Source organism: Pinus tabuliformis, chromosome 8 (assembly GCF_031772625.1).
Source record: "Pinus tabuliformis cultivar Carrire ecotype Pingquan chromosome 8, CPIR1, whole genome shotgun sequence".
NCBI lineage: Eukaryota > Viridiplantae > Streptophyta > Pinopsida > Pinales > Pinaceae > Pinus > Pinus tabuliformis.
Genome location: NC_142294.1, coordinates 1321545399 through 1321617487, shown reverse-complemented (window position 1 = coordinate 1321617487; position 72089 = coordinate 1321545399).

Below are 72089 nucleotides of genomic sequence, written 5' to 3'. Positions count from 1 at the left end.
GTCATGAAATCAATGCCCCATTTGGCGAATGGCCCAACAACAACTATTGGCTGTAGAGGTGCGGGTGGTCTTCTGGTTTTGCTATCGAAAATTTGACAGGCATGGCAACTTCTGACTGCAGTTATGCAATCTTTGAACATTGTTGGCCAGAAGTATCCTGCTCGTAAAAAAATTTGCGCTGTAGCATAACCGGATTGATGCCCCCCACATGCGCCTGAATGGCAATCATTCAGGACTTTTTTGGCCTCCTCATGGGTGAGGCACCTCCTTAGAACTGTATCGACACCACGACGGTAAAGTGTATCACCGACGATCATGTAGTCTTTTGACTGGTATCGAATACGTTTTTGTTCAGAGTGGGAGATATTAGGCCTATATTTTTGGGTTTGGAGATATTTGATTATATCTCCATACCATGGATTGCTTGAAGATATCAGAATCAAAGATTCATCCACAATAGTTTCTTCGGATGTTTCATCGTTGGATGACGATGGGAGATCACATAATAATTCTGCGAAAACAAGGGCTTTCTTTGACTTGGATTTTACAAATTCCAGGTCAAACTCTTGTAGAATTGCTATCCATTTTGAATATCTTCCCCCCAGCAACTGTCGCGACAATATATAAGTCATGGGGTTGCAATCTTACAGAGTGGTAGTTTTTCGAAAGAGGACATAGTGTCCAAATCTCTGTATCGCTTGAATAGCTGGCCAATTGACATGCAACGCACCCAGAACACTACTGTAGGTGCAATGAGTGCAAGGAAGGAAATTTATGCACAGTTTTTTGATGGAAATTTTGTCTATTTCTCACAAAATTAGGATCTAACTCTTCTCTTGTTCGTTTTTAGAGATTCATTGGAGCAAGATGACCATTACATGGCGAGAACGTGAGCATGAAGAAGATGACATGCTTGCTTTACATGATCCGGTTACAGTAAATGCACTGTGGAACTATGGCCTGTTGAAGTTTTTCCGCATCTCTAGCATGAGACAACAAATCAACTTGCTGCAGTATTTGCTCGATGCTTGGGATCCTACTAGCCAAGTGTTCCATATTAGGGGCAAATCCATCCCCTTGACTATAGTGGACATCTATTTTTTGACCGGCTTATCAAGGCGGGGTGCCCCTATCTCTTTATCAGGTTCGGCCCGTGGAGGTGAATCTGTGAGAGATTATGTTCGCAGGTATTACAGAGAGGGATCTCAGCCGAGTAAAGACGGCAAGATCATCATTCGAGATGTCATTGACAGGTCTTTGAGGACCATTCTGTTCACTTTTGGTAGGATGGCTGGTGGTGTGGCTCTTCATGTGGCCAACCGATCTTATATGCAGTACGCATTGGAATGTCTCGAACCGAAGGTGTTCAACTGGTGTGACGCAGTACTCCTTGTGATGAAAGAACAGTTGACCAAGCTGAAAAGTGGGAGGTTGAAGAACTTTGGATACAGTTCTATTTCGACTGCCTTCGCCTTGGAAAAGATACCACTGATGTAGCCGCAGTATATTGCACTCGGTTTACCTCCACCGACTGAACCACATATGCAGAGATGGGTCGACCATATGTCTAGGCATGCTGGTCAGTCTCAGATTTCCTTTCTTGAAACCTTCTTTGGGTGGTTTGATTGTCAGGAGATGGTTTATTCCGAGTATCCATATGCTGGTATGGACTTCCGGGGTGACCCAGATTTGGTACTGTCTGCTGGCGAACAGTGGGGTGCCATTGGTAAATTCTTGACCATATTTCTGTTTATTATTTTCCTTTTATAATGTCCTCATGCTTTACTCTATCAAGACTAATCAGAACTCATGTGCTCATGTAGATTTTGGTCATGTTCAGCCAGTAGAATGCCTGAGAGTGCCAGCTGCTGCCCCAGCAGGAGAGGCTGTTGGAAGGGCTATCCTTCACAACCTTGATGTGGCCGAGACTATTTCAGCATTACAGGATCAGGTCGAGGGCCTCACTCTAGGTATTCCAGATGTGAGGACTGACGAGCCTCCTTTGAGGTTGCAGCAACATACTAGTCGTGTGCCAAGATGATGGACTAGGCTTTTACGCATGATTTCACAGGCGATGACTTGTTATCACGAGCATCATTAGACTAGGGTGCCCCATAGCATTTTGAGTTTTGGGTCATTTTACCAATTTTGTCTTGGTTACAGAACATTATGTGTAAACCATAAACAATTATATATATATTTTTGATTTTCGGAGTTTTATTTTGGTTAAGTTGCATGATCCTGACGCAAATATTGATGAGGTGCTTCTTTTTATAAATGTTGCAAATGTCTATCTAACACATAATTTGCTAATGAGTCAGTTAATGTGTTTAAGCTTCTAGAAAGATGCTGATATTGAATAAAATCAAATTGCCTTTCCAAAATCTTGACCCTTAGGAACATGCGATAGATAGCTAGATTTCGGACGGAGTAGATACCCGTGAGTTGTAGTACTTCAGCCTTTAAAGCCTTGGTCGTGTCCTCATCATCACCTCCACTCTGTATTGGCCGATCATTCAACTCCATTTGATTGTTTACCCCTTTTGAGGAACAACTATGAAGAGTGATCCTATTAGCCATCCTTGTAACATTGCGGTGATTGGAAAATTCCAAACCTTACCTGGAATCAGTTGCTACCCAATTTTATCACTCGTTCCTCAAAAACAAGTCTCCTTTAAGCTCTTTCCAACTGACTCATAAAAATGAAATGATTGTCGAGCCATTGGCCTCTCCAGCTCGTTAAAGGGACCGGAAGTGCTATCCCTCCTTTAGATTTTAATCTTTTTGGACCTGAGGGATTATTACACAAAAAGATCGAGCACTTGTTTTATTCGGCTCGTTAAAAGTATCGAAAATTCATCCCTTCTATATTGTTTTATACTTTTTCGGACTTAAGGGATTAGATGACAAAAAAGGATTTTTAGAGTTTCCTTTACGTCCCTTTTCAGACTCTCTAAAATTGAAAAGGACGGAGTTATCTTTGTCATTAAACTTGTTAAAACCTAATAGCAACAAACTTGTCCATAGCAGACAAGAACAAGTTTCACTATCGCTAGGCTCGTTAAAACATAGCGATGGGTTTGCCCGAAGGGCAAATTATAGAACAAGAATATGTTATCCTCCTCAAGATTGACAAAAATAAATAGGTACTGGTCAACAATGACTGGGGAAAAATTGGGAAGAAAACTTGAAGAAACTTTGTTGGTAGCAAGTCGCTCTTGAACATGACACTTTCTCTCCGCATCCAAGTCAGGTTGGGTTGTTTCATTCACCGGTCACATCACCATGGTCACATCACACCATCCATATTTGGGGTTAATGCTACCAATCCATCATGTCAGTGTCGCGGGTATGTTCAAGAGAAGTCACTCAGAGAATTCACCTGTGTCTCACCTGCTGCAATACATTTAAGATCCATTCTTTCATGACCGCCACCCTGAACCTTATATCACCAGATCATTTTCACCTCCATTAAAATCATTTTCTCCATTCTGTGTCATTGATGTGGGATTCATTAAGGCCCTCCTATGATGGATCGCTTCTTGTCGACATCAGCTCATTATCCAAGAAATCGATCTAGGGACACCCCTTTCAGTGCTTTGAAGCTTGCATGCCACAATGGCAAGTTTCCCACTTCCAGCAACAGGTTTACATCAATGGCCTTCGACCGAAAGATTTTTTGTGGTGTTTGACGCCAAGTCCCTTATTCACACCACGTAAATTGTACTATAGTACCTTGAGGATCATTATCATTATCGGTGATTCCTCTCACGCCTGTTAACAGTTTACACCATTGGCTGGTAATTAGGCGATGTCTTTCCATGTTCGACTCCAGAACATCTCTCACATGGATCGACTTGTACTTTGAGTAAAGATCAAACAAGATTGAAGACCCCGAATCTAGTTTCATCCATCCGGGCTGCGATATATATTCAGGAAAATAAAGACATCAAATGTACATCATTGCTGCATAGATAATCATCCAATCTATGGGATGATGGCTCCTCTAGGATCATTAGTCTACACTCAGACAATTGTCTGTCCTATGTACATGAAAATGAATTTATAAAGCTGAGAATGGGAATGCCCGCCTCAGCTAGATCATGAAAATATTATGAAGATAATGTATTGTATTGTATCTTATTACAGGTCTCATCCCAGCTTGAAAGAACTTCGGATCCTCATGATAAAGAATTTCACCCGACATCAAAAAAGATTAACGACCTCACGCTTTAGGGGGCAACTATTATAAACATTTTTGGGCACTGCAACCCCAAGCATAAAATGTCCATAAACCAAGCGATTATAAGTCCCTAAAAGTGTTGTCCCAACCCCTAAAGGAACAAGGTCAACTGGTTACAGCTTCTCCCAGAAGTTCTCCATGAAAAACTACTCAGAACTGGTCAAAACAGGATCATTTCACCTGCTCCATAGGCAAAGTGTGTTGCATCTCACCTAAGTACACTCAGTGGGTGCGTTACATTTCAAAAGGCCCTTCTATGGGGTGCGATGGGCGAGAAGAGACAAATGGCAGTGTCAATCCGCGAGATGGAGAGGCATGGAATCTTCCAGAAACTTCTCCTGTGACACTTGCCTCTCTGAATTCAACCAAGGATGAGTAAGAGATCATCAATGTCCAAGTGGAAGCAAGAACTATCATAGGGAAGACACTAATCAAATCACAAGCTGACTCATCTCCCTTGCAGACATCTATATATGGATCCCTTATCCCAGAGATCCAGAGGCTGGAATTTTGCATCTTGTAAGGAATTGATGTTGGTTTCTTGAGGCAACATCATAGTGTTGGGTGATCTAAGCTTTGCATGAGGTGAAGAAGGGCTCACTTGCTGAGAGGATGATGCTGGGTCAGAACAACTGGTTGTAACTCTCTTGGCTCTTTCTTGCTTATCAATAAAGCTATTCAAGTTTTCCTCCATACTCTTGTGTCATTTATGTTTTATGCATTTGTATGGTCAATTTACATCTGATGCTAGATTGTTTATGATAGTATATCCATGTTCTTGTATAGTGTTATGCTGCTTTGATTCTACAGGTACTCTGTGAAGCTGGGTATACCAGAAAAAAAGTAGCAAAGGACTATCAGAAGAGAGAGGAATCGAGCAAGGAGCCAAGCACAAGACAGAGGTTGGTCTCCTTTATTCTTCTCTCATCTATCTTTCGTAAAGGAAAACGAAAGTAGTTTTACTTTGTTTGTTTCTAAGGTAGCTACCACGCCTTAGTGGGATTAGCAGTTCTGCATAGACACTTTTCCCTGTAACAAAAATTTGTTACAGGGAAAAGTGTCTATGTAGAACTGCTAATCCCACTAAGGCGTGGTAGCTACCTTAGAAACAAACAAAGTAAAACTACTTTCGTTTTCCTTTATGAAAGATAGATGAGAGAAGAATAAAGGAGACCAACCTCTGTCTTGCGCTTGGCTCCTTGCTCGATTCCTCTCTCTTCTGATAGTCCTTTTCTACTTCTTTTCTGGTATACCGAGCTTCAAAGAGTACCTTTAGAATCAAAGCAGCATAACACTATACAAGAACATGGATCTACTATCATAAACAATCTAGGATCAGATGTAAATTGACCATACAAATGCATAAAACATAAATGACACAAGAGTATGGAGGAAAACTTGAATAGCTTTATTGATAATCAAGAAAGAGCCAAGAGAGTTACAACCAGTTGTTCTGACCTAGCATCATCCTCTCAGCAAGTGAGCCCTTCTTCACCTCATGCAAATCTTAGATCACCCAACACTATGATGTTTCCTCAAGAAACCAACAGCAATTCCTTAAAAGATGCAAAATTCCAGCCTCTGGATCTCTGGGATGAGGGATCCATATATAGATATCTGTAAGGGAGATGAGTCAGCTTGTGATTTGAAGGGTGTCTTCTCTCTGATAGTTCTTGCTTCCACTTGGAGATTTATGATCTCTTACTCATCCTTGGTCGAATTCAGAGAGGCAAGTGTCACAGGAGAAGTTTTTGGAAGATTCCATGTTTCTCCACCTCGCGGATTGACACTGCCATTTGTCTCTTCTCGCCCATCACACCCCATAGAAGGGATTTTTAAAATGCAACGCACCCACTGAGTGTACTTAGGTGAGATGCAACGCACTTTGCCTATGGAGCAGGTGAAATGATCCTGTTTTGACCAATTCTGAGTAGTTTTTCATGGAGAACTTCTGGGAGAAGCTGTAATCAGTTGACCTTGTTCCTTTAGGGGTTGGAACAACATTTTTAGGGACTTAGGAGCCCTTGGTTATGGACATTTTATGCTTGGGGTTGCAGTGCCCAAAAATGTCTATAACAGTTGCCCCCTAAAGCATGAGGTCATTAATCCTTTTTTATGTCAAGTGAAATGCTTTATCATGAGGATCCGAAGTTCTTTCAAGCTGGGAGGAGACCTGTAATAAGATACAATACAATACATTATCTTCATAATATTTTCATGATCTAGCTAAGGCGGCCATTCCCATGCTCAGCTTTATAAATTCATTTTCATGTACATAGGATAGACAATCGTCCGAGTGTGGAATGATGATCCTGGAGGAGCCATCATCCCATAGATTGGATGATTATCTGTGTAGCAATGATGTATATTTGATGTCTTTATTTTCTTGAATATATATCGCAGCCCGGATGGATGAAACTAGATTCGGGGTCTTCAATCTCGTTCGATCTTTACTCAAATTACAAGTCGATCCATGTGAGAGATGTTTTGGAGTCGAACATGGAAAGACATCGCTTCGTTACCAGCCAATGATGTAAGCTGTTAACAGGTGTGAGAGGAATCACCGATAATGATAGTGATCCTCAAGGTACTACAATACAATTCACGTGGTGTGAATAAGGGACTTGGCGTCGAACACCACGCAAAATCTTTCGGTCGGAGGCCATTGATGTAAACCTATCGTTGGAAGTGAGAAACTTGCCATTGAGGCATGCAAGCTTCAAAGTACTGAAAGGGGTGTCCCTAGATCGACTTCTTGGATAACGAGCTGATGTCGACAAGAAGTGATCCGTCATAGGAGGGCCTTAATGAATTCCACATCAATGACACGGAATGGAGCAAATGATTTTAATGGAGGTGAAAATGATCTGGTGATATAAGGTTCAGGGTGGCGGTCATGAAAGAATGGAGCGTAAATGTATTGCAGTGGGTGAGACACAGGTGAATTCTCTGAGTGACTTCTCTTGAACATATCGGTGACACTGACATGATGGATTGGTAGCATTAACCCCAAATGTGGATGGTGTGATGTGACCATGGTGATGTGATCGGTGAATGAAACAACCCAACCCGACTTGGATGCGGAGTGAAAGTGTCATGCTCAAGAGCAACTTGCTACCAACAAAGTTTCTTCAAGTTTTCTTCCCAATTTTTCCCCAGTCATTGTTGACTAGTACCTCTTTATTTTTGTCAAGCTTGAGGAGGATAACATATGTTTGTTATATAATTTTCTCTTCGGGAAAACCCATGGCTATGTTTTAACGAGCCTAGCGATAGTGAAACTCGTTCTTGACTGCTATGGACAAGTTTTTCGCTATTAGGTTTTAACGAGTTTAACGAAAAAGATAACTCGGTCCTTTTAAATTTTAGAGAGTCTGAAAAAGGACGTAAAGGAAACTCCAAAAATCCTTTTTCATCCTCTAATCCCTTAAGTCTGAAAAAGTATAAAACAATACAGAAGGGATGAATTTTCGATACTTTTAACGAGCCGAATAAAACAAGCACTCGATCTTTTTGTGTAATAATCCCTCAGGTCCAAAAAGATTAAAATCTAGAGGGATAGCACTTTCGGTCCCTTTAACGATCTGGAGAGGCCAATGGCTCAACAATCTTTTCATATTTTACGAGTCAGTTGAAAAGAGCTTAAAGAAGACTTGTTTTTTAGGAACAAGTGATAAAATTGGGTAGCAGGTGATTCCAGGTAAGGTTTTGTGGACGATTTTCAGTGCCATCTAGACCAGGTAGGAGCTAAACCTGAGCTCTTTCATTTCATCCTTTCCATTTATCATTCTGAGCTTGATTTCTGGTTTTTCTGAGCCTCTGGGGTTTGAAAAACTCGCCCTGGCTCCATCGCATCCTTTATGCATCGAAAGGTGTGTTGGATGTTAGCCTGTCCCACTGGCCAATTGACATGCAATGCACCCAGAACACTACTGTAGGTGCGATGAGCGCAAGGAAGGAAATTTATGCACAGTTTTTTGATGGAAATTTTGTCTTTTTCTCACCAAATCAGGATCTAACTCTTCTCTTGTTTGTTTTCAGAGATTCCTTGGAGCAAGATGACCATTACATGGTGAGAACGTGAGCATGAAGAAGATGACATGCTTGCTTTACACGATCCGGTTACAATAAACGCACTGCAGAACTTTGGCCTGTTGAAGTTTTTCCGCATCTCTAGCATGAGACAACAAATCAACTTGCTGCAGTATTTGCTCGATGCTTGGGATCCTACGAGACAGGTGTTCTAGATTAGTGGAAAATCCATCCCCTTGACTATAGTGGACATCTATTTTTTGACCGGCTTATTGAGGCAGGGTGCCTCTATCTCTTTATCAGGTTCATCCCGTGGAGGTGAATCTGTGAGAGATTATGTTCCCAAGTATTGCAGAGAGGGATCTCAGCCGAGTAAAGACGGCAAGATCATCATCCGAGATGTCGCTGACAGGTCTTTGAGGACCATTTTGTTCACTTTTGGTAGGATGGCTGGTGGTGCGACTCTTCATGTGGCTAACCAATGTTATATGCAATACGCATTGGAGTGTCTCGAACGGAAGGTGTTCAACTGGTGTGATGCGGTACTCCTTGTGATGAAAGAACAGTTGACCAAGGTGAAAAGCGAGAGGTTGAAGAACTTTGGATACGGTTCTATTTTGACCGCCTTCGCCTTGGAAAAGATACCACTGATGCAGCCGCAGTATATTGCACTCAGTTTACCTCCACCGACTAAACCACGTATGCAGAGATGGGTCGACCATATGTCTAGGCATGCTAGTCAGTCTCAGATTTGCTTTTCTGATACTTTCTTCGGGTGGTTTGATCATCAGGAGATGGTTTATTCCGAGTATCCATATGCTGGTATGGACTTCTGGGGTGACCCAGATTTGGTACTGTCGGTTGGCGAACAGTGGGGTGCCATTAGTAAATTCTTGACCATATTTCTGCTCATCGTTTTCCTTTTATAATGTCCTCGTGCTTTACTCTGTCAAGACTAATCAAAATTCATGTGCTCATGCAGATGTTGGTCCTATTCGGCCAGTAGTATGCCTGGGAGTGCTAGCTGTCGCCCCATCAGGAGAGGCTATTGGAAGGGCTATCCTTCGCGACCTTGATGTGGCCGAGACTCTTTCAGCATTACAGGATCAGGTCGAGGGCCTTACTCTCGGTATTCCAGATGTGAGGACTGACAAGCTGCCTTTGAGGTTGCAGCGACATACTACTGGTGTGCCTAGGCGATGGACTAGGCTTTTATGCATGATTGCACAGGCAGTGACTTGTTATCACGAGCATCATTAGACTAGGTTGCCCCCTAGCGTTTTGAGTTTTGAGTCATTTGACCAATTTTTTCTTGGTTACAGAATATTATGTGTAAACCATAAATAGTTATATATATATTTTTGATTTTCGGAGTTTTATTTTGGTTAAGTTGCATGATCCTGACGCAAATATTGATGAGATGCTTCTTTTTATAAATGTTGCAAATGTTTATCTAACACATAATTTTCTAGTGAGTCAGTTAATGTGTTTAAGCTTATGGAAATATTTTGATATTGTATAAAATCAAATTTCCTTTCCAAAATCTTGACCCTAGGAACATGCGATAGATAGCTGGATTTCGGACAGAGTAGATACCCGTGAGCTGTAGTATGACAAGCTGTGAGTCTAGCCTGACGACCAGTCGGCATATGCCATGTGTGGTGGCATCAGAGAGAATTTCTATCAACGTGCTATATTCAGCGATGTTATTCGTTGATCGACCAATACATACCCCTCTGAAACTTACTAACTCGCCGCTTGGATCAAAAATGGCCCAGGCCGCAGAAGATAGGTTCCGCAAACTACGACTCGCTCTATCGACATATCCAACAAACGATTCCAATAGGTTTGACATCTAAGAAAAATGTAAAAAGCGGATTTACTTGACCAAAACAAATACTTTAGCGAAAACAAAAATGTAACAAAAGCATATATGTTACCATACTGAATCATGCATATTAATGCTTAAGGTACAACCCGTTACGAGGTTGTGCCAGTGGAATCCCGTCATAATCTATTAACTCATAGGCTCCTTTTGCTAACACTCACTTAACAATATAGGGGCCCATCCATAAAGACTTGAATTTACCTGCTCCCAATTTATCGGATTCTTGGTCATAAAGCAAGACCAAGTCACCTTCTGAGAAGACACGGGGTTTGACATTCTTGTCGAACTGCGCCTTGACTCGTTTCTTATGGGCTTCGTTAGCCAAATCGGCATCACGATGGGTTTCATCCAATTGCATTAGTTCCAAGAAACAAGCCTCCTCTTCTGAAGTTCCGGGGAGAAGGTCGATTGCGAGTTTGAGGGACGAGATTTCACACTGAACTGGTAAGATCGCTTCTAGGCCATACACCAGTTGGAAAGGTGTAAACTCGGTCGCATTCCTTACTGATGTTTGGTATGCCCACAAGGCTGAGTACAGGATCAGGTGCCAATTCCTTTTGTGAACTCCAATCATCCTTTGCAGCATGCGCTTCAGGACCTTGTTGTTTGCTTCAACTTGTCTGTTGGCTTGTGGGTAATATGGAGTAGAGTTGTCATGCGACAACCCTAATTTGGCAGCTAATTCGACCATCATGTTATTGCGAAAATGCGATCCATGATCTGTGACTATAGCCTGTGGAACGCTGAATTTGGCGACTACATGATTGAAAAAGAAAAGGGCAGCTATTTCACCAGTGTTATCTAATGTAGGCATTGCCTCTACCCATTTGGTAAAATAGTCAACTGCGACTATGATATACCCATGCCCCCCAGTTGAGGTGGGGTTACATGTCATGAAATTGATGCCCCATTTGGCGAATGGCCCAACAACAACTATTGGTTGCAAAGGTGCGGGTGGTCTTCTGGTTTTGCTATCAAAAATTTGACAGGCATGGCAACTTCTAACTGCACTTATGTAATCTTTGAACATTGTTGGCTAGAAGTATCCTACTCGTAAAAAATTTTGCGTCGTAGCGTAACCGGATTGATACCCCCCACACGCCCCTGAATGGCAATCATTCAGGACTTTTTCGGCCTCCTCATGGGTGAGGCACCTCCTCAGAACTGTATCGACACTACGACAGTAAAGTGTATCACCGACGATCATGTAGTCTTTTGATTGGTATCGAATACATTTTTGTTCAGAGCGAGAGGTATTAGGCCTATATTTTTGGGTTTGGAGATAAATGATTATATCTCCATACCACGGATGGCTTGAAGATATCAGAAACAAAGATTCATCCACGATGTTTCTTTGGATGTTTCATCGTTGGATGACGATGGGAGATCGCATAATAATTCTGCGCACACAACAGCTTTCTTTGACTTGGATTTTACGAATTCCAGATCAAACTCTTGTAGAATTGCTATCCATTTTGAATATTTTCCCCCCAGCAACTATCGCGATAATATATAAGTCATGGGGTTGCAATGTAACAGAATGGTATTTTTTTGAAAGAGGACATAGTGTCGAAACCTTTGTATCGCTTGAATAGTTACTAGCGCTAGCTTTTCAACATAACAATATTTGCTTTCTATATCATTTAAGTTCTTACTCAAATAATATATAGGATGTTCAATTCCGTTGCCTTCTTGAACTAAAACCATTGCGATGGTTGTATCTGCTGCAGCCAGATACAGGTTAAATTCTTTTTGATAATCAGGAGCGTACATTAATGATGCTTTCATTAGAGATTCTTTTAAAGCATCAAAGGAAACTTGCGCAACCTGATCCCAGACGAAGGGCACTTCTTTTTTCAATAGACGTTTATAACCTTTAGCAAGTTCGGCATAATTTGGAATGAATCCCCTCAGAAAGTTTGGTTTCCATTGGAGTTTCTGAATCTGAAGCAAATTCAAAGGTGGAGGCAAATTTATGATTGCCTGAACCTTACATGGGTCGAGACGAATCCCGTCCTTTGAGACTACAAAGCCAGGTAAACAACCAGAACTAACACGAAACACACATTTGTGTGGATTGAGTCGTATCTTGTAGTGTCGGAAACGTAGAAATATCGCTCTTAAATGTTGCGGATGATCAGTCCGCTTTCACAAATGAGCCGGAAGGTCATCGAGATATGGTTGAAAGATGTTTTTGATGTCATGGAAGGCATAATTCATTGCCCTCTAAAAAGTTTCCCCTGCGGTCTTTAAACCAAAGGGTAATTTTCGATATGCGAATGTGCCCCACGGACAAATAGATGCAGTCTTTGACTGGTCCTATGGGCGGATATTTATTTGATTGCACCTGGAGAATCCATCCATAAATGAAAAGATTTCGCATCCAATGCACTCATCAATTATCTGGTCAATGAAGGGTGTAGGGTAGTTGTCTTTTGGACAAGCTTGATTTACATCACTATAATCGATGCACACTCTAATCGTTCCTTGTTTTTTCATAACAGGAACAATGTTCGACACCCAATTGGTTAGAGGAACCGGGTAAATGAAACAAGCATGGAGGAGATTTTCAACTTCTGCCTTGATGGCAGCGGCTTTCTTGGGGTGCACCTGCCGTAGCCGTTGTCGTACTGGTTTGACATCTGGATACATCTTGATTTCGTGTTCAACGATACTCGAGTCAATGCCTGGCATTTCATTATATGACCAGGCAAAGACATCTCTGAATTCGCGAAAAAGAGCGTTGTATATTTCCAGTTCTGAAGGAGAACAACATTTTCCAACATAAATATTCTCTACAACATCTTTTTTGGTCGAGATATTTATGGCGATAGTCTCTTCAATGTTGGACAAGTTTCGCTCGGAATCCACCGTGTTTACAGTATTTGATAGGAAATCAAAAACTGAGGGATGATGAAGGTCATCAGGAGTATCTTCTTCACAATCCGGAAGAAGGGAATAGTGGTGGTAATCTCCCATGGTGCCCCTTCAATTACCATTGATTGAACAATTCCTTCGTCGGTGTAATGCACTCGCGACCAAGGATCTGAAGGGGTGCCATATTCCTTAGACCTATCTATCCAAATGCTTGATGAGCGTTGATTTGGGTTTGCCTCCCATGCTAGGAACATTGATTGCTACAATATTTCCGTTGGGCTTGGAGGCAATACCTGCGTGTGATCCATGTTTATATCGTTTTCTGAGATATTTTCAATCGAAGATATCATATTACAGGTTCCTACCGATGCTACTTCTGCCAGGTTTATTGGAGGTGGAAGGGCAAAAGTTCCCATTAATATAGGGTCTTTTATTAGGCCTACTCTAATACTTTGAAGTGAATGGGGCTTCCATGGATCATTGGAATGCTTCCCGTAACTTGAGAACTATTGGGGAGGAAGGTTTGTTGATTGACGATTGTAATCCCTGCTTGAAAGGGAAATGCAATCCTCCTAAAATAGGTTGACACAACAGCAGCCATAGCATATATCCATGGTGTTCCCAGTAGGATGTTGTAATCGAGGTTTCCGTCGATTACTTCAACATCTATTTCTACTGTTTTCCCCCCTAGTTTAACTTGCAAGTTGGAGATCCTAAATTTTTCCAGCAACTGATCGACATAATACATGTAGATGCCCCCTCATCAATAATTGTTCGATGAACAGTTTTGTTGAGGGCTTTCACTTGAACGAGGAAAGCTAGTTGGGCTGGTAACTGAGGATCGTATCCTTTATGATTAAAGGATACAAGATTGGAATCCTTTGGGCCTATCCCACCGATAGCTGATAATAAAGCCTACTTTTGGGATGGGCAATTTTGCAGCACTTCAAGCGTCGACATAGCGGATGGAGATTGGGCCAGATCTTCCACTATATTATAATGTTGTGCTTCTCTGGCACGAGGATTAAATGTCGACTTGTGTACTACTCCCTTTGGCGGTTTTATTGTCAACTCAGGAATGATGGGCGGCACAACTTCTGTTGAAGTTGTTGTCGAACTACTAGGTTGATCTTTATCCTTGTTGTTCGACAGCTGTGGATTCCCGTAATCTTTGTTCCTTGTCGATATCAAAGCATCATTTTGATTCTTGGAAACTGATAACATCAACACTTGAGACGGAGAAGCATTTCCACTGTCAACCAGATTTGTTCTTGGATTTGGAAACGGATCAGTTAATACTGCCGAGGTTTTTGAATTCTTGAATAATTTTTTAAGCTCATCTCTATGTGGACAATCAGCTGTCAAATGATCCTCATCGCATATAAAGCATGGACGATTTGGTTTCCTATTTCTAGAAGGGTTTGTAGAATACTTTTCAGGTGATGATTCCTCCTGTTTCTTCTTCTTCCCTTTGGTTTTCTTCTTGCCTCCTGGTTGCTTGGTTTTTTTGCCTTTATCTGTCGAGACGACATTTACTTCCGAGGCAAGAAGTTCTTCTTTTGCATTTTAACTGGAAATCTTACGAGCCTTTTTAGATGTAGCCTTTGTCGATTTCGTGTCTGTTGTGCCAATCACGCCATTTCCGGCATGAGAGTCATTGTTTGATTTAGGAGGAGGAGGGACCGAGAATTCCAGTCTGGGAGCATCAGGTATTTTATCGTAGAGCGTGCCAGACTAAGTGTAAATCAAGTCTAAATATTGTGCACGAGCAATAACTTGCTCTTCAGTGACGACTCCCCCTTTTGCCACATCTTCTGTAATGGAAGGTAACAAAGACTTAATAAACCATTCAGCTAAAAGCTGATCAGGAACATACGTTTTTACCATTCTACGACGACGTCGCCACTCATGAATATGATCAGATATGTGAGTGGTCGTTGTTTGTTTGAAATTGGTAAGAAGTTCTGTTCCTGTTTTGTACCTTATCGGTAACTAAAAATGGGTTAAAAAGGTTGTGGCTAGGGTACTAAAGTTGTCAAACGAAGCTATGGGAAATTCGATATACCATTTGGCTGCCGGACCAATCAACGTCCTCTGAAAAAGGCGAAGTCTAATCGAATCATCGTTTAGGGTTTTTGATGAACACCACAAATGAAAAGTCATCACATGATTCGACGGATCTTCACTCGGATTTCCGTTAAATTTAGGAATATCTTACGGAAGTTTATGCGGAATCGCTGGCCACCAAGGAGCGTAAGCGATTGGATTGTTTGTTAACCGATTCAGGTTTGGTAACTCTAAAGTCGCCACAAAGGGTAACTGTTGATTCAGGTTAGGCAAAGCATACCCAGGATAAGATGGAATCACCTGAGCAGTTGGCCTTTGCATACCAGCATAATGCATTTGATGCTGGTAACTTTGGTAAGGTTGGTGGGCATAACCATTATAGAATGGTTGATTTTGACCATTTTGAATATACGGCTGCCCACTATTTGCAAAGATTTGTTGCTCAGATCCTTGGTATACTTGCTGGAATTGTAGTTATTGGTATTGCACCAGCCATGGTTGTGAAGCCATGTGTTGTTGCCCGATACTAACTGTTTGACCAAGATGAGGGGTAATTGTACCCGTTTGGGCCTATGTCATTCCACCAGTCAGAGATTGTGGTTGAGTCGTAGGGTCAAGAGGCTGTTTCATTACAACCTGATAAACCTGAGGTTGGCATACAATAGTTAGCGCTTGTACTTGCGATACCGTCACAATAGCTGGCGTAGTTGGTATATTTGACATAGGTAAACATTGTTGCATCGAATATACAACTCTTGGTTGCTGAGGTAGTATTGGCACCCAATCGCTAGATGTAATTCTAGCATAACCTCAATTTTGTTGTGAACTCCCATATGGCTGTCTTCCCGGAGGAGACAATGAAAGGGTATACTGCCCCCCATACGACGATAATCCGGTACTTAAAGGAATGGTTTTCCCTTGAGGACAGGACTGCCCAAATTGACATCCTGGAGGATCAATTTGTTGAGACTCAACATAAGAGTTTCCAGATAATATTCCAGATGAACAAACAGGAACGGACCATACTGTCAAAATAGCCCCTGGGTGGGCTCCTTCTAGCGATTGAGAGCTAGTTGGGACAGATGGTATACCGGCAAACATTGTTGGAGTGACAGTAGGAAGTTCTGTCGTCGCTGTGTCGGATGACACAGTCCTATATGTCGACGATTGTTCAGACATTTCTAGTCTATCCAAAAGATTACCTAGCAATTCTACAGGAGCCTCCACTGGCAGTAGACTAGATTCATCTAATTCGGAAACATACTTCCACTTGATTTTTAGTTGATCGAGTAATCCGCAATCGTGGAAGAAAGTCAATTGGAACCCTATCGTTCGCGGAGACTTACGATTTAACCATCTTTGTCTCCGGAATCAAAACTATTACAGACAAAGCGAACTCATTTAACCAGTTCCAAATCTCCTGGTAAAGTTAGAACAAGTGTTCCAACAACATCAGAAACTCTGGTTACTCCAAACATTTCTGGTATCCCTACCTTTATAGAAGAAGTTCAGCAGCCACCGAAGGATAGTAGTACTGATCCTAGTATGAGGGTAAACACTTGTGTTACTGAACCAGTTTCATCTGCAACCGGTTCGGAGAGTGTTGTTCTCCAAACATCTGTCGCTGCAGATTCCATACCTTCTTCAGCACCAGAAATATTTTACGGACTTGACGCTCTACCTCTTCCACCTGGTCTGATTGCTATAGAAGAGATTGTGCAGGATCCTCCATCTAGTACTCAAGAACTATCAGAGGGAAGAAACTAATAAAATCACAAGCTGACTCATCTCCCTTACAGATATCTATATATGGATCCCTCATCCCAGAGATCCGGAGGCTGGAATTTTGCATCTTGTAAGGAATTGTTGTTGGTTTCTTGAGGCAACATCATAGTGTTGGGTGATCTAAGCTTTGCATGAGGTGAAGAAGGGCTCACTTGCTGAGAGGATGATGCTGGGTCAGAACAACTGGTTGTAACTCTCTTGGCTCTTTCTTGATTATCGATAAAGCTATTCAAGTTTTCCTCCATACTCTTGTGTAATTTATGTTTTATGCATTTGTATGGTTAATTTACATCTGATCCTAGATTGTTTATGATAGTAGATCCATGTTCTTGTATAGTGTTATGCTGCTTTGATTCTACAGGTACTCTGTGAAGCTAGGTATACCAGAAAACAAGTAGCAAAGGACTATCAGAAGAGAGAGGAATCGAGCAAGGAGTCAAGCGCAAGACAGAGGTTGGTCTCCTTTATTCTTCTCTCATCTATCTTTCATAAAGGAAAATGAAAGTAGTTTTACTTTGTTTGTTTCTAAGGTAGCTACCACACCTTAGTGGGATTAGCAGTTCTGCATAGACACTTTTCCCTGTAACAAAATGGCAACTCCACTCGGGATTGATGATCTCTTACTCATCCTTGGTCGAATCCAGAGAGGCAAGTGTCACAGGAGAAGTTTCTGGAAGATTCCATGCTTCTCCACCTCGCGGATTGACACTATCATTTGTCTCTTCTCGCCCATCACACCCCATAGAAGGGATTTTTGAAATGCAACGCACCCACTGAGTGTACTTAGGTGAGATGAATGCACTTTGCCTATGAAGCAAGTGAAATGATCTTGTTTTGACCAGTTCTGAGTAGTTTTTCATGGAGAACTTCTGGGAGAAGCTGTAATCAGTTGACCTTGTTCCTTTAGGGGTTGGAACAACACTTTTAGGGACTTAGGAGCCCTTAGTTTATGGACATTTTTTGCTTGGGGTTGCAGTGCCCAAAAATGTCTATAACACCTGGAACTTGTGCGACACCCATTACTAATCATGGCACTACTTGTACTTAGCATTGGCTTCATTCAATATATCATGGACCCACTAGAGGATGTTCTGAATGTGCTCAATGAATTTTTCAGCCCTGTCGGCTTCGGATTGGACATGAGATGAATCTCCCTAAATAGTTGACGCGGGCGGAAGCAGAACTCAAGAAACCCCAATAATCACCCCACGGTTCACTTTTTTATTATTAACTCGACTGTTCTTCTTTTAAACTGAAATCCACTAAAAAAACAAGCCAAAACAATGGGATTTTTACCTTTTTAATTGGTGCGCTTATCGTACACCGGAAGTCAACACATCGACCCTCGGTGACCATTGATCTGGATCTGTGCGATTCGACAGTCGTCAAAGATTTTGGGTGGAATAATAGATCGGGGTTTAACTACTCAATAAATGGTTTTCTTCCCCCTCCGCCTCGCTACGTGTCAACCTTTCAATGGAATTAGGGGTCAAGCCTTCAAAACCAGTTACAACCTTTAACACGCCCGATAACCATCCACTATAGCAAAAACCACTTGGCGATCCAATGGTCATGATTGATTGTGATCCAATGGCTGCGATTTAATCACTCGATTGCAAGTCGCAATGTCCAATTGCTAGGCTTCTTATGCTTCAAAGTGTCGATCCAATTCAAAGCACTGATTCGATATCGGTCTTATGGACCTGATATGGTATAGATCCTCACCTATAATTGTTTCAAGTTCGGATTACAAATTTGACTATGTTTTGTGCTCGTTTTTAGTGTAAACTGGGTTTTACACTTGCGGGGTTGAAACTACACAATAAACTCCGTTGACCTAATAAACATGATCCGATGGTCAGGATTTAAGCAGATTGAGCAATGATATTTAAAGAAAAAGGCACCAGACTTCTATAAAACCTGTGATTTTGACGTGAAAAATAGAAGAATAAGGAAATAACACTCTGTCCCAAACACAAAGGATTTTCAAGCAAATGAGGGTTTCAACAGTTTCATAACTAGTTTTACACACAACATGATTTATTCATAATAAATTACTTACAGAGTCTTGACCTTGGGCCTGATTACAACAAAACAAAAGACCTCTATTTCCTATGAAATCCACACACAATTTTTCTCTCGCTCCACTTAATCCACTCCTCAAGCATCTCTCCCTTTTCATTACATTTTCCTCCCTTTTATAAATCGGATATCACTCTAACTGTGTCTAACAAATCAATCCCTATTTTTAATAAATCTAACAACAAATATTCTAATTCCTAGCTCTATCTCACTCCTATGCTAACAACTCATCTTTGAGCCTAAAATTAGACAATTTCTAACTTATTACAATCATGAAATACATCTCATTTCTTGAGGGATCAAACCCTCTCACTAAAACATCCTTTTGACCCATCAAGTCAACAAATTTGAACTTGTTTAGCCACAACATGTGAACAAGCTTTCACATTGTTGTCTAAGTCCAGATTCTCCTGCATCAGACTCCCAGGGAAGAAAAGAATCATCCTTCAAACTTTCAGGACTTACTCCATACTTCTACAATTCTGCTATTGTCAACCAGCTAGCATCCTCCACTGGCTATCCTTTCCATTTGACTAAATACTGGAAATAAGTCTATCCTCTAGTTCTTTTGGATACTCTTTTCTCCAAAATAGCTTCCACTTCCTTCTTAGTTGTCTCTAGCATCTGTTCTTCCCAGTTCACTATTTGAACTTCATCTCCTGTAGTTTCCTCCTATAGCTCTGTCTCTGTCTCTTTGTATGGATACAAATATGCAACATTAAAAATGGGTGATATTCCAATCCCTTCTAGAAACTCAATTTCATATGCATTGGCTGGAAATTTTCTTACAATTCTACATGGTCCTATCTTTTCATTTTTAATTTATTGTAAGTCTTGGCAGGAAATATTTATTTTCTCAAATACACCATCACTAAATCCCCCACTTGGAATTCCTTCTCTTTTATTTTCATATCTACCCTCTGTTTGTATTTGTTGCTGCTTTCCTGCAATTTGCCTTTGACTTCTTCTTGTAGTCTCTGCATCTGTTTTGCAAACTCTTCAGCTTTTACACTTCTGGTCTCCTATTTACCCAAATCCCTAAGCTCATACACACCTCTTGGATTAATTCCAAAAACAATATGAAATGGAATCATTCCAGTACTTCTATGTGGAGTATCATTATAAGCAAACTCAGCTTGAGCTAGTTCTAAATCCCACTACTTAGGATTTTGATACACTAAACTCCTCAATATATTCCCCATGCTCCTATTTACTGTCTTTCCATCTATTTGAGGATGGTATGCTCAACTAAAATTGAGGTTAGCTCCCATTTTCTTCCAAATAGTCCTCCAAAAATGCCCTACAAACTTTGTATCTCTATTAGACACAATACTTACACGTAACCCATGTAATCTTACAAAAGTAAAGCTTTGCAGAAATTGTACCCACTTGGCATGTTTTTGATTCAGCTTTGACTGGTTATTAATGAACTATAAGGCATGATTGTCTAAATATAATATGAATTCTTTTGGCAACAAATAATTTCTCCATTTTTTTAAGGCCTGCACAATAGCATAAAACTCTTTATCATAAGAAGAATATTTCTTCTTTGCATCATTCAATTTCTCATTGAAGTATGCTATTGGTCTTTGCTCCTAACTCAGAACTGCTCCAACTGCAACTCCACTAGCATCTGTTTCTACTTGAAATACTTTCTCAAAATCAGGTAAAGCCAAAATTGGTTCCTCTATGATTTTCTTCTTCAGCCAATTAAAATTTCTGTCTGCTGCTTCTGTCCACTTGAATGGCTGATTGATCTCCTTGATTGTTTCAAGAATAGGTGCACAAATCTAACTAAAGCTTTTGATAAACTTTCTGTAAAAACATGTAAGACCATGGAAGCCTCTTACCTCAAATATATTTTTGGGAGTAGGCCAGTTCCAAATTTCTTGGACTTTCTCTGGATTCATCTTCAACCCTTCTTTACAAACTACAAATCCCAAGTAAACCAGTTCTTCCTTCATGAAACTACATTTCTTCAGATTTATTACTAGTTTCTCTTTCTGCAAAGTTCTTAGAACCAACTTAAGATGTTCTAAATGTTCTTCTTTACTTTTACTAAAAACTAGAATATCATCAAGATAAAAAAATAACAAACTTGCTTACATACTCCTTCAATACTTCATTCATTAATCTCATGAATGTGCTAGGTGCATTAGTGAGTCCAAAAGGCATCACTAACCACTCATACAACCCACTATTTGTTTTAAATGCAGTCTTCCACTCATCACCCTCTCGAATTCTTATTTGATGATATCCACTCTTCAAATCTATTTCAGTAAAGTATTTTGATCCACTCAAATAGTCCATTAAATCATCCATGCGTGGCAAAGGAAATCTGTACCTAATTGTGATCTTGTTGATGGCTCTGGAATCTGTGCACATGCACCATTCTCCTCCTTTCTTTGGATTGAGTACTGTTGGTACAACACATGGACTAAGGCTTTCTCTGATTAGCCCCTTATCCATCAACTCTTGCACTTGTCTCCCAATTTTTTCATTCTCTTGAGGATTTAATCTGTATGCTACTTTGTTTCGCAAACTTGCTCCTGGTATTAGATCAATATGATGACTAATACTCCTGATCGGTGGTAATTCATTTGGCAACTCATACAAAATAATATCAGCAAAATCATCTAATAGATTTTTAACTTCTTCGGGAAAATAATCCAAGGTTGTGGAAGTTAAAATTACTTTTGGTCTTCCCACAATAGAAAAATGCAACTCCTCATTCTTCATTACTTCCTGTAGCCACTCCTTTACACTTATCAGCATAATACTACTTCCAGGTGTTTCTTTGTCAGCATTATCCTTCAATGGAAAAAATGTGTGTTTAGTTCCATCCTTCTCTAGAGTATAAGTGTTTCTCCTTCCATAATGAATAGCTTTTCGATCAAATTGCCATGGTATTCCAAGCAATACATGGCATACATCCATGGGCATTACATCACATAATATCACATCTTTATATGTACCAATGTGTTTCTCCACCTTGCATTGTTTTGTCACAATAATCTGATGTCCCTGCTATAACCATGATACCTTGTAAGGAGTAGGGTGTATGGTCTTTGCTAATATGAGCTTGTCCACCATCTCTATAGAAATAAGATTTTCAGTGCTTCCACTATCAATTATTACCTTGCAACACTTACCTTTTGATTTACAGGTAGTTCTAAACAAATTCTTCCTCTGTTCTGGTTCTCCAATCTCCTTCTCTACTCTAAGAAAAGTCTTTCTCAATAACAGTGATTCACCTTCTTCAGGGGTTTCTTCCTTTTCCACAAGTTGAGGTGGTTCTGGCTTTTCCTTAGCCACATTCACATTCCTCTGGCTTGTTGGTTTATTATGAGGATAATCCCATGACATATGTCCCCATTATCCACATGTATAACACTGAACATCTCTTCATCACCCTCTTCCTTTGTTAGATTCTCCCCTCTGTGGTGGTCTGCTACTTGAGCTTCCTGCTTCGTGCAAATGTTGTTGTCCCCTTGGTCTGGTAGTTCCCCTACCCCTTACTGAGCTTTTTCCTCTATTCCTTTGACTTTGTTTCCTTAATATCTTTTCTTTTGCCCTCAAACTTGCTTGGTAGGCATCCTCAATAGTCTTCAGACTTAGCAAGCTAATTTCATCTTGTATATCATACCTTATGCCATTGATATATCTAGCTACCTTTTCCACATCATCCTCTACATGTCCTGCTCTAATATTCAATCTATAAAATTCTTCTGTATATTCTTTAACAAACATTCCCTTTTGCCTTAGATTTTTCAATTGTTTAAAAATATTCAAATGATAGTCTTTAAGCAAAAACTTAGCTTTCATTTTACTTACCATTTTGTCCTATAGCTTGATCTTGGACTTCCCTTTCCTCATTCTTAATGTTTGTAACTCGTCCCACCAGATAGTTGCATGACCCTTCAATCTGGTAACTGCAAACTTCACCATCTTTCTTCTCCTCAACCTCTTCATATTCGAATTACTGGTCTAAGGATCTGATCCAATCCATTAGCTCTTCTGCGTTCAGACTCCCTTCATACCTAGGGATTTCTGCCTTAGGTGTTCCCCCTACTTTCGCCAACATCTTAATGACTTTGGCAGTTTCATTGTCTTCATCTACTACCTCCTCTGTAGGAGATTCTTCTAAAGAACTTTAATTTCCTTCATCAGGTTCTCCTCTCTAGGAAATCGCAATTGTCTCCATTCTCGTATGCAGACTCCATACCTCTTCTAGTAGAATTGCATTTGCTTCTGGTCTTCCTCGACCAATGCCTCTCCTTGGCGACATTTTCACTGCAAACAATACTTTCTTCTGCTTCGAAACCAAAAATGATGCAAGCGGAAGCAGAACTCAAGAAACCCCAATAATCACCCCGCAGTTCACTTTTTATTATTAACCCGACTATTCTTCTTTTAAAATGAAATGCACTAAAAAACAAGCCAAAACAATGGGATTTTTACCTTTTTCATTGGCGCACTTATCGTACACCGGAAGTCAATGCATCAACGCTCGGTGACCATTAATCTAGATCTGTGATATCTGACGATCATCAGAGATTTTGGGTGGAATAATAGATTGGGGTTTAACCACCTGATAAATTGTTTTCTTCCCCCTCTGCCTTGCTACGTGTCAACCTTTCAATGGAATTGGGGTTCGGGCCTTCAAAACCACTTACAACCTTTAACACGCCCAATAACCATCCACTGCAGCAAAAACCGCTTGGCGATCCAATGGTCACAATTAATCGCGATCCAACGGCTGTGATTTAATTGCTCGATCGCAAGTCGCAATGTCCAATTTCCAAGCTTCTTATGCTTAAAAGCACTGATACGATTCAAAGCATCGATCTGATATCGATCTTATGGACTTGATATGGTATAGATCCTCACCTATAATTGTTTCATGTCTGGATTCCAAATCCGACTATGTTTTGCGCTCGTTTTTAGTGTAAAATCAGTTTTACACTTGCCAGGTTGAAACTACACAATAAACTCCGCCGACCCATTAAACATGATCCAACAGTCAGGATTTAAGCAGACCGAGCAATGATATTTAAAGAAAAAGGCCTCTGACTTCTATAAAACCCGCGATTTAGACATGAATGCAAAATAATAAAGGAAATAACACTTTGTCCTGAATACAAAGGATTTGCAAGCAAACAATGGTTTCCACTGTTTGATAACCAGTTTTACACACAACATGATTTATTCATAATAAATTACTTACAGAGTCTCGGCCTTAGGCCTGATTACAACAAAATAAAAGACCTTTGTTTCCTATGAAATCCACACACAATTTTTCTCTCGCTCCACTAAATCCACTCCTCAATCCTCTCTCCATTTTCATTACATTTTCCTCCCTTTTATAAATCATATATCACTCTAACTATGTCTAACAAATCAATCCCTATTTTAAATAGATATAACAACAAATCTTTTAATTCCTAGCTCTATCTCACACCTATGCTAACAACTCATCTTTGAGGCTAAAATAAGACAATTTCTAACTTACTACAACAATGAAATACAACTCATTTCTTGAGGGATCAAACCCTCTCAGTAAAACTACCTTTTCACCCATCAGGTCAATGAATTTCAACTTGTTTAGCCACAACATGTGAACAAGCTTTCACATTGTTGGCTAAGTCCGGATTCTCTTGCATCAATAGCTGCAAATGGTATGGCTGCATCAATGGGACATAATGGTTGAAATCCTAGCCCTACCTGAAAGAGGTGTTGGCTTGTTGAGATGTGGAGAGATCTGTTATAGCTCTGCCAAAAATAGGGAAGGCTTTTATCCCATGTGCATGGATGCTTCAATTTGTATATGTACAGGGTTTGTATGATCATCTTGTTGATGAATTTTGTTTGGCCATCAGTTTGGGTATGGAAAGTCATGGACTAGTGATTTTGGTATCCAACATTGACCAGAGTCTTGACCAAAATGTGCTTAGTAATATGTTGTACCGATTAGAGACAATGGATAGTGGGATCCCAAAGTGTACCCACACTCGCTCAAAGAAAACCTTAGCAGTGGCCTCTCCTGTGATATTCTTATTGTAGGCCACCATAATGTCCATCTTAGAGAATCTATCGATGACCATGAAAACACAATTGTTGTCATGCTTAATAGAAGGAAGGCCTGACATGTAATCCATGGAGATGGATTCCCAAGGTTAACTAGGAGTAGGAAGACAAGAATATAGGCCTTGTTTCTTGATGGTTTATTTGGAAATGGCATAGACAATGTAGGATTTAATGTACCTCCTAACATCCTAATGAAGGTTTGGCCAATAAAAATACTTCTGCAGTAATGCCACTATTCTATCTACTCCAAAACGTTTAACGACCTAACTGTAATGTGCCTCTTAAATAATCTTTCCATGCTCATTGGAAGGAACACATATGTGTCCTAGGTGGCATAAAAGTGAATCCTAGAGGTGAAAATTTGGAACTTTCTTACCTTCCAGGAGTTTCTGTTATGTGCTGTCGAATTCTGGATCGCTCTCGTAAAGATGCAGCCAGCCCGGAGTCTCGTGCCCATAGGAGTCAAGAACAGTGATCAACACCATTACTGGTGGTTGACTGAGGTATTTTGTAGCATTATTGGTGTTGGAATTCTTGTACTTAATATTCAAATGGAATTGTTCCAGGTGTGTGGACCATTTCGGATGGTGATCGTTCTGCAACTTCCCTTATGTTTGTATGACTTGCAGGGGCCGGTGGTCTGTGTGGATGACCATTTCATTCCCCATAATGTAATTCTTCCATTCATGAGATGCTTGCGCAATTGAATACATTTCTTTCCCACAAGTGGGATACTTTCAGACTATGTCTGAAATTGTCTCACTATGGTAATCCATTGGATGCCCATGTTGAGTATGAACTACACCAATAGCATAGTTGAAAGCATCTGTGTCAATCTAAAATGGTTGTTGCAGGTCTAGTAATGTGATCATCCATGCAAAGTAGAGGTGATGTATCAACTTATAAAATGCCTTTTGTTTTGTTTCATACCAGAAAAAAAATATTTCACTCCGCCCTTGGTGACTTGACGTAAAGGCCAATATATATGAGAAAACCCCAACATGAACCTGCGGTAGAAATTGGAAAGACCCAAAAAGTTGCAGGGTTATTTTAGAGTGGTTGGGGTTGGCCAATCCCGAATGACTTGTATCTTAGCTGGGTCCACATGTACACCCTTCTAATCAATGATGTACCACCAATATCTAATCTCGGTCATGCCAAAAGTGAATTTTTCCAATTTGGCACACAAATTGTGTAGTCACATGGTTTGAAGGACCCGTCAAATATGGTGGAGGTGCTCTTCCCAACTATGGCTGAAGATCAGGATGTCATCTAAATACACCACCACGAATGCATTGGTGGCGCGTCTCAAAATGTTGTCCATCAATCTCATGAAGGTTGCAAGGTCATTCGTCAACACAAAAGGCATGACCAACCATTGAAAAGGACCTCCTTGGATTTTAAGGTAGACTTCTACACATCAGAGGGTTCGATAGGCACCTATTGATAACTAGACTTCAAGTCAATCTTGTTAAAATATGTGTCCCCCTTGAGCTCTCCATAAGGTCATCAATCCGTGGGATTGGTACCTATTCCATAAAGTGATCTTGTTCAACACCCAATAGTCAATACAGAGTTTCCATGTCCCATCCTTCCTCTGTACCAATACAATTGGGCTCCCATACTGTAATAATATTGGATTGATATTCCCTATCTAAAACATATCCTGAATATGCCTCTTGATCTCATCTAAAGGGGTAGCGGCATGCACAAGGTCAGTTTGATGTAGTGATTGACCTGATAGTGCAAAGGTACCCCTGTAGATGACATGAAAATGTTCCTATACTCCTCCACAACCTTTTCCATCTTCTGTTGTTGTGTGGAGAAGCCTTTCCTAGAAGCAACGACCACAACCTTCTTCTTTCCCTGAGGGAGAATCATAAGAAAAAATAAATTCTTCGTTTGGGAAATGATCTTATTGCATTTCTTTGTAGTGATCAAAGAGATGACTGTAGGTAGGGCTACCTCTGGTATCCTGTACAACTTATTGCCCAAAGTAATAGTCACAAATAGAGGTCTAGAGTCATATACATCATGCCTCTTCCACAAGTATTGTTGTCCTAATAATACATCACAAACTTCGAGAGGAGAAACATTACATAATACCTCATATGTGAAGGAATTTATGCTGTAGGGAAGGTGGCACTACTAGCTAATGCAAAGATGTCATCCTTGGTGAAGCCACCTGATGGTATACAATTGCGAATGTGTTGTGATCTGTAGGCCTAGCTGCTTCATGACCTGTGATGAAATGATGTTCTTTTGGCTCCTGTTGTTGAAAATGAACTGTAGTGGAGAACCTTTCACCAACATCTATGAGTGGAAGAGGCACTCCCCTCCTTTAGATCTTCCTTTTGTTCATAGTAAGTTTCCTACCAGCCCTTCACGTGTGGGGCAGATATGAGAAGTGAAAAAGTAATATTTTCCTTATTGGAAAGGTCATGAAATGAAAAATATCCTTCCAACAGATTCAACTATTTATCTAGGGCGTATGCATCTATTTGGAATTCAATTATGGTAATATTGAAGTTAACTTATACCTTAAAAGGATTAGCGCCTCCAGAATGGTTGCTGGATGAAGATGTGTCGCTTGTGGGTAGTTGTAGAAGGACCTGGGAAAAGTTATCCTTCATCGCATTCCTTTGTCGCTTGAGGGCTTCTTCGAGCAATATTTTAAAAGGATCTCTTACACCCTAGTCTTTATTTTCTTCCGCTATGGGAGGCTGTTAGGGTTTGCGAGGCTGGTCTTGCAAAGGTTCAACCAAATCGAGCCCCAACTCCTTATACCTTGACCTTGTTGGGGACATGCAAAAAAAAACAAAGAAAGAGTAGACCACTCTAATATCAATGATCCAAACTTAAACATGAATGCACCAAATTAAAAATATAACCATAAAAACAAAAATCCAGCAGAAATAACACTTCATTTCATCAATATCCAAATACTGAAATATGCTTACAAACATAATGGAAATAAACTAGCTCAAGCAATGGTATCTTATCTCTGAAAACAGATGTTGTGGTTGCATGCCTCTGAACTATGTTACAATGAGGCTCCAAATCCTATTTATTATTTAGAAACAATGGAAAACCCTCAACATCCAAAAACTTAACCCTAGGAGATGAAGCGCCAAAACTGTGGGCCCCATTTGGCTAAATTGGTACATCAATTTCCTGGGGTCATAACTTTGGCATACGATTTCTTTTTGGCTATCATACTACCTTGTTTCAAATATCTCAAAGAGGAGACCGAAAACTATACAAAAATTATATTTGGGAGTTTTTCGGTGTCTTCATTTTCCCCTAAAAGCGTTTGTTGGCTTAGTGGGGCCTGAGCCAAGTTCTGAGGTGATTTAGCCAAACAAATCTCGGTACTACTAGCCCTTTTGGTAATAGTTCATGGAGCGCGGACTAAGGTCTCACCCGAAGGAGTATGGGAGGGTGTGAGAACCAAGTTTCTGCACCCTAGAGATGTCTGATGAGGTTCGGTGGTCTACGGTTTGACCCTGTGCGCACATTGCACACCTATCAGTACTTTGCAGCTCGCGATGCTGCCTTCGCGTAGCCCTGTTCGAGGCACGATCCCTGTTATTAGCCAAGTTCCTTATTAACCCAATATTATCTGATTACTTAACTTATCTGGGTAGGTCTTTAGTGATCATTAAAAATATGTTCAACATTCATATAAGTGCACGCGATACACAAAACAATATAATTGCATAGAAAGTAATAAAAAAGAAGATACACAGTAATTGGAATCAACTTCTCTTTATTATTCTTTCTTCAAGGTTACAGACATGACACCACCCTGCACACTCAGCTATAAGAGTCCGTGCAGTTAGTTGCAGACTCTACTTGGCCTCTACGCACTTAGCTGCAGAACCTCTTCCTACTACTACAACCCAATGTACTCATACTCTTACTCTATGCTTGAACCATTCGCTTCTTGTTTTTCATCTTATCTCTAATCCTCTTTACAACTTAAAGCCTCACTCTATTTATACAATCCTATGGTCCGTGGACCATGGGTAGGCTGACATGATATTACAAATACAATACAAAACTTAGGGCGGACAACCCTATGACCCAACCTATACTTCGCGCTCCGCACTCGCAATTCGCGGTGTCTTACAATAAATTTGACCAAAAAACTTGGGCTTTGAGCCCCAAAACATCTTTTGGGGGGATTAAATTCCCAACAACATTTTTTAGTGCCTCAAAATGGCTCTAGAAGTTCAGCACCCGAAAAACTGCCAAAAATAGTAAACTGTGCTACAATTAAGGAAACTGAAAAACTGAAAGAGACAATGTTTAGGGTCCAAGTGGAATAGGAGGGTGGCCAGCAATATCCACTTGGATGAATTCATGTCTTATGTTTTAACATATCATATAAGATTTTGAATCTACAAGTAAAAATCTACATGGTATCAGAGGTGAAGACATTATAGAAGACGATAATTCAAGTTTGTTGTGTGGGTGAAATTGAATTTGTAGGTTGATACTTCAGAGTCAACAATATGTCATTCTACGATTTGTGACTTTCGTATTCCCTAGAAGGCAGATCGAATTACATAGCTTGGAAGGAAAGGATGGATGCAGTACTAGAAGACAATAGGCTGAAGGAATTCATATATGATGATATTCTAAAACCTCCAACATCTAATGCTAAAGATCTGATTGAATGGAGAAAGTGTGTGGAAAAAGTGAGAAGGATTATTGTAGAAGGAGTTTGAGATGACATTGTCTTGAATCTCCATGATAAGGAAACTCCATTTTCAATGTGGAAGGCATTGACGAACCTATTCCAAAATAGCAGTGACCACAAGAAGCTGACATTGAAGGACAAACTTAGAAAGATCAATATGGAGAAGGGAAACTCTATTCCAAAGTACTTTACCATATTCACACAATGTCGAGATGATATTGGAAGTCTCAATATTACTGTTTCCGAAGGTGATATGGTGAACCTAGAACTTTTAGGACTTCCCAAGAGCTGGCACAGTTACCAAGACTTAGCTAATGGGAGGGAGAAGCTACTAGAGTGGGAACGATTGTGGTCCAACCTGGTACAGGAAGAGATTTGGCAGAACACCAAAGATGGATCATCATCAAACCATGATTATGAGGATAATTGTGCCTTAGCGAGTAAGGAAAAGGAAGGGAAGGGGAAGTCATCCCATTCCAAATCAAATTTCTTGTCAGGGTGGCCAGAAGAAGGACATGTCGAAAATCAAGTGTTTCCACTATCACGAGCTGGGAAATTTTTCCACAAATTGTCTGCATAAGAATGCCGGTAAGAAGCCCTCAGGAGGAGCGGTAGGTGAGGCTCTTGCTTCAAATTTTGAACAGGATTTTACCCTCATTATTTGTATGGTGTCATCAATGATGGGTAGCGAGTGGTACCTGTACAGTGGAGCTTCTTTCCAGATGATCGATAACAAAGATCTCTTCAGTAACTTCAAAGAGTAGGATATCCATAAGAATATCTAGATGGGTGATGATGGGAGGTATAGCACAATTGGCATTGGTATAGTTACTAGTAAGAGGGAGACTGGTTCTCCCCTCACTTTGTGAGAACTTATGTATGTTCCTGGTTTAAATAAGAACTTGGTTTATGTTGCCATGTTGGAGGATATAGGCTATGATGTGATATTTAGTAAGAGAAAGGCATTCCTTCATCACATAGCCACAAGACAGGTGAAGAGGATAGGGGTTCAAGTGAAGAACCTACACAAGTTGGAGATAGAATATTGTGTTTCCTTGAGAAATGAAGTCGAGAAGGTGCAAAGGTGATATATCAGTAAGTTGTGGCACAGGAGGTTAGGTCACTTGCACCATGGTACTTTGAATATCATACAATAAATTTCTATCGATCTTCCCAAAGGTACACTAGAGAAGGTAGACACATGCAAAGGGTATGCATTCGGGAAGTAAACCAAAGCTTCCTTTCATGACACAGACAATCAAGCACAGGTGATCCTCAATCGAGTTCACTCAGATGTGTGTGTACCATTCTTGACAGCATCCATGACCAAGCACAAGTATTATGTGATATTTCGTGTTGATTTTTCTTGTAAGAGTTAGATATTCTTCATGCAGGAAAAAGATCAATATTTTTCTAAGTTTTTTGAATTTAAATAACTTGTCGAGAAAGATACTGGAAGGAATGTTAAATCTTGCAGGAGTGATAACGATGGAGAGTATGTGTCAAATGACTTAAAGAAATTTTGTGCATCAACAGGCATTCGATGAGAGTTGATAGCATCTCATAACCCACAACATAATGGGGTGGATGAAAAGAAGAACAATATTATTGTGGGAGTGGCATGGGCGATGTGTTATACAGAAAAATGACCTCCTCATTAGCTCAGAGGGGAAAGACATGATGGATGAAGAAATGACCAAGTTCACAAGCCTTGTTTCCAAGCTAACATTTCCTCTACACTGGCAACCTGCTTTATAAAGCTTCTCTACAAGTCTAAGGGAGTGTTAGTAACCCCAATAAATCTGCTTGTTACTTCAGGGATAGTTCGTGAACCCTAATGAGGATCTAAGGGTCAAAGGAGTGAACTGACTAATAAATATCCCTACATTCTCTCCTAAATCTACTCAGAAAAGCAAGGAAACATCAAAGTTCAACCTATTTGAGGGATTTATAATCATAATGAAGAAGGAAAATGGGAAAGAGCTCAATATAATGGCAACATATTTTCTTTTACCTAAGGAAACTCATGGAGAAACTTGGCAACCTTAAACTCGAATGCTACATAAGTAGAGCTAGGGATATTGTGATAGAGGTCAGATCATTTGAAAGGATAACTTACTTGATTTTTGAGCAGAGTCTCAGACCTAAGCATAAGAAGTTGGTAAGAAGGCAGAGAGAGAGAGAGGATCTAGAGGAGTAAGGCAAGGCTGATGCAACTAATGGTTTTAATCACTCTTTTGACATTAATATAGAACTGGAGTTGTACTGTCTACTCCGTGATGTTGGTACTATAATTCATTTATATGTTTATCCAATTTCTTTTAACACGAGTAGTTTAGTTATGTGAAACTAGATGTCTTTTGTATATTCATGCATTAATTGTCAAGGTTTTATGTTGTGATTATGTTTGTCTCTTCTATGTGCAGGACTTGATATGGAGCCGTTGTAGGGGACTTCCACCTAGATGCATTGTGCTCTCTAGCAAATCCACACGGAGACTCAAGGTAATGAATCTATTTTTCTTTGATAGTTAGTTATTGAGTATGGCCATGCATGTAGCTTTGTGACAACTACAGATAATGTTACAGTCTGCCAAGGGTCCTGGGAAGACCCTTGATGGTTTCTTCATTCTCCATACACCGTGCATTTAAACCTATAGCAGAATTGGTGACTCCACTGGGGGCTACACTTTAGTTCCTAGTTTACCAAGAAAGTTCCTAGTTTCCTCCTCCTTCCAGACCTTCCTATACTTCTTCATTCCTTTTTTGACCCATCAGGACCTTGCAACACTCTTCTTTCATTGCTCAGCCCTGGATCTGATCCCCACAACCCTTTTTTGAAGTGTTTTCCCTCACTAACGCAGGTTAGCAGTGTAAACAAAGCTTTATAAAGCTCTGTGGCTACACAAACAAAGCATTAGTGCCTCCAATAACTCTTTGTGGCCTCTAGCACAGAGTGTTAGTCACCCAATTTTTGATATACAGCTGTGTCTGTGACCTCAAAGGGTTGGGAAACTTGCTTCTAGACTGATAAGGGATCTGTAGCTATGTTTTGTTTGCAAGATATGTGTCATGAAAGAATTGTTTTTAAGAAAATAACTTTTCTTATTAAAAGTTTTTATTTTCATAAAAGAAAAAATCAAAATTTTTATTAGTTTTTCTACTTAGCTCGTGAAGTTCTTCATTATTTGGTTTCCTTAGTTGTTAGAGAGCATTGAAAATTTATGTTGGTTATGCTAGTGTTGTAATGAATAAGATTCATGGAATGAATATTTATGTATGAAGGACTCTCCCTTTGTAAAAAACAGCTTATTCATCGAAATTGAAAGTTTAAAAGCATTGTCTTTTGCATGATTTGATCTAGACTCCCACCAAATATCATACGTCAACACCCCTACTGAATACTTTAACAAGGTACACTTAAAATATATCTAAAATCAATCGATAACTCTTTCTAGAGAAAACATTCATTAGTTTAGGCTAGGCTCTTCAGATAGGCAGTGTGAGTAAACTGCCCAAGATCATACACCAAAACTAGTGTCATTAAAAGAGAGAAATCCTTCTGCACTCATACTACCAAGACCACTCCAATAAAAGGGAGCTAAATACGAGACAACATCAGACTGTAAGTGAAGGTAGCGTGCCTTCTCTTGCATCTCCTTTGGGTATTCTGTGTATCAAGGATCCCTTGAGGGATATCAGAACTGAGTCGAGGACTTAGGTATCCTGCCCACACAATGTACTGTCTACAACTATGTCCCCCCCCAGTAGTGTCTATGACCTGAGGTACCCTTAGTGGCCACACTTTTAGGGACTAACACAAGGTGAATGGGGTAGGCTGACCTGATACCTAACACATAGAACCTACTCTTTCTTTAGTTTTTGGGAGCGTGCTCATCTTCACGAGAGTACTTGACCCCTCAATCTGAGGTTTGGGTGAAGCTCTACTGTAACCATAATTGTACATTTGGCCAACTCTCTTTGTTATTCATTGTGATACTGGGTTTCATCTCCAGTGATTAGTGCTTATCAGACAGGGTCATTTCCCTATGCTTGCTAATTGATTCACTTAGTGTATTTTTTATTTTTTAGGTGCCAGAGTGTTATCATTGAGACCTTAATAAACATCATTGTAGAAATTTATTGATAAAAATTATTGGCCACCGTGGCTAGATCCGGCCCTCGTCGTCAATATAGACAATTTTTAGGACTTCTCCCACTCATTTTGGATGATCTGTCGAGCTCTAGTGAACCAGATTCCCCGTCTTCGAGAAATCAGTCTTCAAGATCTCACATAGAATCAGTTTGGACATCCGACGTTCAGGGTTACCACAGGATTTCTTTACTGCGGGATTTCTTCCTCCATACAATCCTCCAATCACAAATCCATTGGGCCCACTCTTGGTTCCCATTGTATCTGTACCTCCTTTACCTTCAGTTGGAACACTTCCACCCATCCAGTCGATGACTAATGGGTCTTCGGACTTTTTGGACACTTTTGGTCCCCCACCACTTCCCTAGTCGATAGTCAATACCACACCTTTGATGGTGAACCCTGCTATCCCATTTGTCGTAGGTTCAACCCCTAACATGACACCCTCCACGAGTGGAACCCATTTTATTTTGGGTTCCACCACTTTAGTGTCAAACTCTATACCTTCGACAAGTGCTATATACAACACTCCTTATAATGCTCAATATAGCACAGTTAGCGTGGGTCCGTTCAACCAACAATATGGTTGGCATCCATTGAAAAGTTCTAACCCCCAGATTCTTGAATCTGGGGGCACTCCCAATATGCATATACCAGCCGGGAACGTAACAGTTCCCCCTCCATTTTCAAGCATGCATGGTCAATCACTGATTGACATGAACACTCCTTATGCTAGTCAAGGACTTATGGTTAGTTCTGCAATGAGCCGGAATCCTCAAGGAGGTCCCAATCAATCCATGGGGGCACCCTACTCACAACCTCAAATGAGTCAAGGGGGCATTGCTTATCCTGGGGGAAACTCTATACCCTAGCCTAACAATCCCTATGGAAATCCACATTATAATACCATACCCCAAGGCACCTACTATACCACGCAACCTGTGTATAATATTTGGAACCACATGATGGGATGACTGCAAGGATCCTCAAGTCATATGTCATTACCTTGGTGTTATTCAGGGGCATCACACACTCTGCCTTTTTTGGCAACACTTGATATCCCCAACTTGTATAAACTTACAAATGACCCCATCTATCATAACTTACTCTGGTCACCAACCCTGAATAAAATACCGACAAACATCCCTAAGTTCGAAGGGAAACAAGGGGAGAATCCGGGTACACATATCACCACCTATCATCTTTGGTGTGTTTCTAACTCCATGGTGGATGATAGTATCTGGTTAAGTCTTTTTCCCCGCACCCTTACTGGCAACACAACCAAGTGGTACATCGCGTTACCATGCGCCTCAGTCAATACCTTTGACGCTCTAATGATGGAATTCTTAAATCACTTCCAGCTACCCATCTGCTATGAAACTGGGAAGAAACTCCTCACTTCATTACGTCAGGATACCTCCACCACATCTTTGACCATATACATCAATGGAGACGAAGGCAGAGGTTAGTCAAAGCTCCCCTCCTAGAATATCTCTTAGCGAATTGGTTCTGCAAGTCTCTACTCCCCCAAATCGCTAAGGATGTCACCTTAGGTGGTGTGGTCACAGAAGACCAATCCATACGTCGTGCCTAGTACTTCGATCTGATATATTCATAGTTGGACACTCTATATGATATAATTCCCAATTCCCCTTGAAACTCCATTGCTCTCGCTTCTCAACAACACAAAGTGCACACCAATGGGATTATCGGCGCAACCTCTGAGGTTGCTGTAAAAAAAATCAGTGGTCACATTGCCTAGATATCGGTGGACCCCTCTACCGAATCGACTGCTCTTCCTGCCACCACTATCAACTCTGTTGAGTCTACTCAAAAACCCAGTGGTAAGAACAAGAAGAATAAGAAAAATATTGCTCCTTCTAAAGAGCAGTCAACAAAGAAGCAAAACCCAAAGCAGAAGGTTGTTGTGCCCCCTACGATGGAAAGGATAAACCCACCAAATTCCATTGCAAAATCTATGCCAAAGACCACATGACCTATCACTGCTTGTGTCTTCAAGAATGCATAGATTTCATTGCTAAAAAGGATACTGGTAGGACCCCTACTATCCTGAATAATCCTTTCCCCGCTCAGTGGCGGCAAGACCTTATTGCAAACCAACCCCAACCCCTGCAAGGGGGAAATGGTGGTTCACATCATCCTTCAGTTGGTGAAGGACCCTCTGTTGTTTATACCTTTAAAACGGTAGATCTACAAACCATAGCCAAATCTTATGGATCTCCTGTCACTAATGCAGAGGAACCCTCCTCAAGTTAAAACCCATCGCCACCTAACGATCTTCATATCGAAAGGCCGGTTCCTGACCTTATGATTAGCCCCCATAAAGGGGCACTTCAACACACAATGCACAATACATCTACATGTGCCGCCCAAAACTACAACATTGTAGAAGACTTGGCACAAGCTCCATCGGCTATGTCAGCACTCAAAGTATTACAAACATGTCTAGCACAAAGGAAATCTTTCATTTGAAACATGTTGCCATTGAAAAGTGTAAACCTCCCCTTTCTCACCAGCTTGCATTTCAGGTGAGAATCTTTTCAAAAGGTAAAGGTATACATAGAACTATCATCGACGAAGGTGCTTCTACCTGCATAATGTTAGCTTCATGTTGGCTCGCTTTGGGTTCTCCAACCCTATCCCCACCGTCAAACTCCCTTAAAGCTTTTAACAGCCACACTTTCATCCTAAAAGTTTACCTGGCTAGCTACCCCATCACCTTGTATGGGAAAACAGTAATGATGGACATCGAAGTCGTAGATAAAAAGCTCAGCTATAATCTCTTGCTGGGTCGCAGTTGGACTTATGCCATGATTTCCATTATGTCTACTATCTTTTGCATCATCCCATTTCCATTGGATGGAAAGGTAGTCACAGTGGACCAACTGTCCTTTTGCACCCCTGATTATTCCCTGTTACCAAGCAGCTCTATACCCTTAGTGGGTGGTCTACCTGACTCTTACATCAGTATGGGTACTGTCTACTGAAGGCCTCTTCCCTGATGGGTTATTTCCCTCTTGAGCTGCCAATGGTTCCACAGATAGTCAATATGGTTTCATCCATTCCTCATGAACCGACTAATCCTTGGATCCTACCGACCCCTTCAGACATTGACACCTACAAAGAACAAATGTTGTTGTCACCAGCTGAATTGGCCTACCAAGCCATTCAATATGCATCCAAATCTCTGGTCACTTTGGTTATGGCCAACAGTACCACTGCCCCTCCCATAATTGCTCCTTCTTTTGATCCACTCAATCAATTCCTACCTACGTACGAAGCTATTAGAGAAATCATGAGTTTAGAAGAGTGACCTTGGGGGCACTCGCACCATCACATTTCGATATATGATTCGAACATGATGCCTCTTCAAATCCTATCACCTGGCACACCTATAATCATTTCCTCAACATATACGACTATCCAAACTTTGGACGCAGATGGAAACATGGGCAATATTTCAAAGACATTCCTCATCGATATTTTTGTCATGACAGGCATCGTGGAAAACATCCAAATTGGAGTAGATTGCAATCCTAATGAAATTGCAAGCTTCACATGCCTTTTTAAGGAATTTTGTGATGTATTCGTTTGGTCTTACAAGGAAATTCCTGGCATAGATTTTTCTATTGTCGAGTATGAGATCAAGATATACGACAATGCTAAACCTGTCTACCAAAGGCTTCAACCGGTTCACCCCCGAAAAATGGCAGCCATCAAAACCGAGGTAGAAAAGTTGTTACATGATGGTTTCATCTATCATGTTCCCTTAACAAAATGGGTTTCCAATCTAGTTCCTATCGATAAGAAACAAGGAACCATCTGCGTATGTGTCGACTATCGAGACTTGAACTCTGCATGTCCCAAGGGTAATTATTCGACACCGTTCATCGACCAAATTATCGACAACTGCACCGGTTGTGAATCATTTTCATTCATGGATGGATTCTTAGGTTACAACCAAATTGCTATAAAACCCAAAGACTAGCACAAAACCACCTTTTTTTGCCCGTGGGGAATATTTTCCTATCGAAAACTCCTATTCAGTTTGAAGAATTCTAGAGCAACATTTCAAAGAGCCATGGACTACGCATTTCACGATATCAGGCATATCATTCAAGCTTACTTAGATGACCTTCCAGCCCATTCCAAGCAATGAACGTAGCACTGAAATCATTTAAGAGCCATCATTCTTAGGTGTCGGTTTTATAACATACGTCTGAACCCGCATAAATGCATTTTCTTTGTCGAGTCTGGACGCTTACTTGAATTCATTGTCTCAAAGTACGGGATTAGGGTTAATCCAAACAAGGTAAAGGAAATTACTCAATTTCCTGAACCATAATCCGTTCTGCAGCTCCAACATTTGGAAGGGAAAGCAAACGTTTTACAATGGTTCATAGTAAACTATGTTGAGTTTACGAAAGGCTTTATGCACCTACTTAAGAAGGGAGTGTCGTATCTGTGGGATGATCAAGCTCAACGATCATTTGATGCCTTGAAAAATGTGCTTATATCAGTCCCACACCTTAGCGCTCCCAATTATGGTCGTGACTTTCTTCTATACTTGGCAGCCTTGCCATCCTCTCTTGGAATGGTCTTGGTTCAAACTCATGATGACCAAAGTGAACATGTGATATATTATTTGTGGAAAGGCCTGCCTAGACCTGAACTTAGATATTCACATGTGGAAAAGCTGTCATTGGTAATCGTCTTTGTTGTCAACCGCTTCTGACACTACATATTGCTGCAACAGATTGTTGTTGTTTCCTTAGAGAATTGCATGAGACACATTTTGTCTCATCTAGTAATTGGAGGGAAGTATTCAAAATGGATTGTGATCCTCCAACAATTTGATTTGGTTTTCACTGCTACCAAGGTGAAGAATTCCTTAGTCTTCGCTAAACTTTTGTCGGATCTTCCCATTATCGATCCTAACGAGATATCCCACGATCCTCTTCCAGATGAAGCTGTCTATCTTATTGACACTACCGACCCTTGGTACAGTGACATTCTTGTCTACCTCCAAGTGCAATGGTTCTGCCCCAATCTATCGTTAGGTGACCATCATCACATCCACCACCAAGCGCGACACTATCTAGTGGTTAATGATACGTTATATCATCGTGGTGCAGATATAGTTCTTCGATGTTGCCTTACTCATGAAGAGGTGGAACATGTTTTAAATGACTTCCATGCTGGGAAATGTGGCAGTCATCTTTCTGGCATATCTAATGCACATAAAATTTTGTGCACAAGCTACTACTGGCCAACCTTGTTCAAAGATTGTCTCAAGGCAATCTGGCAGTGGCATCCTTGTCAAGTGTTTGCAAAGAAAATATGCGCTCCTCCAGCCCTGCTGCACCCGATCATCTTCAACGGCCCCTTTGTCAAATGTGGGATAGAATTTGTAACTTGCAATCCTTTTTTCTCTACTGGACACAACTATATTACTGTAGCTATGGACTATTTAACGAAATGGGCTAAAGCCCTTCCCACCTTCCGAGCCGATGGGCAAACCGCGGTGCTATTCCTATTTAATCAGGTTATCTTTCACTTCGGTGTACCCCTCATGATCAATACAAACCATGGGTCTCATTTTCAGAATCACATGATGTCTGACTTAACATTGCTACTAGGTTTTCACTAGGATCAATCATCCTCCTACTACCCCGAAGCTAATGGTCAAGTAGAGGCTGTCAATTATGTCTTAAAAACCATGATCCGTAGGTTAGTATGGAATCATAAAACTCACTAGCATCGAATGTTATATTTGGCACTATGGGCATACCAAACTTCAGTTAAAACTGCTACGGGCTTCACACCTTTTCAACTAGCTTACAACCTGGAAGCAATTTTACCAATTCAGTGTCAGGTTCCTTCCCTACAAATCACCGTTGAACTCTTGCTTGACACTACTGCCAAAGAAAAGAACTTTCTATACCTAAATCAACTGGATGAAACCCATTGAGATGTCAAATTAGCACTCAAGGCCCACAAGTGCCGGGTAAAATCTCAGTACAAAAAAAAGGTCAAGCCTCATTCTTACCAAGAGGGATATCTTGTTTTTCTCTAGGATAAAAAACATGACCTCTTGGGGGCAGGAATGCTTCAACCCTTATGGCTCGGTCCATATGTCATCAAAAAATCCCTCTCAAAAGGGAAATATTAACTTCAGGACTGGGAAGGAGTCTCGCTCGTTGAGCCCCGAAATGGGCTCTATCTGAAAAAGTATTATGCCTAGTATTGCACTAGGCATGTGCTTTGTAATTTTATGTATTTTTAAGTTTTGCTTATTTTTTGATATGATTGGATTGTTTTGTTATTTATTGAAGTATTTTTCTCATACATATTTCTCGTAATGTAGATGCCTTCATTACCCTTAGCATCCACACGATACGCAGATGTGCCAGTTGTCACACATGGCACATTGCATCAGTTGCTTGGGTCATTTACACACCTGAGTTGGAACTATTTTGTTCCGGGGGAGTCTTTCTTGGTACGGCCACTAACCATATTGTTGAGTACATGTCTATAATTTCACTTCTCACAGAAGTGTCATTGAGAGACATCTCCAATCTAGTGGGCAGGTTAGACTCTCAGCTTGTTGTTATGCAATTGACAAATCGTTATCACATTCGTAATCCAATCTTGTTACATAATTATTTAAGGATATGACTCTTGGAACAACAATTTGAAGTTATCACATATGAGCACATTCCGAGAGAATTTAATACAGTTGTTGATTCATTGGAAAACTGTGTGTTAGATTGGAATCTATCTCATTCACTATAGATACATGTATGAAAAGTAAACATTTACAGATTTGAAAATTTACAAAAAACACTTAAAAAACATTTACATCATAATAGCAAAATGTCTGTAGATATATATAGATAGAATCCAGTCTCTTACATCAAAATATTCCGAAACTTGGATGTTTTAAGCACAAAATGGCTTTTAAACCTAGCTATAAACACTTGTTGGCTATGCCAAAACAGTTACTAAATAGAGCCTACTACTCCTGAAATTCTAAAACTGTTCTAGCTATCCTCTGAAGAGGAACCAAAAACCGCTCAGGCACACCGACTATGTGCCACTACATATGAGCAGGGATCTCCCTCATAGGAACGGGGTTCACACCCATGCTCAAGCCCTCTAGGCTCCTCAAAACCTCGTGAAGACTGTTAGCGTCACCCCACCAGCAGATAGTTGGCCTCCCCGCCTCATGTGGCAGGTTTTTCCTGCAAGTTGTAATGGCGCCACATCTGTGTTAAGCAAAATGCTTCATTCCAGTACTTGTTCACCAATAAAAACAACAAAAACATAACATAAATATTCAAAAGCTCAAAATTACTTTAAGTACTCTAAAAAATCATTCTCACCTTGAGGACCCCAGTTGGTCCTGGGAGGCAGCATCAAGTCAAGGTCATTGGTGAAGTCCATGCCCTCATAGGAATAGTCATCAATCATCACAATCTGGCCATGACACCACTCGAAGAAGTGTCAAATGGGTCCTCCTCCTGTGCAAGGATCAAGTGATGACCATTGCCCCTGTCTCGACTCCCTTGAATCAAAGGGACCTAAGCTCATCCTTGGGCGCATAATAGTTACCCTATCAAGAATGAATGAGACAATAAGAGTACCATACCTAAAACTATGTTGGGTTCCAGTCTTGCATGTGGTCAACTCTACCTTCAACTGGCGAAGCACTGCTTCTCAATAGTTGAACATCTGAGGCTGGACACAGTCAACTACAAGCAACAATTGGGCCTTTTGTTGCAACGTGGGGATTTTTTGACCCTACCAAATGCACAATTAACCATAAAATGACCCTCACAGACCTCGACCTAATCCTCTCTATGGGGACTCTGTTGCTGACGGGTCCACTCTCAAGGATGCAGTAGGATTGAACCATCTCTAGGGTTGATCGAGGATCAGGCCTACCCCCAATAAATTTTTCTTGTGCTCCTCGGCATGACAAACCAATCAAAAAGTAAATGTCATCACGATCAATGGCCAGCTCATGATCCACAATCCTGAACACCTGCTCATGTTCATCCCAACGCTGGATAATACATCTCAACAAATCCTCCTACCCTTTTATCAGCTACAACTTTGCATACATTAGAAAACCACAGTAGTGTAATGCAAATATGCATGATGGATCATTTTGCATCAACAATTCTTGGTTGTCATTGGCCCATTCTCTCCATAGGCTAGTCATTATGGCCTGAAACCTGTGCAAAACAACCCAAAAATCAGTCAAAATGGGGCAAAAAAGCTTTAGGAATCATTGCATGGGGTTTAAAACTGTGCCCTCGGGCTTTAACTCTCCCCCCAGTGGTACAAGGGAGGATTAACACCCTCCAACAGTTCATAAAGGGTGTTTAACACTCCCTGCAGGCATGCTAGAGGGCGTTTGTGCACAATTACTACTTTAGGTCTCCCCACATCTACAAGAATCCACCCTAGAAACTGATAAGGAAGGTTAAGAAAAGAATATAGCAAGGTTTTTTCATCTACTTGGGACTGATGACACATCAAATTGTCGCCTAGATCTCTTGCAATCATTCGTGGAAAATTTGCTCCTCTTTGGCTCCAAAACGCTCTCACAGTTCTCAAATAGTGAAAATGGTGAATGTGAAAGCTCAAAGAATTTTCTTGTATTTATTTTTGGAGACATGATTTATTGAAATCATTAAAGAGGAAGTAGTCTATTCCCCATTATCTTTTATCATGCATGACCCCATATGGTTACGAATTGTTGCATTTTATGCTTTTTTATTCTTTTTGATAAAAGTACTTTCAGGAATGGATGGCAATAATCATTGCATGCAATTCTAAATGAGCGCTTTCTTTTATGGGATGTTTTCTCACCCTAAAGCTAAAAATCCCCGAGTTTTTCATCATTGGGCTCATTAAACACGTACGAAAATGGTTTGAGCAACTCTTTTTCACTCTTTTTCTAGCTCATTAATCTGAAAAAGATCATTAAAGCATTATTTTTAGGCATTTTTTTCTCGCTCATAAAACTGAAAAAAAAAAACCCAAGTTTTTCTTCAGGCTCGTTAATAACCTTATGAAGAGGACCCAAGCATTCTTTTAGGTACTTTTCTCGCTTGTTAAACTAAAAGATCCCGAGTTTTTGCCACTGGGACCGTTAAAAATCTACAACAACAACAAGAGAACTTGCTTTTTTGGGACCATTTCTTGCTCTTAAATCGAAAAATCCCCAAGCTTTTCCCTTCTTCTGGCTTATTAAAACTACAAAGAAGGAATGAGCAGTTCTTTTACCTCCTTTTCCTTACTCACTAAACTGAAAAAGATACATTGATTTTACTTCATTTGACTCATTAAAATTCGATGAAGGTATTGAGTTTGTCATCACGTGACTCATTAAAAATTCACGATGAATATCGAGTTCAGTCCGTCTCCTCATACTCATAACAAAATGAGGTCAACATCTATTAAGCATAGGTTTCTCTTTATCCAAACTCAGTAAATTAACTCATGCAAAAGTAGTTGATCTGGGTATACTATTAAGCTTTTGTCACACTCAGTTTAAAACTATGACAAAGGGACCACCCTAGAGTCATTCGTTACGATCTTTTCAGACTCTCTAAATATGAAAGGACCACCGAGTTGTCTCGTCTGGACTCATTAAATACACAGACGAGGTGTAGAGTCACTCTTTTTTTGATCCTTTTCAGACTCTTAAAACATGAAAAGATCGACGATTTTTCCTATCTATACTCATTAAACTAATCAGATAGGGCATAGAGTCACTCTTTTTACAGTCCTTTTCATACTCTCAAAATATGAAAAGATCGATGAGTTTACCCATCTGGACTCATTAAACTAATCAGACGGGGAAAGTAGACAATGTAACTGTGTTCAGTGTTTGAAAGCATGGTTTGGTAGCAGTCATTCCCTTGAACATGGAACTCCCTCAGATAAACCTTCCTTATGACGGCCTCTCAATATGAATCTTACCATCCTATGAGTTTAGCCTAAATACCACAATGTTCTTGCATCTCCGTATCCTAACACTCTTTGGTGTTCATGAGTCTAGTGCTGCATGGTTAAAACTGTTGCCATGCCTTCTATTGTTTCCTCCATCAACCCATGAAGCATATCCTTTCATCATGCCCTCTGTCGTTTTGACCCAATGCTCAAAGATTCCTCAAAAAACAAATCATTATTGTCCCGTTTTGTGTCAATTGATGTCGGACACATTATTGCCTACCTTTTGACTGGTCTCTTCCTATCGACTTCAACACTCTATCTAGGAAGACAACCCAGAAACTCATTCAGTGCCTTGGTACTTGCAGACATTAGTGGTAGGTAGCCTTGTATTTAATAAGGCATTCTCATTATTGGCTCCTGGTTGAGCGATTCTACAAGTGTTTGACGACAAAAACATTTTTCGCAATCACTAGATTGTACTGTGCATCTTGGAGACCATCACCATTAATGGTGGCCTTCCATGCATTTATTAACGGTCTCCATTATTGACTGGTAATCAAACGATTTCATGCATGTTCGACAGCAACACAAATATTCACATGCATTGATCTATGTTGTTCGGTGAAGCGGAAATCAAGACCTTGGGTAGAGGCTTGCATCACTCAGCCTTGTTTCCTCTCCCAAGTTGCATATATTGTTTTTTGGAGATAGCTCATCAGCATGATCCTATTATGACATCATTTCTGCATTGTGATTAATGGCAGCCAGCATTGTCATATCTCTTTTATGAGAAAATCACTCTGACATAGCTACTGAGTGCGGGAATGCCCAACCCAGGACATGATTTTAGTTGTTTTATATATATGTGTTCTATTAGGTTTCCTGTACCGCCCGAAGCTTCAATCCTCTCTCTCCTTCTGTCAAATAAGAAACATAATAGTTAAGTAGAGTATTTCAGCCATCGTCACAGCCTCTGACCTCACACTTTAGGGGGCATCTGTTATATAGCAAAATGACCTCCTTATCAGCTCAGAGGAGAAAGACATGATGGCTAAAGCAATGACCAAGTTCATAAGCCTTGTTTCCAAGCTAATGTTGCCTATACACTGAAAACCTGCTTTATAAAGCTTCTCTGCAAGCCTAAGGGAGCGTTAGTGAGCCCAGTAACTCTACTTGTTACTTCGGGGACAGCGTTAGCGAACCCTAATGAGGATCTAAGGGTAAAAGGAGTGAATTGAATAAGAAATATCACTACATTCTCTCCTAAATCTACCAAAAAAAGTAAGTAAACATCAAAGTTTGACCTATTTGAGGGATTTCTAATGCTAATGAAGAAGGAAAATGGGAAAGAGCTTAAAAGAATTGCAACATCATTGCTTTTACCTAAGGAAAATCATGGAGAAACTTGGCAACCCTAACCTCGAATGCTACATAAGTAGATCTAGAGCTATTGTGATAGAGGTTAGATCATTTGAAAGGATAGCTTACTTGATTGTTGAGCAGAGTCCCAAACCTAAGCATAAGAAGTTGGTAAGAAGGGAGAGAGAGAGAGGAGCTAGACAGGTAAGGGAAGGATGATGCAACTGATGGTTGTAATCACTCTTTCAACATTAATATAGTACTGTAGTTGCATTGTCTACTCCCTGATGTTGGCACTATAATTCATTTATATGCTTATCCAATCTCTTTTAGCATGAGTAGCTTAGTTATGTGCAACTAGATGTCTTTTGTATATTCATGCATTAATTGTGAAGGTTTTATGATGTGATTACATTTGTCTCTTCTATGTGGAGGACTTGATCTAGAGTCGGCTTAGGGGACTTCCACCTAGCTGCATTATTCTCTCCAACAAATCCACATGGAGACTTGAGGTAATGAATTTGTTTTGCTTTGATAGTTAGTTATTAAGTATGGACATGTTATAAAATTTTATATTACGGAGCAATAGAACACATAAAATATTGCAGAAATATAAACACAGAAAACGCATAAAACAAGAGAGACATAGATATACGTGGTTCACCCAGTTTGGGCTATGTCCACCCCGAATAGCCAATCCTTCCTTTCTATTATCTAGCAAAATGAAGAGACACAACCTATAACAGATCTGCTGTAATATCCTTTGTTTCTCTCACGGTCTCACCTCTCTATTTCTCGCTCACAGAATACAAATCTATTTCTCAGCCTCTAATACAATGCCCTCATACAAAGAGAGGGGGTTGCCTTCTAGGGCAAAAAACCCTAAACTAAACATAAGTTCCTGGGGTATACATCTAGCTGAAACAAAGACCTCTGAACAATCATGCTCCATACACACCAATCTCCCACTTGGAGAATGATTGTAGCAACTCCACTGCTGCTTCATTTGCTGTACAATGACTCCTCTTTGGACCTGGCTATTTCTCATCTTCATCATCATCCTTGAAGACCAATTGAAACTAAGCATATTCTCAGTTTCTCCCTGGTTACAACTTTTGTTAGCATATCTGCAGGATTCTGGCTAGTGTGTACCTTTTCCAGGTTCAACTCTCCATCTTCCAACACTAATCATATGAAATGGTACTTGAGCTGTATGTGTTTAGTCCTAGAATGAAATGCTGAGTTCTTTTCAAGATGAATGGAACTTTGGCTATCACTATATAACGTGCCCATATCATGCTCCTTACCCAATTCACCCATAAACCTTTTTAACCAAATCATTTCTTTAGTAGCCTCTGTAGCAACAACATACTCTGCTTATATTGTTGAAAGTGCAACAACACTTTGGATTTTTGAAACCCAACTGACAGTTGTTCCACAAACAGTAAATACATATCCTGTAGTACTCCTCCTGTTATCTCTATCATCTGCCATATCTGCATCAACATATCCCTGTAGAAAAATGTTTGCACCACCAAAGCATAATGCTTGATTTGTGGTACCTTTCAAATATCTGAGAATCCATTTCACTGCCATCCAATGTTCCTTTCCTGGATTGTTCATGTACTTGCTTACAACTCCCATTGCATGTGCAATATCAGGCCTTGTGCAGACCATTGCATACATTAAGCTTCCAACTACTGATGCATATGGAACTTTAGACATATAATCCATGTCTTCTTGGGTATTTCGGCACATTTCTTTACTAAGTTGGAAATGGCTAGCAAAAGGTGTACTAACTAATTTTTCATTGTGCATATTAAATCATTTCAACACCTTTTGTATGTACTCATTCTAACACAATGTTAATTTGTGATTTTTCCTGTCTCTAGTGATTCTCATACCAAGGATTTGTTTTGTAGCTCCCAAATCCTTCATTGAAAATGAATTTGCCAATTTTCTTTTGAGCACATTTATTTCCTGCATGTTAGACCCTGCAAGAAGCATGTCATCTACATACAATAAAAATATAATATAGCTGCCATCATTTTGCTTTTTCAGATAAACATAATGATCAGAGTGGCATCTACCATAACCTTGTTCAGACATAAACTTGTCAAATTTTAGATACCACTTGGCACTGCCTTGGAGCCTGTTGTAAGCCATACAGGCTCTTCTTCAACCTGCACACTAGTTTCTCCTTCACTTTCACCTCATATCCTTGTGGTTGCTACATATATATCTCTTCCTCCAAATCCCCATGGAGAAAGGTTGTCTTTACATCTAACTGCTCAAGATGCAAATCTTCAGCTACTACTAGACTAAAAATAGTTCTGATTGAAGTCATTTTAACAATAGGAGAAAATATTTCATCAAAATCAATATCTTTCTTCTGTGCAAACCCCTTCACCACAAGTCTAGCTTTGTACCTCTGTTTTCCTCCATCTTCTTCCTTCAACCTGTAAACCCATTTATTCTTCAATGTAGTTTTTCTTGCAGGAAACCTGACTAAGTCCCAAGTCTAGTTATGCATTAAGGAGTCCATCTCTTCTTCCATGGCTACCTCCCATTTCTCCCTGTTTTCAACTTGCATTGCTTCTTTATAACATTCGGGTTCACCAGAATTAGTCAACAATAAATAATATAATGAAGGAGAGTATCGTTCAGGGGGTCTACTTATCCTAGTAGATCTTCTAACACCACTTTCAGGTGTTTGGGGTGCCTGTTGCTACTGTGGTGGTTGCTATTGTTGATTATTATTATTTTCAGGCACCTTTACTTTTTCAGTGATTTCATCAAGAACTGCGTATTGCTTGTTTTCTTTTTCCTATTTATTTTCCTGCAACTGATTTTTATACAAGGCCTTTTCATTGAATATTACATCTCTTCTCCTAATGATTTTGTGATTTTCGTAATCATATAAGTGATAACCAAAATCATTAACACCATATTCAAGAAAGGTACATTTCTTTGACTTTGCCTCAAGTTTTGTTCTATTTTATTTATCAATATGGATAAAGACCTCACAACCAAAAGGCTTTAAAAAAAAGTAGTTTAATCTTTTTCCTGTCCATGCTTCCTCTGGAACACCATCCAAGGAACTTGAAGGCCCTCTGTTTATTAGATAAACAGCAGTATCTACAGCATCTGCCCAAAACTGTAAAGGAAATCCTGCATGCAATCTCATGCACCTTGCATGCTCCATGATTGTTCTGTTCATCCTTTCTGACACACCATTTTCTTGTGGTGTTCTTGGAACTGTCTTCTGTCTGCGAATTCCATGCTCTGAATAGTACCTATTAAACTCTTTGCTACAATATTCACCTCCATTGTCTGATCTAAGACACTTCAATTTCTTTCCTGTCTCAATCTCAACCAAAGCTTTCCATTTCTTGAAAGTATCAAATACATCAGATTTATTCTTAATATGATAAATCCAAGTTTTTCTAGTTGCATCATCAATAAAAGTAACATAATAATGAGAGCCACCGATAGATGATACCTGAGCAGGTCTCCATACATCTGTATGCACAAGCTCTAATTTTTCGCTCTTCTTTTCTTTCCAAACTCTAAGAAATCTGACTCTCTTCTATTTTCCATAAATGCAATTCTCACAAAATTCCAAATCAAAATTCTTCAAACCTGGCAACAAATTCCTTGAGTGAAGAATCTTCTTCCCCTTTTCACTCATGTGTCCAAGCCTATGATGCCATAACGCTGCATCTGCTCCTTTGGAATTTAAAGCATTAACAGAGTTAGAAATACCATTGCATAAATACAATGTACCAACCTTTTCGCCTTTTGCTATTACCAGGGCTCCTTTGGTGACCTTCCAAGCTTTATCTGTGAAAGTTGTCACACAACCTTCACCGCCTAACTACCCTGTTGAAATCATATTTTTCTTCAGATCTGGAACATACCTTACCTCCTTTAGTAGCCATTGGTTTCCATTCTGCTATTTTACAAGAACCTTACCCATTCCAACAATTTTACATGGTTTATCATCACCCAAACGAACTTGTCCAAAATCTCCTTGAGCATAGTCATGAAAGTATTTCTTATCAGGTGTGACATGGAATGAGGCCCCTGAATCTACCACCCAGCAATCAGTAATATTTTCAAAAGAAAGAATCAAAGCATCTTGTAACACCTCACCTGTCACATTTGCTTCATGATTGTTTTCTTGTTGTGCATCTCCTTCTTTTCCCTTCCGAGATCTACAGTCTTTCTTTAAGTGTCCTTTCTTTCTGCATTTCCAGCACACTATCCCCGATCTAGACTTGGATCTGCCTTTCCTTTATTTACTGCAATATCTTGAGCTCTTTCCTATTTCCATTTTTCTTCCCCTAGACTCTGCACTCAAAGCATTACCCGGTGTCTCACCGGAGCTTTTCCATCGCATTTCCTCACTGACGATAGCACCGACAACATCATCAAACTTTAAAGTACTACATCTAGAGATAGAGTTACTAATGGCCATTACTAAACCATTCCAACTTTCTGGCAATGAGCATAAGAATAACAAAGCTCTAACTTCATCTTCAAAGCTTACCCCTACAGAACTTAACTGACTTGTAACTGTATTAAAATCATTTAAATGATCTGTAACAGATCCACCTTCTGACATCTTCATATTAAATAACCGTTTCATAGGAAATACCTTGTTTGAGGCCGAGTGTTTTTCATATAGTTTTGACAACACTTGAATCAAACCCTCTATCATTGTTTCCTTCAAAATGTTGAAGGCGACTGATGTAGCGAGGCACAAGCGTATTGTTCTGAGTGCCTTTCTATCAAGAAGGTTCCATTCTTCATCTGTCATAGCCGTCGGCTTCTTTGTTTTTCCACTCAATGGTAGGTACAGATCTTTCTGATAGAGATAATCTTCCATCTACATCTTTCATAGTGAGAAGTTTTGGCCGTTAAATTTCTCAACCCTAAACTTACCATCTTCTGCCATTGCTCCCACCCGAACGAGGAACCCTTCTTTCCTATGAGTTTATCAGCCAAATAGACCTTCGGCTCTAATACCAGTTGTTATAAAATTATATATTATGGAGCAATGGAACACATAAAATATTGCAGAAATATAAACATAGAAAATGCATAAAACAAGAGAGACATAGATATACGTGGTTCACCCAGTTTGGTCTACGTCCACCTCGAATAGCCAATCCTTCCTTTCTATTATCCAGCAAAATGAAGAGACACAACCTACAACAGATCCACAGTAATATCCTTTGTTTTCTCTCACAGTCTCACCTCTCTATTTCTCACTCACATAATACACATCTATTTCTTAGCCTCTAATACAATGCCCTCATACAAAGAGATGGGGTTGCCTTCTAGGGCAAAAAACCCTAAACTAAAGATAAGTTCTACCGTCAGATCATCCACCTAATGAAAGGCCCAGATTGACTAGAAATTACTATACTTTTACAAGGTAATTTTACATCTATTCTTGGCTTCGGGGGCGCTGCCCCCGAGCCCCCGCCGGGGGACTGCTGGCCCCTAGACCCACGCACCCCCCCACATGGAGGGGTGTACAAACTTCCTGGGGTATACATCCGGCTGAAACAAAGACCTCTAAACAATCATGCTCCACACACAACAGGACATGCATGTAGCTTTGTGACCGCTGCAAATGATCTTACAATCTGCCAATGGTCCCGGAAAGACCCTTGAGGGTTTCTTCATTCTCCATACACCATGCATTTAATATTATAGCATGATGCAACATGATTAGGGCATACCATTACACTTATGGTTTGAAGCATGTAACACAACTGTTTATTTGCAGAACATAAGCCCTCATCAAATTCTCGGGACTCCGTACATTGGACGAGGATTTTTCAAGGAAGAAATTAGATGTGGCACACTTCAAGATCTTTGTTTCACCAGTCTACTTCCATGTTACAAAAAATGCAAGGAAAAATATAGATCTAACAACATATTTGGGCATATTTTTGGCGTGCACTAATACACCTCACAATTATCAGGTGGACCTTCCAACCAACAGGATGACAGTGGTTCGCAGAGATGTAAAATTCGATGAAGATGAGATCATGAGATGTTCTCTTGAGAGGGAGCTTTAGCTACATGCAGTTGAGGAGATTTTATCTCCTAAGGGAGAACCTCAGGATGATGTGGAGCATCCACATGTAGAGGAGCAATGAGTGGAGACACCCACTCATGCAAAGTCTTCCAGAGATGGGAGAAAGCACACGAGTGAGGTTGATAGGTTATCGCATGATGCTAGAGATAATGTGGGAGCACCCACATCACAACGTTGACAGATGAGGTAACCAAAGAGGTACACTGGCTACATGGCTCGGATGAGTGGATGTGTAGGGATTGAGCCATCCTCTTTTAATGAAGCAGTGCAACAACTAGTTTGGGTTGAGGCCATGGTTGAGGAGTATGACTCCATTGTCAGGAACATTTTTTGGGATGTGGTCCCAAGACTGGAAGACAACTCAGTGGTGAGTTCCAAATTGATTTACAAGGTAAAGAAAGAAGCAGATGGTAGTGTGTAGAAACACAAGGCTAGGTTTGTGGCCATAGAGTTTTCTCAAGTGGAGGGGATTGCTTATGACCTACTGTAAGGTACTCATCAATCAATTCCATTCTAGCACTGTTGGACTAGATGGGATGGAAGATACATTAGATGGATGTAGAGACAAAATTCCTCAATGGCATGATTAAGGAAGAGGTGTATATTGAGCATCCTAAAGGATTTGAGACCTTCAACAGGGATTCACATCTGTTTCAACTCATGCAAGAGTTGTATGGACTGAAACAAGCACCTCATGCTTGGTACACTAGGATCATTAGCTATTTCATCAAGTTGGGCTTCACCAAAAGTGAATTAGATGTGAACATTTACCATATTTTGGTTGAAGGTAAATTGTTGATTATTGTTTTATATGTCGAAAATTTGATTCTGACAGTTGATGGCAAGTTGATCAAGTCTTACAAAGAAGATCTTGCAAGAGAGTTTGAAATGAAGGACTTAGGGCTCATGCACTACTCTTTGGGGATGGAAGTATGGCAACGTGATGAGGAACTATTTGTCTCTTAGGGAAAGTATGCCAACTCGATACTCAAGAGGTTCCACATGGAGAGTAGTAAACCCATGGAGACTCCTCTAACTGGTAATTGGAGGGAAGAGGATGCTACTTCTGGTGAAATAGTGGAGGCTACTATTTATAGATAGCTTATGGGTTCACTCATGTATTTGGGGAGCACATGACTAGACATGTGCTATGTAGTTAACCAGCTTAGTCAAACAATGGTTAAGTTGACCAAGTTGTATTGGAAGGTAGCCAAACATGTGTTGAGATACCTCACGGGCACTACTCAATATGGTCTTTAGTAAAAACAGACAAAGGGAGTGAAGCTTCAAGGCTTCACCGATGCAGATTAGATAGTGAGTCCATTGGATAGGAAGAGCACATCAGGTGGGATCTTCAGTATTGGATCAATAGTTGTTTCTTGGTACAGTAGGAAACAGGGACCAATTGCACTCAGTTCAGCAGAAGCATAGTACATGGCTATTAGTCAAGTAGCTTGTGAGGTTATCTGAATGAGAAATATTATAGTTGGATTGTTTGGTTAGCAGATGGATCCAACAATGATTTAATATGACAATCAGAGTTGTATCAAACTATCCAAGAATCCAGTTTTTCATGATCAGTCCAAGCATATTGATATTCAGTGTCATCATCTTCGAGATTGTGTGTAGAAGAGAATTATGTTGTTGGAGTACATTCCCACATAGGAACAAGATGTGAATATTTTGACAAAGGCCTTGTCAAGATGCAAATTCGAGTTTCACAAAGGAAACATTAGGGTAGAAGATAATCCCTTTCTTGTTGAGAAGGAGTGTTAAAAATAGCAACAAGAAATTCTAATTTAATGTTTCCTTGAATTAAATTAGGAATTAAATTATAATTCTATTCTCATAACAACTTGTAATAGTTAATTATGTTAATTTGACTTAGGTAGCTCAGTAAATTCGAGCTGGAAGTCTATCTAGAGTCATGTAGAGTGATTCCTAAATTTTAGGGTTCCATATTGAGTTATTTTGATTTTTAATTAATTAACTCAGTCGAACTAAGTTGAAGTTAAACTAGTTCAAATAGTTGGAGGAAATAATGGGAGGTCTAGTAGTGGGGACAGGCATCAATGTAGCCTCATTGCTCCACCAGTGAACTGAAGATTCACTCATAGATAACTCATTCATGTCAGTTCTTAGGAAGACCTAGTTGAGATTAGAGTTTAGGGACAATGTACTATTAGTTGTATAATTTTCTGAGTGTTGCATATAGCGCATGAAATTAGTTGAAGGCCTATGGATGGATTGCGCAATTATGGAGAGAGAATTTCCCAATTAAATATGGGCTAATTCTCTCTGGAATTATGCAAGGAAGTAGGGGCTTGACAGGCAACATAATTGGCTAAGTTTTGGCTTGCGATGGTCTATGAAGCAGAGAGATAGATTCTACTTGTGCAGGAATTGTTTGGGTTGAAAACACATTTTATTTTCTTCTCATATCTTTTGGTTAATGCAATATAGATAGTCTGGGTTTTGAGCAGTTGCTTTACCTAGAAAAATATTGTGTTAGGTGCGATTGAAAATCTTCCTTTTCTTCTTAGTGTTTTCATCATTCAATTTTGTTTCCATTGATGAGTAGAGTAGATTCATGTCTTATGTTTTAGAATATCGCATAAGCCGTTGAATCTACAAGTAAAAATATAAAATAATTATTAGCCTAGATATCAAAATTTAGTAAGTGGTCAATGGTAATATATTGATGGAAAGCTAGGAATGTGAATGTGTAGAAACATTGAAGAAAATACTTCCTGAAGGGTACAACATTACCACAAGAATAGGATGAGTTTTGATAAGACCATGATCAGTGAAGCATGGGTTTGACTTGGGCACAATGGATAGTGTAGAATTGGAAATGAATAAAATAAAGTAAAGTGCCATGATGAAATTTCTTTATTAAGATTGTGATAATAACTAAAAGAGTTATATATGCATAGGTCATAGTGACAAGAGTTGTATAATAAAGTTGTACATGAACAGGTATCCAAGATATCTTGACAACTAATGCATACAAAAAAATGACGAAAATAACAATATAAGATATAAGTGGTTGGTAAAGGAATATTCATCATGAGAAAACTATAGAATGGGACAATGGTGTTGACTGAATTCTGTGACCTATAAGAAAAAGGAGAAGGAAATTTTTTCTAAACCTTCTCTCTAATAAACTATAAAACATTTTATCATATACATGTGTGAAGCATGAATTTCCCTTGGTGATTTCCTGTTGCTTGATAACAATATGTTGTATTATTTACATAATATATGATATGAAGTGTTGTGGAGGTAAAGCCCCTCTACGGACAGAGGCGATCCCTACTAGCCCAAATGGGGTCTAGCAAAAATCAAACAACGCTAACACGCAGGTTCCTAATTGAAAATCAAAGACCGATGATGAGGGCCTACCTGGATTCCAACGCTAATATTTGTAGAAGAGTCGTCGCTCCCATTCCTTTGCTCCGGCCAGTCACAATCCCCATGATCCTCATGAAGGGACACCTGCACATGCAAAGAACGACACAAATACAAGCATAAAATCCAATAGATGCAACTATATATCAGTCAGAAAGGATATAACTCAACATCATCACAAAGATAATAAGAGTGGAACCATAATGATAGTCGTCTATTATTGATAAAAAAAGAAGAATACAACTATAGTTCTGACGTCAAATCCTCCTTTGGTTGGGTGATCAGCAACACATGCCTTGCAAAGCTTGTTGGGAATGGGGAACAAGCCTCTCTCTCTTGGTTACTTGGACAAGAATCTCCTCACTTAAGATTTAGCCTCATGGGAATGAATAATGCTCCTTGTAGCATGAACTTGGCAATTCTCAGACTTTGAGACTTAGAATTTGGAACTTGGAGACTCTCACTAGCTTGTCAAAGGCAAAAGGACAAGCTTTTATAGATAGAGGAGAAGGAGTTAGGGTCATCCACAAGATTCATGGGATTGGCTTTATCACTAAGAAGCTTCCATGAGAGGTGGAGAACTACTTCCCTTCTATGGAGATTCGAAGCCAAACTGACCCAACTCAATATAGATTCAGTTCATGAGTGGGTTAGGAAGAACCTTCGTAAGTTTGTTTGTTAAAAACTTTACCCAACTGGGCTGGCACGAGTGCGACTCTGAGACAGAGCGCCAGCTGGCACGCCCTCTTTGGAGGATTTCCCCCATTGGTGCGAGTGATACACAATGGAACCGCGCCAATAGAAAAAGGGCTATTTTTATGTGTATTTTGCAGAAAGTGTCTTCAGGGCATATGAAGTACATACTCAAGGGGATACAATGCAAGTTTTTTCAGGTTATGTCACTTCTCACAGGTCCCGGAATAAGTCCTCCAATGTGCGGGAGAAGGGGTAACAGGGACGGTGAAAAATTACTGTGTAACAGATGCCCCCCTAAAGCATGAAGCCCGAGAGAGAGAGAGAGGGGTGAAATGCTTTACAAGAACATGGCCAACTGAAAACACTGCCGCCGAAGAACCTGCATGAATAAGTACAACTGATATCTCAAGTACTTTATGTATGTGGTATGGGCGCAACCATCCATAGCAGAGTGCATAAAAATCCAGATCCAAGGTATGGGCGCAGCCATCCAGTAAGGATCGATAAGTAGACTCAGGCATGGTCGCAACCATCCAATGAATGAGTCATGTAATGATCATAATAATCCACAAAATCGCAACCTGGATCTCAACAAACAAAATATAGGGTCTTGAGCTCCATCTCGACCTGAACAAAGTACAAGTTCAAGCATGCGAATATGGGAGTCAAAGTCGAACATGCAAGAACATCGTCTGATTACCAGTCAATAATGAAAACTGTTAACAGACGCGAGAGGTACCACCAATAATGAAAATGGTCCTCAAGGTACTATAGGTACAATCTACAGCGTGCGAATCAGTGAGCTGGCGTCGAACACCCGTAGAATCATTCGATCGGAGGCCAATGATGAAAACCTCACGTCGAACACGAAGAACCTACAATTGAGGCATGCAGGCTCCAAGGCACCAGAAAGGAGTCTCTAGATTAACTTCCTGGATAATGAGCTGAAGTCGACAGGAAGTGACCTTGATCGAAGGTTAGCCATAATGTTTCCCACATCATCGACACGAGACAGAGAAGGATAAGATGTTTTGTGTGAGGTATCAGAGGGAGGTTGAGTATTCTGCAGAGGTCAACTTCTCTTGAACATATTGGCAGCACGACAGTGGACTTGGCAGTATTTGACATCAAATGATCAAGGGTCATGGTGACGAGGTAATGAGCAGATGAGAGGTCAAACAGGCTAACCCAAACCCATGGAGGCAAGTGTAAAAACAAGATGAGATGTCCCCACCCAGACACGAATGCAGACAAGTGCCATGTTCAAGAGCGACATACTACCGACACGACAATAATTGTGGTTCCATTTTCCCCACCATTTCTGGCAAGTACCTCGGTTATTTTTTGATGGCAAGCTTGACGGGGATAGCATATGCTTGAAAGGCTTCATTTCGACGGAATCTGATGTCATTAAGTTTTAACGAGTCTGACAAAGGAAGGACTCGGCGTATTTTCATGTTTAGAGAGTTTGAAAAGACAGCGGAAAAGGAAACTTCGGGGGGGTCCTTTTTCATAAAGTTGTGTCTCTCAAGCCCGGAAAAGTATAAAACAATGCTCGAAAGAACCGCCCGACCATTACGATCGAGGAGTACTTTTCATGAGTAGTGATTTCAACCTGAAACAGTAAAAAAGCGACTGAAATCACGTCGTTTCGTAACCGTTAATGAACCTGAACCGACAAGGGTCCGACGATCTTTTCATTTTTACACGGTCGGAAAAGACGAACGCCTCTTATTTATGTTTAACAAGTCAAGAGGAATAACTCGGCAATCTTTTCATCTTTAAATGGTCAGAAAAGAGCTAAAAGAAGACCTCCATTTTTATTCTCTTTAACGAGTCAAAAAGAGAAAATACTCGGCAATCTTTCCATATTTTACAAGTCAGAAAAGAGCTTAAAGGTGACTCATCCTAGAGGAACGAGTGGTATAAAGGGTAGCAACTAGTTTCGGCAATGGTGGAACTACTCAAAACATGTAATGGTCAAGAGGCTGGCTAATAAAACCACTCATCGATGCGGTTCCTCAGGAAGGGGAAACAACCAAGTGAAAGCATATGATCGGCCAAAGAGATGATGGCAATGGAATTGAACAACGAAGGCTCATCTAGCAGAATTTAGCGGATAGGCGGCAATCACAAGATGTGAATTAGGTATGGGTTCATTTTTACACAAGCTTGAACCATGGAGAACTCTGCTTGGATTCAGTTTCATGTTTACACAAGCTTGAAACGAAAAACTATGTTTGTTATAAGTTCGCATGCCCCCAGCATAATAACGCAAAATGAGGTACATGCCCCCCAAGCTTAATTGCATTCAACAAAGTGGATGGAATGAAGGTTCACTTTCTAGATCTTGGAAAGACTCGACTAGTATTTTACGAGATCTTAATCAAAAGGCTCGATCGGGAAAGGGAGTTGTTTCATTTTTTAATGAGGTTGACACAGTAAAAGAACTATCCTCATAACCCTTGTTTCATTTTTTAACGAGGTTGACATAGGATCAAGAACTTTCCTTAAGACTCCTTGTTTCATTTTTTAACGAGCTTGGCACAAGACAAGGAACTGTGCTTCATCACCTTGTTTCGTTTTTTAACGAGGTCGACACAAGATCAAAAACTATCCTCGAGACACTTTGTTTCGTTTTTTAACGAGGTCGCCACAAGATCAAAACTATCCTCAGACACCTTGTTTCGTTTTTTAACGAGGTCGTCACAAGATCAAAACTATCCTCGGGCAGACCCAGTTTCATTTTTTAAGGAGCTTGACATAGGAAAGTGAACTATGCTCTGACCAGACCCAGTTTCATTTTTTAAGGAGCTTGACATAGGAAAGGAACTATGCTTTGACCGAACTTCATCATAATGAACAGGAAGTCGTCACTTCCAAGAATGGCACTCCCGGTGGAAGGACAACATCGTGGAAGTCAGGACCCAATGCCCTTAGGACATTATGCACGATGGCATCATCATGGGATACAGGCACGGGGTAGGTAGCCACGTAGTTGCCTGTGGTGGGGCAGACACAACCAGTGGGTAAAAACTAGGAGGGGGTGGCAGCTGTGCAGGAGGCACTGGGGGACTAAAGAACGATAATTGATCTATAGTCATGATTTTTCCATTGTGTGGAAAGCAAACCACACGGAAAAGTGAAGAGACAAGGGCCCCCATGGCATAAACATAGTCATGGCCAAGGAGAAGATTGAAATATAAAGCACCTTGGACAACCAGCACGTCCATATAGACGGCTTTGCCTCCCAAAGTAATAGGAAATTTTGGGAGGACTCCTAGAGGTTGACTGGTTCCCCCGTCAAATGCTAACAGATTCTGTGTGACCGGCCCAAGCTGCGGGGAACCTAAAGCTTTCCAAGTAGTGGAGGGCATAAGACTGACAGACGCACCTTCATCCAAAACAGTGCCAGGTACTGCCTTATCATAGGCAAGTACTGTAATCTGGAAAGGCACATGGGATGGAAGGCGGAAAGTAGTCAGGTGACTCCAGTCGAAGGAGATGGCCAAACTACTTGGTGGCGGAATCGTATGATTTCCCCCATGCTCTATAGGAACCGAAGAAGGACTTTCAGGAGTAGCTGGGATAGGAGAGTCATTTCTGGGCTCAGGGGAATCTGAGGAGACAAGAAGAACATGGGCATGATGCTCTTCCGAAATAGAGTGATCGATGGGTGGTGAACTCGAGTCGACACTCTTTTCGACCAATGGTTGGTCTAGAACAGGCTTGACACAGCCTGGTTTGGGAAGAGGAGCCTGGACAAGAGAAGAATCTAAGTCAATCTCTTTGTCAATAGGGAGAGGGTTTGAAGAGAGCCTCTGATAATCAATAGGAAGTTGGGGTGAAGAAGCTGTAAGACTTTCCAAAACAGCGGAAGCTTCATCCATGAGCGGAAAAAGGTGAAGGGGATGATTGCCCTCACATAGTCTACAGGGGATTTGAATCTTCCCTTTCTTCTGAATGTTGTCAGTTGATGGGATGGCATCACCATGAGCTTCAAAGGACGATGAGGGATGAGCCGGATCGTGAGACTATACTTCAAGGATCTTGGGAATGCCAGGACAATCACAAAGAAGGTGGTCATCCTTGCACAATCTACAAGGAAATTTGACCTTCCGCGGAGGAGCAGAAGGTGGCTCGACTTGAGTTGTACTTTTAACCTCTTGCTTAGGAGATTTATTCCTCTTCATCTTCTTCTTCTTCTTCTTCTTAGCCACCTGGTTACTTGAATCCAGACTTTCACCAGGCGAAGTAGAAGATGAGGACGCAGAAACAGGCGAAGAAGGGGAGAGGTCCACCTTAGAATCAACATGATGTTGTTCGGCTGGAGGAACTGATTGACTAGCAGTTGAGACGATAGGGACTAGAGAGGTTGAGAACAACCAAATAGGCAACCCAACAGTTAACCCAGGAAGGGACAACATTGCCATGTAAGGAGCACCAACATTTCCAAAAGGAGGGAAATGACCAGGATTCCCATCAGAGGGGATGCCTGGGTTGGTAAACTCCGGAAAAGTTGCCATCAAAAATGAGAAAGAACTCTACTCAAACTAATGTAAACAAGATCTAACTGGGTAAATGTGAATCGTGGAAAAATAAATTTTAAGACGCAAGGACATAACTTGGCCTTTTCATTTTTTAAGAGTCGAGAAAAGGACAAAAATATTACTCTAGTCGCCTTCGAATGTTTAATGAGCCTGAAGTGACAAGCGCTCCGATGGACCTTTTCTTTTAGGGAGTCCGAAAAGGAACGAAAGTGACTACTCCGGAGAGCTAGGCAAAAGGGTTTACCAAGAAAATCTGTAAAACTGCATATACACCTTGGCAGTCATATGAAAACCAAGGACTTTCCGTACGACAGTCAATCTTCCCGAATGTTGTGTTCGGTGCGTTACGGCTTGTAAGGCGGTAGACACGGCTTCCTATGGATAAAGGATGATAACCTAGTGGGGTCTCCCCATATACTCGATGGTACGTGGGAGCTCAAATCCGTGCTAGACCACTATTGCATCATGGAAGGAGGAATCACCCATCCTTGAGTGAAACAAAAGTGGCTAGGTTTAACGATGCCGGAGCACGTCTCTAGCCTAGACCTCTAAATGTGTGTGTTATGTTCCAATGCGTTTTTAGATTCATTCAGTTCATTTCAAAGTTGATCTTGTATTAGGTTTCGGTTTTCAGGCCTTACCGTATGTAATATCTCAAAGCCTAGAATGCAATCTATATGCCAAAATATGTCATTTCATTCGATGAATGCTAGTTACGAGAGGGTTTGAGAGCTTTCACGCAAACGCAATGATCATAAAATGACAAAGAACTTCCCTAATGCAGCTAATGGAAATTAACAAACTTTTCTTTAAGATCACTAATCACTAATCAAAATGAAAAGTTCTAATTCTCATTAACTAATACAAAGCAAAAGAGATTTTGCTTCTGTTGACGGCAAAGTGCACTAAACAACTTTGACAAATGATAACAAACAAATTCTATTCAATAAAAGCACATTCAGTTCCCTAAATCACAAATCAAAACTCCAAAGAACAAGAAAGATCCCAAAGACACCAATGAGCCGTGTAATCTAGGCTCAAAGTGAGAGGAAGCGGAATTCAAGTGAAGACAAAGCAAGTCACCCAAATAACGCAACAAAACGATTTAAAACCACTAAACAAGGGAGTAATCAAAGAATCGACTGGACCACTAGAAGATCAAAACACCTGAGGAAGGCTCGACACACAAAGCCACTAGATGCTCTAGGGCTAGAAATGTGAAATCGATAGAAAAAAGCAAACACCCAAAGGGTAAAGATCAAAGCCAATCAAATCATACTCCAACACACTCAAGTAGTCTAAAAAAGGTACCTAGAACAAAAACTAAGCTCAGAGGGCTCACAGCCAAGCAAACTTCAAAAGTTCCCAGGCCTGGCATGACTGTCAGGCCAAAAAGAGTGCCTTTCAATGATTGGCGCGGGTTGTCAATGAGCAACAGGCGCCAACTGGTGCGACTGTAACACTATAAAAGAGCACCAATTGAGTTTGCTATGGAAAAATAAAAAACAAATGAGCCAAAGCTAAGTCAACAGTGCCCAGGTACACCAAGGGGCAAGAAGCAACACAAGGACTCAACCCTAAAAGCTAATCAAGTAGGAGAAACCAAGAAACAACCAAGAAACAAGGCAAGTTCCAAGCCGTTCAGCTTGTAAACCAAACCGGATATGGACTGAAGTGGCATTGATCTACTTTGCTAATGCGGAGCAATAGCATTTCGAAGGCTATCTGGTCGTACTTCAGGCTCTGTCTAAAGTTTACAAATCAAACAACAAGACAAAACAAACAACAAGGCAAAAAGCCAACTCCCCAGCGTAGTTGTCAAATTGTTGTGGAGGTAAATCCCCTCTATGACAAAGGTGATCCCTACTAGCCCAAATGGGGTCTAGCAAAAATCAAACAACGCTAACACGTAGATTCCTAATTGAAAATCAAAGATCGATGATGAGGGCCTACCTGGATTCCAACGCTAATATTTGTAGAAGAGTCGTCGCTCTCGTTCCTTTGCTCCAGCCGGTCACAATCCCCACGATCCTCGTGAACGGACACCTGCACATGCAAAGAACGACACAAATACAAGCATAAAATCCAATAGATGCAACTATATATCAGTCAGAAAGGATGTAACTCAACATCATCACAAAGACAGTAATAGTGGAACCATAATGATAGTCGTCTATTATTGATAAACAAAGAAGAATACAACCATAGTTCTAATGTCAAATCCTCCTTTGGCTGGGTGATCAGCAACACATGCCTTGCAAAGCTTGTTGGGAATGGGGAACAAGCCTCTCTCTCTTGGTTACTTGGACAAGAATCTCCTCACTTAAGATTTAGCCTCATGGGAATGAATAATGCTCCTTGTAACATGAACTTGGCAATTCTCAGACTTTGAGACTTAGAATTTGGAACTTGGAGACTCTCACTAGCTTGTCAAAGGCAAAAGGACAGGCTTTTATAGATAGAGGAGAAGGAGTTAGGGTCATCCACAAGATTCATGGGATTGGCTTTATCACTAAGAAGCTTCCATGAGAGGTGGAGAACTACTTCCCTTCTATGGAGATTCGAAGCCAAACTGACCCAACTCAATATAGATTCAGTTCATGAGTGGGTTAGGAAGAACCTTCGTAAGTTTGTTTGTTAAAAACTTTACCCAACTGGGCTGGTGCGAGTGCGACTCTGAGACAGAGCGCCAGCTGGCGCACCCTCTTTGGAGGATTTCCCCCATTGGCACGAGTGATACACAATGGAACCGCGCCAATGGAAAAAGGGCTATTTTTATGGGTATTTTGCAGAAGGTGTCTTCAGGGCATATGAAGTACATACTCAAGGGGATACAATGCAAGTGTTTTCAAGTTATGTCACTTCTCACAGGTCCCGGAATAAGTCCTCCAATGTGCGGGAGAAGGGGTAACAGGGATGGTGACAAATTACTGTGTAACATGAAGACTAATCCAATAAGTGTTGATTCCTTAAACACATATTATTCCTTTTTTTGTGCTATGATTACATGAGTTAAGAATTATAACTCTTAGGAATAAAATGTTGTGAGTGGACTATTGAATTTATGGGCCTGCTTGATTTGTAATCAAATATCATAAACGCGGGATTTGATTTGATAACTGTAACATTGAGGATGTTGTTCGGTTCTCTAAAGTGAAAGATAAGGATAAAGTAAATAAATAAAGTGGTGCACTAACAGAGATTACATGATGGAAACAATAGCATGTTGGTTGCTAAATTGGTACATAATTAGGATACTAAATAATAGTACTATGCAAGGTTAGCAAATACTCAGGGTACAAGGGGTTGAATACCAGAACTTTATGCAAGATTATATATAGGTTTGGTTACAAAAATATCGATGGTACAACTAGTAATAAATGATAAGATGTTAATCAATTAACAACTATGAAAAGGATAGGCATATAACATATTATAACTGGATGTGATCACAGATACCATCTGGATGTCATAGGTACCATATGATGTCATATAATCTCATAGAATTGACAAGTTTATAATCACTAGATTACAAAAGATTCATAATAGCTATATGGAAGGTTACCATAGTTGGGTTTGTCATCTGTGGGTGACCAGGTTGCAATGGGTTATATGGACGGTTACCATAGTTAGGCTTGTCATCTGTGGGTGACCAGGTTGTAATGGGTTGTGATAGGTTATATCGATTATATTATAGTTTTAATAACAGGTTGTCACAAGTACGCGATGGGTATATTACAAATTGTAACAAAGTGTTACAAGTTGGATTGGGTGGTTGCAAAATTTCTTACAGGTTTACTACAATATTGTCATAGGTAGATAACAAGTATATTTACAAGTTGTGACAGAGCATTATAGGTAGGATGATGACAGGTTGATATCATAATTCCCTACATATTAAGTATAGGTAATCACATATTTTGTCACTAGTAGTAAACACAATCATTACAGGTTACAACCGAGGAATTGTTCAAAGGGAGTAAAACGATATATAGTAGGTTCTATGACATGTTTGTGACTGATTTATCACAGATGATTACATATCGATTACCACAAGTTTGTCACGGGTTGATGACATGTTAATGTTAGGTTTTCACAAATTTTGTGTAGGTGGATGACAAGGACATAACAGGTTATAATATGTTTATAACAAGTCATTTGACAATCTTGTATACAGGTTGTATCATATCTACAATAGATCTTCTAATCAGCTTTGTATGCAAGATATGATAAATCATTATAAGTATGACAACAAGAGAAACAAGCTACTATTTATGAAAAAATATCTATGGAAATGATCAAACTAGCAGGTATGTGACAAGTTGTAATGACTGATGACAAATTTGGTACAACTTTAGCAATAGACTTAAATAGAGTTCAACCAAAGGTTTGATCTTTGGTTAATTACCGCACTAAAGAAATAGGTAGTTTAGTAGGGAGTTGGAGAGACAAATGCTGGAACTTGAGCATAATGACTGGAAAAAGTTCAAACTTACAAAATTGCACGAGGAAGAAAAAATGGATTTTTTCCATTCAAGTGCACTAGCAAAAAGGAAATATTGGAAGATACATAGAGAAAGGAAAATTGAATATATAATTTTTTAAAACATATATTGAGACACTAAGAGAAGAGAGAGATGGAAATAGTCTAAAAATAGGACAGAAGCTTTAAAGAGTGAGCTACAAGATAAGAATGGTGCAATGGAAATCCTATAGGACATGAACCAACAAAAGTGAGGGAATTTGGAAATGAAACAACTAGCATCAAAGAATAGATAGTTGTTTGCATAAAGTTATCTGTAGGTCCCACGCTTGTGATTAGGGAATTTGAAAGCTATCTTTGACTTTAGCTTTTCACCTTATATGAAATTTCATTCTTCATAATTCATATTTAGTTATGATTGTATATATTTGATTGCTGCTACCCTTAATGAAAAGAGAAAAATATTTCCATATATATGTATGTATGCGTATTTATGTATGTGAGAACCAAATGTGGATGTCATTAATGTTATGGTTTTGATGTCTTATATGTGTAATGAGTTTGAGAATGTGGAGATGGTATGCTCATCAACATGGGGCAAGTATCTTCAAGTCCTGCCAATGTGCAAATGGAACTAGGAAGTAGAAGATACCCTAGGATGAAACAATACATGAAGACATGGAATTTACATAATAGATCCAACTTGTGGGAATAAGAGGCACTGAGGACATTGCATAAAATAAGGGGGGAGGAATGTAATACCCCCACCCATTTATAATGTAGATATATGTATTTGTTATCAAAATGATGAGTTGATGTATATTGCAGGCTTGTGTGACTATATTTTTATAATATGTGGCCAGAATACCCATATAGATATGTTATATATTATGGGTCCAACATGACCGAGCATATGTGTGAGTCTTGGTTAAGTGGCCAGAGGTCCCAAATTATAAATATGATATAATTTATAAAAATTTTAATAATAATAAAAAGAATAACTACGAAGCCACAACATGGCAAGAGTATGAGGGGTGGTGCAACTCCATGGTGATGGGAAACAAAGTGTTGATGACATATTCCATTAAGAAAGGCACCTAGGGCCCATGTGGCTTCAAGATCATGACATGGAAAAAAGATCCATTCAGTGAGAATATGTGTGTGTGCGTGTATTTTTGTGTAATTTCCACGGACATTATTATTCAATATCATTTTGATCATGATAATCACTCTAAAGAGGATGATGGTTTTGGACTTTAGTCGAAAAAAGAAACTAGTTGGTAAGCCTTGAGGTTGTCTTCTAGACTAGCTAAGAGTTCTACTGGTTTGGTGGCCTGGAGGGTGCTTGGAGCCCTAGAGTGGCATGGTTTTGGATTGGCACCTTAGCATTTAGCCTAGAGGGTGTCCGGAGCCATGGAACACATGGATTTTGGGTTGGAACCTTGGTCATGGATATATGGTTATTTTTTGTTATTGTTGCCTATGGAGTTTCATCCTCAGCTCAGGGGTGACCCGTGGTTGAAATTGATGAACCATGCAGTCTATGGGAGGGTAGAATGTGGAGATCCTATATCCAATCAATAATAGAAAGATATCCATGTGCTTTACCTTTTTAAATTATGAATGCTATGAAGAAACCCTAATTTTGGGGGTTCTGTGTTTAAAATTTTGTAATTAATTGGTAATTTGTTTACATCCCCAGTTTGATATTTACGTGTAGTTTCATTGTACACCCTTGAACTTCTAAGAACTTTCTAAGAACTTTTTCTACCATTGATAAAAGATCAATATCTGAAGTATAAAATAGATCTGTTGAGTCTGAGATAAATGAACATGAACAAGTAGAAGATCCAGAAAGCTGGAACCCCCTTGCATTAGATACTAAAGAAGTCTATCCGGTTCCAATGATGTTTAAGCTTTCGAAGAAATATTACTTCAAAGAAGTTGAAGTTAAGATCAGAATTAAAGGTCCACATGTGGAGATAATAGGACTTAACATATTTTCAGAAGATGAAATAAAAAAGTTTAGGAAGTATGCTAAGGAAGGAAGATTTTATTATTTACATTTCGGAGCTATAAGAATTGGTTTGGCTCCTCTATTTAGACATGGTTTAAATACTCCCTGCATAGCAGAATTGTTTGATTCAAGGCACAATGAGTATGATCATGCCAGAATAGGAACAATACTGGGAAATTTGATGTCTGGTTGTCAACATGGAACAATTTATCCTGATTATGCTATCAGTCTGACAGACATACATCTTAAAGACTGTTGGAAAGCCTTGATAGGAGTACAAGGACTGTCTATGGCAGATGATAGTGAATTTTTGTCTGTAATTGTTCAAACTTCCTTTCAGTTAACAAATACAGTACATCCTAAACTAAAACAGCCGGTGTTGAAAGACTGTGTGACTGTAGGAATCGGGAATGCACAGATTGAAGGTGTGCATTATGACAAAGAAACATTACTCGATCACTGGTATATCCAATATAAGTCTTTGGCTTCAGATGATATAAGCAGAAAAATTAAAAGATTGGCTCTTGAAGATGGAGGGGTAAAAATCATTCCAAATTAGTCAATTTACCCTAGGATTCCCAAGCCAATAGTTTTGCCATAGAAACATGTATTACCAGTAGAAAGTCCAGTCCAAAGTGGAAGAAGGTCTTTTTACAGACAGTTATCTATACCAGAAGAACAACCGTCTACTTCCACAAGTACCCCCCGGTCTGAAAAGCAATTGTATATTCCTGAAGAAAAACCTTTTCTAGCTGTAAATAAAATGTTTAGAACTCATGTACAGAATTATCCACCTATGGAAGAATATAGATATGCAAATAAAAGATTTGTCAGAGGAGGAAAATGGCCACCAAAAACAAAGTTTTGTGTCTCTTCTTCAATGTCCAAACAGCCTGCTACCAGAGCAGATTGTGCACCTCTACTAGAACATGAATCACAAGAGCCCAATGATTTGGAACAAGTATATCAAGTAGGAAATTATTTGACTACTTGGTGTTCTCATGCTGAAAATGTTCTAGACAATTTAGGACAACAAGCAGATCTGATAAATGAAAATTTAAAATTGTTGTATGAAGAGCAACAAGAAGAGAAGAGAGAAAGAGAGGAAAGAAGGAAAAGAAAAATGAAGAAGAAGGGTAAGAAAATCCCAAAATTTCATGTAGATATGACAGCTCCAAATTACTGGGATTTAGAAGAAGAAGTACCAGAGACAAGTGAAGGAGAAGGGACTTCCAGAGACACTGGAAAATTAACCAGTGGATCTTCTAGAACATTCAAAGCAGAAAAACCTTTTGAATCTAAGAAGGAAGTCATGTCTTTAGAACAAGCTGCAATAAAATTTCCATCCTTTATTATGCCATCAATAAAGAATCAAAATAAAGCTCACATCCTGAGAGAAGCTAAGTATCCTAGAGTTGAAGAAGATCTGTTTGCTACAAATTCTGGTGGTTACATTCTAGATCTAGATAAGTCATCCAATCCTAGTGAGTCTATTAGAATCTGGATAGGAGCCTTATATCAGATGCAGGTCACAACAAGATTAGATAATGTGTCTATCATGATCTTAGCCGAAAAGAGGATGGCAGGAATAGTATTTGATTGGTGGATGGCAGGATCAGAGGCAGAGAGAATAGCAGTCATGGAAGCAGGATTAGTTACATTTGAAATGCTGTTAAAAACTCAATTTATTCGAGAACCAAAAGATGAAAAGAAACATCCATTGACTGACCTTAGCCGCATGGAACTTAAAGATCTCAAATATTTAGATCAATTTGGAAAAGAATTTATGGCTAAAGTCTTTAAAGCTAATCTGTTTAATGATATTACTCAAAAAGTTTTTTTTGTCAAAGTTGCCAGGAAACTTAGGAGATCTGATTATGAAAGATCTTGAGGTTCAAATGAGAAGTTTAGAACAAGTTTATTGGGTTGATCTTCTGTTTAGAGTGTCAGAAAAGGTCAAATATTTGTGTTGGCAGAAGAAGGCGCATGACATCACCCCGAGTTCAGATGTCTGCAGAACTGTATTACCATGGACGCCTTTTAAATCAAAGAAGAAGAAATACAAAAGGTATGGTAGATACAAACCCAAAAGAGTATCGAACCCTAAGAGACCTTTCAGAAAATTCAGATATTTGAAAAAGAGAACAGCTCCAAGAAACAACAATTGTTGTTTCATTTGTAAAAAGGAAGGACATTTTGCCAGAAAGTGTCCTCAGAAATCATCTAGTAAACTTAAAGCTTGTATAGATATTGAAGAATTTCAAGATGATTGGTCTGTAGTAGAATCAGATGAAGAAATTTCTGATGTTTATATTCTTACAGAAGTTTCAGATAATGAAGATGAAGAACCTGTACAGAAAATGAATATTTTTACAAATTGTTCTGATGATGATTTTTATAGTGAACAACACTATAGTGATATAGAAAGTTCTTCAACTATTGAGTCATCAAGTGAGACAGAAGATGATTCAGACTCAGAATCAATCTCTGAAGAAGGATCAGAAGAAACAGCAGTATCAGAGAGGACAAATAGAGGTAAACATGTTGGCATTATGTTTTCTGGTATGACTGTATGTTACAGATGTTGTACTTGATGGCAACTCCAGTGGTAAGGCTCTCAGTTTGTTGAAAATTAAGAAGGACGCAGGCAATCGGTTCAGAAAGTGCGTCCCCGCAGGTATACCATGCAGAACCCGCATCCAGGGACGCCGGCCAGCTGTTCAGGGGGTGCGTCCACCCAGTGCACACATTTCAAGGCAGAGAAAAGCACGTGGGGGTTTCTTGTGTGGTATCTAGCCGACGGTTTTGTGTTTCTATGGTGTCGGCTCGTGGTATTGTTCCATGTTTTGGGGAGGAGCTTGCCTATATAAAGCAAAGGAGTTCATTTGGATTGTGCAATGGTCTTGGGTTGAATATCTTATTTGGTGAGATCTAGTCCAGATCTAAGAGGGCGAATCTTCTAATGGACTGTGATCTCTATGGCGCGTGATCAGATCTGTAGATCTGACTGATTGGGTTTGTCTTGAAGCCTTCATATCATTTATATCTGAAGGGTCGCAGGTTCAGTGAAGGGAAAGTGCGCCGGGACGCAGGTACTGTAAACGGCAAGTGCGCCGAGACGCAGCACAGTAGAGAGAGACCCGCGTGTGGACGCAGGACGATCAAGGTTCAGGTGCGTCTCTGAAGCAGAAGGACGCGGCGCGATAGTGTTTTCAGGTGCGTCTCTGTAGCGAAAGACGCGGCGCGATAATATCTTTGGGTGCGTCCCTGAAGCAACAGAACGCAGAGCAGTCAAAGGAACAGTGCGTGGGCACGCAGCAGAGTAGAAGGATATCTGCGTGTGGATGCAGAGTAGTAGAAGGTTAACGGCGTCTGGTCGCAGGCCATAGAAAGAAAAATTGCGTCTTTGTTTTAAGATGTTCTGTTGATTGAATTTCTTTGTTGATAAGGTGTTCTGGGTTGGTTCTGTTATTGCTGATCTGATATCTGTAGTGGTCTATATCTGTTATATACTTGTTGATTATCTGATGCTTTATGAAAAGAAGTAGGGGGTTGTAGTTCCCTTCCAGGAGTAGACTGGAAAACGAGAAAGAGAGAGAGTTGTAGCTCTCTGCAGGTTGCAGCCTGCGTACTGGTAAAGGACTGCACCAGTACAAAATCATTGTAAAAGAAGTTTCTAAATTGAAAGAAGATAGAGACATATTGCAGCAGGTGGTTTTCACCCACATTGGGTTTCCACCTTACATCTTGTGTTCTTTGGTGTGATTATCTGTTCTTCATGCTCATTATTTTATGGTACTGACATGCAAAAATAATTCAAAGATCAAATAAGGAAGATTTATTAAATTGCTTGATAATACTGATTCATCCCCCCTCTCAGTATTATTTCCAACAATTGGTATCAGAGCAGGTCCTTCAGAGAAGCTTGATCGCTTGAAGGTAGATCGTTCATCATGAGCAACTACGAGAAAGAAGCATCAATCAGGCCACCGATTTTTGATGGAACAAATTTCAATTATTGGAAGGTAAGAGTTACTGCATATCTTCAATCTCTTGGTACAGAAGTTTGGAACATTGTAGAAACAGGCTATGCTTTTCCTTCAGCTACTCCTACAGATCCAGCTGAGAAAAAGAAGTATGAAACAAATGCAAAGGCAGTCAGTACTCTATTAGGAAGTATATCCCAAACAGAATTCATGAAGGTAATGCACTTCAAATCAGCAAAAGAGATATGGGACAAAATGATCACTAGCTATGAAGGAGATGAACAGGTAAAACAAGCTAAACTTCAAACTCTCAGGATTCAATATGAGACTCTCAAGATGGATAATGATGAAAGTGTGGCTAATTATTTTCTTCGGGTAGATGAGATTGTTAATTGTATGAAAAATTTGGGTGAAGAAATAAAAGAGACTATAGTAGTTCAAAAGATTCTAAGATCATTATCCCCCAAGTTTGAATCTAAAGTATCTGCAATAGAAGAAAAGGAAAATCTCTGTGTTCTCACTATGTCTCAGCTACATGGAATTCTAACTGCTTATGAAATGAGAAAGGGAGGTCCATCAGACAGAAGGGAAGCTGCTTTTAAGGCATCAGGCAAAGAAGATTACTATGAAGCAAGCCATGTTCCAGAAGAAGAGGAAGAAGAATCAAATTTTGTCAGAAATCTTCAAAGGGGTTCTGGAAGGTTCAGAGGTAAGCTACCTTTCAAATGCTTTTCTTGTGGAAGAGTAGGTCATTATGCTGCAAAATGTCCTTATAAGGATAAAGGAAAGGAACCTGCTAGATGGAACAAGAAACAAAGTGCAAATAAGAAAAGCTACTACACCCATGAAGATAGTGATGGCTTATCAAACAGTGATGAAGATGAACAAGGTAATAAATATAAGCTGTTAATGGCATTTGAAGATGATGATTATGAGGATGCTGTAGATGTGGATAATCTCTATGATGAAATTACTAGACTCAAGAGATGCATAGAAGAAAAGAATGTGATCATTGATACTTTGCAATTTCAAATTGATGAAAAAGAAAAACATCTTGGAAAACTAGAAGGTGAAATTGTTGGTCTCAGAAAAGAAATTGAGAAAACAAAAGCTATTAATCTTAAGTTTGTCAAAGGATCTGAAACTTTGGATGAGATTATCAATGTGCAGCGGTCTCCTCTAAACAAGACAGGTTTGGGCTATAATGGAGAAACCTCTCAAGCATCCACCTCAAAAAGTTATCTTGATGCAGCAAGAAGAAATGAGCAGAAGAACAATGAAGATAATCAGGTAAAGCAGGGACGAATTACAAACAGAAACTATCAGGGACAATCCATCGTAAAGGTGAACAAAAGCTACAACCAGCCACAGGTAAAATCTTCTCAGTTTGGTTCAAGAATAGATGAAAATAGAAATTACAATCAGTTGGCTGGTAGATTCAATAACCGCAGAAGCTTCTTCAATGGACAATGCTTTTCTTGCCATAACTTTGGTCACAAAGCAGCTCAATGTGTTGCATATAAAACAATCATGACTAGGGAAGCTCAAAAACAAAGAAGTATGA